This window comes from Chenopodium quinoa, unplaced genomic scaffold (genome assembly GCF_001683475.1).
Source record: "Chenopodium quinoa cultivar QQ74 unplaced genomic scaffold, ASM168347v1, whole genome shotgun sequence".
NCBI lineage: Eukaryota > Viridiplantae > Streptophyta > Magnoliopsida > Caryophyllales > Amaranthaceae > Chenopodium > Chenopodium quinoa.
The window spans coordinates 133,293-203,124 of NW_018743175.1; the positions used below are offsets into that span (position 1 = coordinate 133,293).

Consider the following 69,832-nt stretch of genomic DNA (forward strand, 5'->3'; position numbering starts at 1 on the left):
ATTCAAGACGTGTCAGGTAATCCTGGAAGTTCGTGTGAAAGCTCGGGAGGATGAAAACCATTTGAACAGTTAGATACTTGCATAGATTGTAATCCATTCTTGTAGTAGTATTAGGATGGCGGGCAAGTCAGAATTTGTAGATTGGTGTATCAGTTGGTTGTTTATGCAAGCTGTATATAGTTTGCTGGTAATATTTAGGGTGAGCACAATGTGGATGTTGTTCTCTTTTGCCTTCAGTTTTGCTACATTTTTGTTCTCTGTTCATTGTAATTGTAAACAGAACATTTTCAGTTATAAGACATGGTTTTTCTGGAAAGAAAAATATTGCTTTCCACTGGTTAGTCCTGTAATTCAACCAGCCATGAATTTGACTGTTCTGTTGTATAATACTCGTACACTCGTAGTATATGGGTATGGGTGTGTGGCTTGCGTAGATATGTGGTGACGTAAAATAAAATTATAACTTTACCATTAATGGAAGAAGCATTAATTATTCTGAACTACGGAGCATTACAATATTTCTTGAATGTATGGCTAGTTAATGTTGTTGATGCTCACAACCTTGCTGCTAAAGCAAGGTGGAAGTCTTAGCTCTCTTGTATGCTTTCTAGGTTTTCGAAAAAAAAAAAAAATCATTTTAAATTTAAGTTCAAATACGCTATTTTTTTAAATGCATGCTATATTTTATTTGTATTAATCAACTTTGTCTACAGAATTGCATGAAACCCAACCAAATGATTCGGACAAAACCTCACATAACAGTTCAATTTCATAGAGTTTTTTTTGGTCTTTAATGAACCACAAGGGCGGGTGATGAGAATCAATCCCCAGGAATTGGGAGGGACGCTTTAACCAACTTAACTATCTCTCACTCTTAGTTCAATTTCGTAGAGCGCTTAGAAAGTATAAGTATATGTCTAAGCGCGACTGCATCTGAATATGATGCCATTGACAAAACTCCCAGTGCAACAACGAAAAGCGTCAAAGGGCCTAGTGTGGCATTTCCTAGCCCTGCAAATGCTCATCAACCTCTCCCATAGCTTATGAATGGTGCAGAGTGCAGACCCATGTACATTATCAAGTTATATACAAGAAATTATAAGTTCAAGCAGTTTTGTTGTGAAGGGCTGAAGGCTACTTATAACGTTATAAACAGTATTCTTGGGTTGTTTGTTATTGATTCTTAAAGTCATAATTGGAGAATGAATCAACTGCTTATATTGCTCTCTTCGTAAATTACTACATACTTTTTATTTTTCGTTAGGGTGGGCACGTTAACCTTTGGTATGTTAATGGTCAGAAGGTGCAGTTGAATTTTGACTTGATCGTTGGGGACTTCACCATATTTCTGTATAGTTGAAATTGGTATTAGCTCATATAGCGCAAGTCTACTAATCAAATTCTCCTCTAGCTTCGCGATCCTGCTCATAAACAAAATGTCAACGGAAGAAGCTCATCTCATGATCAATATGTGGTCACTTATGAGGAAGAATTGGATCCTGGTATCCTCCCGCGTTATATCTCCTTCTGGTCAGCTCTGTTTGAAGGGGGATCCGGGGCCTTGGATTAGAAATAACCCTGCATCTCATTTGTTAGTTAGATGTTTGGAATTGAATTTTGTGAATAATGATGTTGAAGGGGAGATAGCAGATTCAATTAGGGAACTGTCAAGGCTCACACACCTCTATATAGTAGAATCTTCAAGTGCCTTCCTAACGCCATCACTAGGCTTCACAACTTGCAAGTGTTGCAAATTGAATGTTGTATCAAACTGGAAGAATTGCCAGCAAATGTAAGTCTCTTAGAGAGCATTACAGGACTTCACAACTTACAAAAATTAGACCTCAGACAGTGTTACAATCTCAGAAGAATTGCCTGCTGATTTGGGTGAGTTGCTAGAATTGTTTTACATTGATATTCAAGGTACTGCCATCAAGTGCCTACCTGGTAGCATTACAAAGTTATGGAATTTGTGATTCCTATTACTCCCTTGGTCTTTCAGACTTGAAACATTGCCACATAATTTAAACGAGTCCATCATCGTAGCTGTTGCGCAGATGGAAAACCTGGAATGAACTTAGAAAAGAGATTGCTCCTTTGTCATTTCCACTTCTTGGAGGTATAGTAAGTCTTTTTTTTTATTCAAGAAAGAATTTGTCACTTATTGCAGTATTTTTCCTCCGATTTTTGTATGTACTATCAATTGAGCTTCTTTCTACTGCTGTTGTTGAAATTACAGCAGAAGCAGCTCAGAATCAGAATCAATGCAAGTGCTCATATGAGAGGATTGCTTGTCCCTCCATTGTATTTCCTTGGGGGTACCTCCAGTTAAAGGGAGACTCGGGGCCATGGATTCATCGTCACTATGATTCTCATTTGTTGGTGCGATTTCTGGACTTGGACTTATCGTGTGATACTGATCATATATCAGAGTCCATATGGGAATTGCCACAAGACTTGAATCAGTTAGTGAGCCTTAGTGTTAGAATTCACGTCCTTTCTTATGTATTCTTCTTTCTTTTTACTTGTAATTTTGCTTATGTTTAGCTTTCTAGGCTTTTCTTTAAGTTTTTCTAGGTTTAAGTAGAATTATTATGTTACTGTCAATCTAGTGTTCACTAGATTTCCACTGTAAGCTCCCTACTTTAAGACTTGTGTGTTGGTTTAAGTTTTTATAGATATTGTGTTTGCCTTATTTGAAAACATGCTCCCCAAACCCAAACCAAGAGAATCTCGAAAGACACCCAGAAAAATTAATGAACTCATCCAAATTGCTATAATAAAAAAAAAAAAAAAAAAAAAATCCAATTGAGCTAGTATAAGCAACATCCTAGTTAAACACACACCCAGAAACATCTTAAAACTGTATTCATCAAAATTTAACCCAAAAAGAAAAAAATCAATCAACTTAGCATGAATTGAAACTGAGAAAAAACATATTAAAAAAAGCCATATATTTCATATATTCGATTCGAATTTCCAATTACATCAGAAAGTAATTAAAACTTCTTCAAACTACACTTAGATCTAAACACAAACCCTAAAAACAAATCCACAAACCTAACCACCAAAACCGTAAAGAGTACGGCCCTGCCTCTTAAGAGCATAGACAACGTCCATAGCAGTAACCGTCTTACGGCGAGCATGCTCGGTGTAGGTAACAGCATCCCTGATAACATTCTCCAAAAATATCTTCAAAACACCGCGAGTTTCTTCGTAGATCAGGCCGCTGATCCTCTTAACACCGCCTCGACGAGCAAGACGGCGAATGGCAGGCTTAGTGATACCCTGAATGTTGTCCCTCAATACCTTCCTGTGCCTCTTGGCTCCTCCCTTTCCGAGCCCCTTTCCTCCCTTTCCTCTTCCTGACATTTTCTCTCTCTTCAAATTTGTTGTTTTTTCAGATTTGGTGGCTTTGTCTGGGTTTGGGTTTTGGTTTTGGTTGTGGTGGGAAAGAAAAGTGGGGAAAAGGGGATTATATAGGGAAGGGGAAAAGGGTGGTTGAATTTTTTGAAATTTTGGTTTTGGAGGGGTTTGTTCCGCGTTTGTTTTAAGTCGTTGGATGTGTTGAATCGGACCGTGTGTATGATTGATCCGTGTCGATTGTAATTTGTGCTTTTGAACCGTAGATGGTTTTTGTCTGACGGTTGGATTTTTCTAGAGATAGCATTTGCGGATTTGCCTTGGGCAACTAACGGTTTTGGGAAGCAATAATATTTTATTTTTTCAATCTTACCTGACATGGCAATTATTTTATTTTATTTTTAAATAATACTCGGGTACTGTAGCTCGTAATTTACCTTCATACTCGGGTATTGTAATTTGTGCTTGTACTCTTATATTTTTAAGCTATAAAATACTTCAAAGGTGAGCAATAGAATATTATAACTTGAAAAAACAAATAAATACTCTCATCATTTTATAATAATCGCAACACTTTGATCATTACATATGTCAATGTAAAATTTTGACCATTAATAATTGTAATTATATATTATTAAGAAGTATAAAAAGTTAATCAATGAAAATATATCTAATATATAATTTAAGAGTAAGTTAATGAGGTTTCTCCAAAACCTCAATCCTCAATTCTCATGCACTTCCCTCTTTTTTTTTTTTTTGCACTATCCTCCAAATAACTTCCAACCTTTTATTTTTTTAATAAACAAAAAATAAATCTCCAAATAACTTCCACTACAACTATTTTTATTATTTTTCCTAATGACACACATACTATTCATTTTACTCAATATAACCAAAGCCCCCCCCCCCCCACAAATTACCTATTTTAATATTATTTCAAAAAAATAAAAATACCTATTTTAATATATCAACCAATAATTTGGTTTTTAGAAACCCCAAAATTACAAGGGATCCATATATTATTGCACATTTTTTTTCCTAACTTTCCCGTATAACACTTGAAAATCAATCTTAAAATTATGTGTACTTCATTTTTAAAAAATACAACCACCATAAGATCCACTATTTTCCTTTAAAAAAATAACAATTGTTGTTGTTTTATATTTTAATAAATCACTAAATAACCACCTTTTTATTAATTCAATAATTATCAAAATCAAAATAGCACGATTTCTGTCTGGCTGGCCACACCGTGTGGCCGACTGACACACACAAAACACTAACCAGGTAACCCCTGTCGGAGTAACTTCTGACTGAGTAACCCCTACCTGATTATGTAACCCTTGACTAAGTAACTCTTGACTGAGTAACCCCTAATTGACCAAATATCCCCTGACCAATTAACCCCTGGTTGGCCAAGTAACCCCTAATTAACCGAATAGCCACTGATCGAGTAATTCCTAACAGAGTAACCCCTGACCGACCAAATAACCCCCGATCGAGTGACCCCTTACCGAGTAACCCATGACCAACTGAGTAACCCCTAAACAAATAACTCGGCCACACGGTGTGGTCAGCCACATATAAAACTTTGTGAAACAAAAAATGTATGCATCATGTTTTCTACCCATACCAATAATCTCAGTTTTTTTTTTCTTTTTTTCAAGGAATGCCAACAATTACCAACATTTCACTTTGTGTTGTTTTCCTTCGCGTATAATATAATCCGTGCATTAGCACGGGTATGCACATTAACTGATATTTCTAAACAAATTCCAATTACCTTATTATTAATCCAATAATCACCAACACAAATATATATATATATATACAATACGTTTTCTGTGCGACAAGCCACCAGTGTAGCTGCTTGAAAAGAGCAAAGTAACTCCAATAACACTCACAGAATAACCCTTATAACACTAACAGGGTTACCTCTATAACACTGAATGGATAACCCCGATAAAACTAATAAAATAACTCCTATAATAGCTGGCCACATGGTGTGCCACATATAAGAGTTAGTTACCATATAAAATTTAATATCCTGTATTTGAAATATAATTTTTGTTATTAGATTTTTTTTAATATCGTTATGTAATATATATATCTCGTGCATTGCACGAATACACTCTAGTTTAAAAACTAATCCAAAAATATTTTATATGACAACATATATTTTTTATATATTGGTAAAAAAATATAGTCAAAGTAAGTATATGAATAGTGCAAAAGTCAAAGTATTGCGATTAGTACGAAACAGATGGAGTAAAGTAAATTTCATCATACACGTGTCGTAAATATTAAGTGGATGAAGCTTTCTTTGAAAAATCAAACAATGTAGCTTGTATAAGCAGGGTTGCTTAATCTATCTGCATCAATATTGTCACTTAAATAGTAAGCTACATGCTTACAATTTAATTTAGGAAAAATTGACAGGAATAATCCCAACTTTGCTCGATTCGCCAAAAATAATCCCAACTTTCTATTATTTTTTAATAATCCGATCTTTAATATGAATTTGCTTCCAACGGTCCTAAGTGACCAGCAACCTGTTGAATAGGTAATTTTTTTTTTTTTAAAAAAAGTTTTATGTACACGTGTCATCACATGATTAGTCAAAAATATGTTTGATTTTAATTTTCTTTTTTAAGAAAAAAGTATTAGTTACAAATTAACACTTAACCTTTTTTTAGGAGGAAAATTTGCCCAGAATAATACCACCTTTCACCCATCTTCCAATAATGGAACCACCTTTAGTTTATTTTAAAATAAAACCACCTTTCACACCACTCTTCTACAAATGGAACAAATTATTGGTAACCCGTTCAATTTCATTTCCCTCCCTCTCACACTCTCTCTCCTCTTTCATTTCCCTTCTCTGTTTACTCCATTAAAGAAGACAGTCAACCACATTTCATCAGCATAATTGAATGCCATAATCCATCCCCATCATCTTGAGAAGGAAACTACAGTGGATATAAGTACAAAAGTGACAAGCTTGGCTACCCTATTTGCGCAATAAAGGTACGATTTTTCCCCCCAATTTATTGACAAAATGTCGAATTGCAATGTCATGCATTGAATTATGAACTATGAGTTAGACACGTTTGATTTTGAGTGTATTGTGATGCAATTTAAGTGTAGTTGGGGTTTTTGTTTGAATTTTGGGAATTTCATGTGAATTGCAAGTACACTAAATTGCGATTAATTTTGGGCGCAGGGTTAATGTTGGGGTGTTATGGTTAATTGCTAATTTTAGCTAACTGAAAATTTGTTGTTGATGTTGTTGCATGTGAAGGTATTGATAGTATTTTTTGTAGACTTTGATGTTGACTGTAGCCTAAATATGCCGTGTAATTCTAGGTTGCAATGAGCACGTTCTTTGATAATGTTACAATAAGGTTTTGGCACGGTGGTAGGTTTAAACATCAAGGTAATGGTGAATTGGTGTATGTGGGTGGTATGGGTAGGAATTACATGGTAGACCCAGATTTGTTGTGTTACTGGGAGTTACTTAAATATGCTAATAAATGTGGGTATATTACTGTGGCTGGATCTATTACCTAGTTCCTGGGTTGAGTTTGGAGAATGGTTTGAGGAAAATAAATGGAGATGAAGAAGTGGTGGAGTTGATTGAAATTGCAAATAAATATAGGGTTGCTGATGTGTATTTCCTGCACTATGAGGAGCCACCTGTGCTAAGACCCTGTGAGCCACCTGTTTAGAAAGTAGTGAGCAATCTTATTCAAATTGAGGGAGTTGTTAGCAATCCTGTACAAAAGCGAGGAGGGAGTTGTTGTTGGCAAAGTGATAGAATCTTCACCTAAATCTACCCCATCCCAAATAACAGACAAAGATGTTGAGAACCCCCACCTAAAGTCAGTAAGAGAAAAAAATTGACCCCAAAGAAGGGACCACAAACAAAGCTAGCCACACCCATTAGGATAAGCCCTAGGAAACAAAAAGATGTTGCCATATCATAAAAAAAAAGAACCTATAAAAGCACCCTATTCTTTTTCTTACCAACAGTTAACTGACCTAACAACCTCATTACCACCCTTAAAACCAAATCTAAGAGAAAAACAAGCTGCAGCCCCCTCCAAACCCCCTTTTGTATGTAGTTCCAGATTTAGAGAAAGAAACTGAAAACCCCTCTCTAACCTTTCTCAATTCCCAAGCTTGGAGTTTGTATCCGCTGCTGAGCTACCTAGTGTTGACACAAACTTTCTTGATTATGAATGGGAGGACAATAGAGGAGTTAGCCCTTTGAAGTGGAGTGAGCTTATAGGTGATGATGGTGAGTTTAGTGATGAGGATGATCCAACTTATGAACCAAAATACCAGAAGTTATGTAAGGGTAATGAGTATGAGGATGACTCACAGGATGAGGATCATGTGGTAGATGCTGATAGAGACACTGAACAGGCTGGTGATTTCAGACTAGATGACATAGATTTGGAAGTTGAGCCATCTGTTGAGGAGCTTGAGGGGACTGATTTTATTGACCCTGAGTCTGATGACAGTGATGTTGAGGTCATTGAAGCAAGGGATAGAGTGAAGAATTGCAACTCAAAGATAATTGAAGTTGCTCTACAGTTGCAAAAAAAAGCTAGTCAGGACAAGCTTGGTGAAAATCCACTAGAGAAGCAAGCTCCCACCTCTGCTAACACAACATCTCAACAAGGTGGTGTAATAATTGATTATGAGCAGAGTGATGATGATATTCATACACCAACTACCAGTGAGGATGAATTAGAGGGAGTTAATAAGGCTCAAAAGGGAGAGATAATTAAGGGAGACACTGACTTCACAAAGTTCACCTGGAAAGTGGGTCAAAGGTTTGTAAACAGATTTAATTTTAAGGAGGCTGTAAGCAAGTATGCAGTCATGCAAGGGAGAGACCTTAGGTATGTCATAAGCAACAAAGACAAGCAAAGATTGGGAGTTAAATGTGTTAGTGTAGACACCTAAAAATGTCTCCCCAAATCCAAACCCGATGATGAACAACCTTTCACCGCCATTATTGGTCGATTTGAGTATTTAATATTTGGAGTGCTTAAATTCATATTCAATCCAATACATTTCATAAACCAACCCAATTCTTAGCCCATTTCCCCAAACCATAACTTATTTTCCTCTTTTCGTGTCCACTTCACAAAACCGAGCTTAACTGATTTTGTGATCCTATAATTTTGATCCAAATATTATTGGTTGGATAGGCCTTGGAATAAGCTTTCCAAGGGTATATCATAAGCCCAATAACACTAAAACTCGGCCCAAAATCGACACCCTTGCACTAAAACGGTTATATCTTAAAATATACAAAATATTTTGACCTGATTATAATTGGGTTAGAAAGTATACTTGAAGATCTTTTCAACGATATATTATATGACTTATTCTGATTTACGGATCAAAAGTTATCATAGTTTTAAAAACGCGTAAAAACCGGAAATTACCGCGCCACAGTGGTTTCTAATTCTGCCGTGACACGACAATTTCTAGGGTTTGTATCTTCATGGCGCCTCCACGCCACAACAAATTTTTCCGTACTACGGCAATTCTGCCGTGACACGACAATTTCTAAGGTTTGTATCTTCGCAGCGCCTCGTTTCTAGGGTTTCGTACCTAACCCCTCACATTTTCTCTATAAATATGAGGATGATTTCTCAATTTTGGGGCACCAACACACATTCTAATCTCTCTCTCTCACATTCTAAGCCTTAAACCTATTTTCCTAATTACACCATTCCTTCCCTAAGCACTCCTTAGAGTCCATACAACACCCGAAGTTCCATACTTAAACCAAGGCGTGAAAGGTAGAACCGATTGAGGGTTTGGACCAAATCAACTCTTTTTTTATTTATTTAATCTAATTCAATTTGATTTCTTATTCTTTGAATTTACTAACGTGTTTATTATTTTATAGTTGCAAGCAAAAACAATCAAAGTAAGGAATCATGTTCCTTTTGTTCCTGTTATATTTCTAACGATTTTTATTATATTTTTCATATACTAATCGTTGTTTTTATGGTTAAATTGCTTCCGATGTTGATGTTATTTTTATTATATTTATTGATCTCCATATTACATGTTAAAGGGAATATATAATTGAATATAACGCCTAATAAGATAATTTGGACGACCGGTTTAGATTCCTTTTTAATCTTGTTGCTTAATCAAGTGATCACTAACATTTTAGAATTATATGTTGCATTAACATTCAACCAATTTATCATAATATTAGTTTGGAGCAAATTGAATCTTTGTTTGTATACCTTTGAGATCGCAAGAATCATTTTTCACCATAAGAATCGAGTAGAGCCAATACGGGTAAATGTGACTCCATGACTCACTTCATACCATCATCCCTGATCCTCCTTTCGTGGTTCTGAACCATATGGAGTTAGTAATATCATGAATTATGAATGGGGTGTAACCTCTACGGGTCAATCGTTGTTGCCTTTGGTTGTCCCTTAATCGTGGTTGTCTTAAATGATCCATGAACGGTTTACAAGTTCCTTAAAAACTTGTTGGTGTTTCCCTACTTTTTTTTGTCCCTAATCGTATATGTCAATTCCCACTTCCTACCAGTGCCAAGCATACTCACACCATGCTTAAGTAGGCGCGCTTCAAATGACGCCTACAGTTGGGAAATGCCTTTTCTACCTTACTGTTCTGTACATTCTAGGGATGCAACTTGGTTGGTGGAGAGATTTGTATATTGTCATACATGCCATAGAAACATGAATAAGAACAGACAACTGAAAAGCACTTGGGTGGCAAGGCAACTTCTTGAGTTGTTCAAAGCAAGGCCACATTGGCCAGTAAAGGAGATAGTAAAAACTGTAAGAAGAGCTTATAAGGTAATTGTCACCCCAAATTTTGCATACAAGGTCAAATGTCATGCTCATAGGATGTTGCATGGCTCTATGAAATAGAATTACATGAAAGTTAAGAGGTACATCAAGGCAATACAACTGGCAAGCCCTGACACTGTAGTTTAGTTGGTGGTTGATCCACAGCCTAACTCATCAACCCTAGTCTTCAAGAGGTTATTCACTTGTTTTGATGGAGTCAAAGAGAATTGGAAATCAGGTTTCAAGAGAGTGATTTGTGTAGATGCTGCATTTCTGAAGACATTCCTTGGGGGTCAGATTATGATAGTAGTATCTTGGGATCCAAATGAGCAAATGTTCCCAATCTGTTGGGTTGTAGTAGAGGGAGAGAACATCCTATCATGGGTATGGTTCTTCACTCATTTACAGTCCTGCCTTGATTTGGGAGATGGAAGTGGGCTTGCTATAAGTTCATATGAGCATCAGATATAACTGTGTCCATTCCCCTTTACTTAGTTTTTATTCAATCAGCTTCATGCATGTCATTAAAATTAGGTTGTTTGTGTTGTTTGTTGTTGGGAATAGGCTATATTGCATATTGTTGCTTCTGTGCTTCCCAAAGCTGAACACAGACACTGTGCAGGCATATTTTTGCCCATTGGCACAGGACATACAAAGGAGATGAGATGAAGCTGCAGTTCTAGAAGATAGCCAAGTGCTATAACTTGGCTGATTTCAATGATGCCATGGATATGCTAACTTAAATGAATGCAGAGGCTGCCTTAGCAATTAGGAGGTAAAACCCTAATGTCTGTTGTAGAGCATACCTTGATCCATCTATTAAAACTGATGCCATAACTAACAACATGGCTGAAACATTCAATGCTTATATAATTAATACTAGGACTAAACACCCAATCTTCATGTTAAAGGATATTAGGGTTGCATTAATGCAGAGGCTAGTGAACAAAAGAAAAGAAATGGGGAAGTGGAGTTCTGTCTTATGCCCAAGGATACAATCTAGGTTAGAAAAAGAAAAGGACAAGGCAGTAAACTATGATGTCATGTCATCCTCAGATAGCTTGTTTAATGTCAGATATGCCCCAGATCAAGTGAATGTAGATTTAATGGCTAAGACTTGTAGCTGTAGGAAGTGGAATATGGTTGGCATTCCTTGCTGCCATGCCATAGTTTTCATTTACTTTCAAAATAAACAAGCTGAGGATTATGTTGATGTGTGCTACAAGGTTGAAACTTTTGTTAAGGCTTACAGTGGCTCAATACCACCATTGGAAGGAGAAAGGTATTGGCCAAGGGTGCCCTGCAATTTGGATCCACCTCCAATCAAAGTTGGTCCTGGCAGGCCCAGGAAGAACAGGATTAAACACCCACTTGAGAATCCAAAGAAGTCAGGATCATTGACTAGAGCAGGGATTGAGATGACCTGCAACATTTGTAATTTAAATGGTCATAGTAAGAAGGGGTGCCCAGACAAGGGATCTGCAGCTACAACTGAACCACAACCTAAAAAACCAAGAGGCAGGCTAAGACTTGAACCAACATCAACTCCAACAGAGCAGCCCTCACAGATGGCTTCTTCAGCAACTCATGCATCAGCTGCAACTACAATAGCTTCCTCAGCCCATCACACTGCCTCTGCACTACCAACTCTTCTTGGCAGGGGTGGTAGAATGATTCTGGGAGGTCAAGGTGCTAGATCTTCTGGCAGAGGTAGGGGAAGACAAGTTGGTGGGAGTCAAACTGCTGCTGCTGCAAGTACTTCAAGCCATGGAAGAGGGAGAGCAAGAGGAAAGGGTAGAGGAAGAAACAACACACCTGTTGGAGTTGGTGTGCTGTTTGGTGATGATGACGGAACCCCACAAGCATGTTTAGTTACTTCGGTGTGTTTGTTTGATCAGATTTATTGGTTTATTAATTTTTTTTTTTGGCTTGTATACATAACATGGTCCAAGTACAAGGCCAAGGACTAGGTCAGCAACTCGGTCAAGCCAGACCTCTACCATTGATCAGCAACCACAATGAAGCATGACAGAGCTTAATTTGATACTACTGTTCAGTATTATGACTAGGGATAGTTTTTGAACTTTGTTAAGTTTGTGTACTTTTTGGCAACTTAAATAGTGCTGAGGCTAGTGTAATTTTTTCAACTTAAACAATTAAGTTTGTTATGGTCGTGCTGGTGTTTAAATGTGGGTACCGTTTTGTATGATTGGTGGACTTTCACACATATTATGTAATCTTATCAATCTTTTGTGCAAATTGGTTTCCTTACATTTATGGTTGTATTTTTGTTTTTTTTTTTTGGAATTGCAATGAGATAATATGATTTGCCCTGTCAAACACTTTGTGCAAAAAAAACCTTCTCATTCCATAAAAAATCATCTATTACAAGCATAATACATTCATCTCTATTCAACAGTACATAATTAAGCTAAATAAACAACCACAAACATAATCCAGGAAAACAACAATTCCATGTACAAATTTTTTTCATTTCTTGAACAAATGATTAACTCATTCCTCAATTGAGACACCTCATTCTTCATTTCATCAAGGTCTTCCTCCAAATTTCCTTTCTTCAGTTGTAGCTTCTTAATCTTCTCATCTCTGATTTTTTGTTCTACCTCCATCTCTAATACAATAGTATCCTTCTCTAACAATTTCATCTGCTGCTCCTCCGATCCAAATCAGTGTGCTCATTCACCCATTTAAAAAATTCACACTGTGTATTTTACACAAAACGCAACACAACAACTTTCATCAATCTTATTCTCATATCAAATTGTTCAATATATTAAAAATTTATCTTAAACTAATTTAATTAGAAAACTAAATTAATTACTAAATAAAAAACAAAACTTACTGGCCACAAAGGACATCCATAAAACTTCATCCCCAAATTAGGCCCATTTCTCACAGTCTTGATAAGGGCTTCCCTTCCACAATCACACTGAATTTTTGAAGTTACAACCCTTTTGTTGTTCGAAGAAGAACCTGAAGTGTAGGAATTTCCCTTTCTTAAAGCCATTTTCATGGATTTCGCAAATTTAGAGGAGAATGAGACAGGGGAAGGAGAAGAATGGAGAGATTATAGATGAAAGGGGGGGGGGTTAATTTATAAGAAAAGGCAATATAACCTTACGGTCATATGCCACCTCACCATTTTACCTTCAAAAATAGGACCACGTCACCACTTTACCTTCACAAACCGATTACCCAGTAATCTGTTCCATTTATAGAAGAGTGGTGTGAAAGGTGGTTTTATTTTGAAATAAACTAAAGAAAGTTCCATTATTGGAAGATGGGTGAAAGGTGATTCTAGGCAAATTTTCCTTTTTAGGAAATTAACACTTTTTTTTTTACCGGTAGGAAAATTAACACTTCACTACATATTAACAATTAACTAAATGTTTTTAACTTACTATTAAAAAAAACTAATTATTTTAAAAATATTTAAAAAATAAAAATTAATAAAACACCTTCCCCTCCCCCATCAGCCCCAGCCACCTACCCACCTTCGTGGCCGCCAACCTCCACCCAATCCCAGGCCACCCGTCACCCCCGCTGCTCCCCAGACCCCATCCCCTACGCCGCCCATGCCGTCACCTTTCACCCTAAACCTCCATTCGCCCACCCCGAAACCCCCTCCATCCCCCAAAAAACTTTTAGAAAAACCTCCTCCACCTCTTAAACCGCCAATTGCCCCTTCTCCAACCCTTGCAACCCGAGGGTGAGGGAAATGGAGATCGGGGTTTATGCGCGTGAGGGAAATGATTTTTTTAGGATTTCGGGAGTGGCCATGGTGGTTTTGGGGTAGGAGGACGATAAGAGAAGGGCGGCACCGTTTTCGGCGCGGTGGAGGAGGATCGGATGCGACCGGAGGTGGGGGCGGGGACCTTGGGCTACGCGGAGGTACGGTGCCGGAGAGGTGGATGGGTTACCGGGGAGGGGTTGTGGGTTTTTACTTTTTGGTTAATTAAAATTCTTATAATTTTTAAAATTTTTTATTTAATTTTTTTTAATTTTTTTTAATTTTTATTTTTGTGACAAATCACGTCCTGACACGTGTCATGTGACTTGTTAAAACAGGTTTGGTGACCGGTTGGGACCATTAGAAGCAAATTTATATTAAAGTTCGGATTATTAAAAAATAATCGAAAGTTGGGATTATTTTGGACGAATCGAGCAAAGTTTGGATTATTCCTGTCAATTTTTCCTTTAATTTAATTTGCAAGCATGTCCTTTTTATATACCATTAGAAATGCTCTTTATACCACCCACTTCAAACTTTATACTCCGTATTACTCCATCCAATTCCAAAAGAAGGTCAAATTTGGTGGTTTAACGCTGTGAATTATTAGAAAAATAAGAAAATGAAATACATTGATTAAATGTTGCATACATCAAGTATTAAGACATTAAATTAACTTTGAAAATAAGATTATTTGCATTAAGAGTTAATGATTTTTTTTTTTCTAAATAGGATTAGTTGCATTGGGCAATATGCAAATATTTTGAATGAGGATAGCTGTATGGAAAATATGTATGCATGAGGGAAATGTGTAAAAATATAATTATTTCAATATATGAAATGATTGTAACAAATTATAGCCATAAAAGGGCATTTCCTAAAATGACAAACATAACCCTCTTTAACGAATACAGGTAGTACTACGATAGTACAATTCACATACGCTACTTTAACTAATCGAATATCAGATTTGGATATCCGATATCCGAAATCACTCATTTTCCACACATTTCAGATTTTCAAAAAATAAAAGTAAAGGCCCAAACTAGAAACCCTAAGCTCATTCCCTACCCCCAGTCCCCCACCGTCACTTTCAATCTCTCTGACTCTCTCTCTCCTCTATCTTCTCTCCTCTCCACTTAGATCTGAAATAAAAAAAATCCTAATTCGACAACTCTCCGGCAGCTAACGGCGGCTTCTTTCTTGATCTCTCCTCCTCACGCGGCTACTCCACCATCCTCCTCACGGCTGCTCCAATATCTTCCTCAAGTCGACCATTTCTTTCTCTTCATTTCTAATTTCCTTTGATCAATTTTTTCCTTTTCTTCTTTACAAAATCTCATTGTATCTCTCTACAGAAATCCCCATCTTTGAGCTCTGATTCTATTCTCATATAAACTCTAGATCTAATTTTGCATGATTGAATAGATTGGGATTTGGTTAGATTTGCGGCTCACCAGTCTTTCTTAATCTTCAGAAGTTCAAGGCTTGTCCTCACTGCGATTTGGTTAGATTGAAAAAAAAGTACACATGAAATGCATGATTTGGATTTTATTTTTAGATTTTTTTCCCTCTTATAAACTAAAGTTGTATCCTGTTCAATTAGGTTGTAATGGTAAATTAAATTGATGATGTATCAATGAATCATTATCTTTTTGAGTTGATGGCTTAAATTACTAGGTCTGATGTCCTGCAATTAGAGTTGGGCACGGGCCATGCTAGCCTGCGGGCGGCTCGGCACGGCACGCTGGTCGCCTGGCGTGCCATGTGCTGTGCCGCGTACAAGCCAGCTAGAAAACTGGCACGGCACGGCATGAGCCCGCCGTGCTGACCCGTTATTTGGCACGTGGGCGGCCTGCCAGGCACGACCCGCGTGCTTGGCCCGCCAATTCAAATCGTTGAGCAACGGTCTTCGACGGCTATTAGAGTCGTTTCTCTCCTCTATTCTAACGGCTCTTTGCTCCCATTTTTTCTATAAATAGCAAATTTCACTTGACTTCCAAATCACAATTCAACTCATCTCTTCTCTTAATCTCTAATTCTCTTAATCTCTTATATTCTCTAATTATTATTTATTAATATCAAAAAAAAAATAAAAGTTCGTAATCGTAATTAGTGGAAAGCGTTGAAGCACAGTTGTAAGATCTAACTAATCTTTATTATTGTTGTTATTATTATTGTTATTACTTATTATTATTTATAATTATTGTTATTAATTATTATTATTGTTATAATTGTTGTTATTAATTATTATTATTGTTATTATTAACATTGTTAATTTGTTAATTATGGCATCACCAAACATGAATAACCCATCATCCACTAGGAAAGCCCAATTTGTCCGTGGTAATAGTTTTAGGGAATCACCTAATCCAGTGACCCCCCCAATTTCGAGTCCGACCAATGACCCTAGAACCACCCGCCTAGGTTTTGAGCAATTTATGCATGGTGGTACTTCCGGTTTTCAACCCTATAACATGAATATGCTCGAATTCCATAAACCCAATTTCCACAAAACCAATTTTCACAATTCGGTCAATTCCCACGTAATTTCTTTGACCCACTAAATTTTTATACAGGCCAATGTAGCGAACAAAATAGCCTTGCCTCCAAGTCTACTACTCAACAACAAACCCCCGAATCTACAAACATGATCCGAAACACACAAGAGCAATGGTTAACCAAACAAGACATGGTAAATATTAAAAGCCGCAAAAGTCATGTATGGAGTTATTTTTTGCTAAATAAAGAAAAAACAAGAGAATAATGTACATTACTAGAAAACAACCAATCAACGATGGAAAAAATCCCTCGGAAAACCCTGAAATTCCGTCGGAAATGCCCATTTCCGACGGAAAACACCGTCGCATTACATCTTGTAGGAATTTCGCGATATTCCGAGGGAAATTCCGTCGAAAAGGTCTATTCCGACGGAATTTCTGACGGATTATGTTCTATCGGAGTCAAGTTTGACTTAATTGGAAAGTCCGTCGCAAGTTTCCGACGGAACAGTTTCCGTCGGTATGAGTTACCTTTCGACGAAAAATTCCGTCGCAACAAGCCAAGCTTCCGACTGAATTTTCCGTCGGAATATACCTCTTCCGGCGGAAAATTCCGTTAGAATCTACTACCTTCCGACGGAAATTTCCGTCGGAAAATTTAATAAAAAAAAAATAAAAAACAGCCCTACCCACCACCAGCCCATCCCCTGCCCCCCTACCCAACCATACCCCTACCAGCCCACCCCCCTACCCTCAACCTCAGACCACCACTGCCATTATCCCCACATCAGACCACCGAAACCCCCACAACCCAGATCCACCCACAAAACCCCCACAACCTAGATCCCCACCCACGAAACCCCACTAACCCACAACCCACCACCACTACAACCCATCACCGAATACCCAAATCTACCCACCCGCCTAAACCACATTCGAACAACCACCACCCCCACCCAGAATAAAAAAAAATTCAAAAAAAAAACGAAAAAAACAGATCTAATACGCAAATTGAATAATACAAAATTGAATATGCAAAATCAAAATCCAAAAAAAAAAAAAAACAAAAAAACAGATCTAATACGTAAACAAAAAAATTGAATATACAAATTAAAAAAAACAGATCTAATACGCAAATTGAATAATACAAAATCAAAATCCAAAAAAAAAAACACGAATTATACAAATCTAAAATCAAAATCAGAAAAAAGTCAAAAAATTGTTCTTTAAATGTCGGTTGCTCGGTTGTGGGTCTCGATTTCTCAACAAATCCGGTGAAGCTCTGCCCGCATGTCGGTGGAGAACACTTGTTGGTGGTTGTGTTGATGTCGGTGGAGATAGTTCCGCCGGTGATGTACAATAATTATTCGAATTTTGACGAAAATCCGAACACCTATAGCAAGTTGTTGTGAAAATTAAGGAAAAAAAAACCAAGATTAATTTGAGATTGAAAATGAAGAGGAAAGATAATAAGGAGAAAGGAAAGAAAAGCAGGAGAAAGGAAAGAGAAGAAGGAGAAAGGTGATGGAGAAAGGAAAGAGAAACAAAAAAAGAAGAAGGAGAAGAGAGGCGGAGAGAAGATGAGAGGAGAGGAGAGAGAAATGAGAAATATATGGGGAGGGGGAATCCGGGATCTTTAGGGGTTTTTTTTTTTAAAGTCATAAATCCGTCGGAAGGGCTTTAAATTCCGTCGGAAAATTCCTACGGAATTAAAATCCCTCGAAATTAATACTTTCCGACGAATTTTTTTTTCCCTCGGAATTTACAGCTTCCGACGGAAATTTCCGTCGGAAGATATTTTCCGAGGGAATATTCCGTCGGAAGCAGTAAATTCCGAGGGGAAAAAATCCGTCGGAATATTTCTGAGTGATTTTCTGTCGTAACGTACCTTTTCCGACGGATTTTTCTGACAAACTCTAATTCCGTCGGAAAGTTCGAATTTTCCGACGGAATTTAGGTCCGTCGGAACGATTCCGTCGGAAAATGGCCTATTTCTAGTTGTGGTAAAATATACTCGGCCACATCCAAGGCCGGGATGGGACACTTAAAGTAGACACTTTAAAACATGTGCACAACCATCTAATGATCCAACCCAGCAAAAAATTTCCTAATTCCATCCACACGGCTTTACCTACAACTATGAGAGGGATAGGGATGAACTAGGGAAAATGATAGTACACGCCGAACAACCTTTTCTTTTCTTCGAAAGTGACCCATTTAACACTTACATTAATAAAGCATTACAACCCCAACATAAAAAAATCTCTAGGAAATCGTTCGTTCCGCCGTCATGAAAAACTTCCTAGAGTACAAAATGCGGTTACAAGACGAATTGGGTAAACTTAATTGTAGAGTGTCTTTGACTGCCGATTCTTAGGATATTGGTTATAAATATCACTATTTATGTGTAACTTGCCATTCGGTAGATGATCAATAGTTGTTACAAAAACGAATAATCCATTTCAAAATGCTCGAATACCCCCACACTGGTATTAACATTGCTCACCATTTAATGAATCGGAAGTTATAAATGAATACAACCTTAGAGAAAAAATCATGTCTATGACATTTGACAATGCAACTTCAATGACATATACTGCTAATTTAGTGAAACAAAATTTAACCAATGTAATATTAGATGGTGACGCACTTCATACTAGATGTGTTTGCCATGTTCTTAACTTATGTGTACAAGATGGAATTAAAGCAATTGGTCCATACTATAACAAAATTAGAGAAGCTATTTGTAACACCCCAATAATTCTCTCTTCAAAACTTGTATTAACCTATAATAACTTGTAGTAACTTGTAAATACTTTTAATAACCTGTAAGAGAATTACTGGCGTGCTACTGCCACGTGTTCAAACGTTAAGGCTAGTTTCAAATATCAGCAGCGGAAAACTAATTTAGTTTTAAAAGAAAATGTAAGTTTCAAAACTAATAATCAAAACCAAATTTAGACTTACAAGTGGGAACCATAACGACCCTTATTCAAAACCCAGTAAAATAGGAAGCGAGTAGAGTAGTTAGAGTCAAAATGACATCAATTTATGAAATTAAATAAGCTAAGTGATTAACCAACGCTCCACTCAAATCCCATCACCCTGATGCAAGTTCAGTTTATGCAAAAACCTGTGATTAGTCTGCTCCCCAATATTACAAGTGTAAAAATTGGATCATTACAGGGTCATTGAAAGGCGAAGGCCATGACCAAGAAAAGACACACAAAAGCACGCAATCAGCAACGCTGAGTACATACAAGCTACGAAACACAGTAAAGAGCCTTAGCATGATACTAACAAGCATTCCATACACTCAATATAATCATTGACTCGAACACATGATTCAATTGTTATTTATTACAAAGTTTTCACTAAATAGCATTGATCATTTCATTAATTTGATCGGATTAAGCAATTGACCTGGTTGTCCCCTTATGCTCCATTCCGAAACATTAATAAAGAAAAACCTATGCCTCCTTTCAGAAGACATTAATAAACATCCAATGGCAGACGGACGCGACTCCGTGGCCATAGCTAGTATGAGATCTTATCTAACTCATTATAATTTTAAAAGTATTTGAAAACAAGAGACTCGTAGATCAGACGACCTCTGAAAAGTACACGGCTAATACCCCGTGAACCCCAACCCCTGTTTGTCATTACTCTAGATGTGCACAAATCCAGAGTTTTATTGCTCATCCTTCTTGCACTTTACGTGATTTACCAGTTTTAATTTGGTGATGACTCAAATGCAACACAACACAACACAACACAACCAATCATACATCGATCATTCAAACCATTCAAGTTTCCAATTCAATTCTTAATTTATTAGTGACAAACAATATTTATTATTGAATCCTTTAACTACCTCGGTGAATAAACACCTTAAGTGCATAAGGCACCTCAAATCCTCGACCTTGTCTTATAAGACTTTAATTTTTCTTTTACTCATTCCATTCCAATATTAGTGAACAAGTAATAAATTAATTCATTCCATATATCCTTGTATCTTTGCCTCTAAGCTCATTTTGCAAATTATTGCATAAATAATTCTTATAAGGAAATCATACGAATTTCTCATATATAAATCTTCCAATCATCACATTAGTCATCAATCAAACTCACTACCAAACAATTTCAACCAATCCACAAGTTCCCTAGCATGATTCTAAGTTTTTCCAAGTCCTTAAACATGCTCCTAAAGTCAAGGTTTTTCGTATTCTTGTACGTACCTTAATTAAATCATCTTTCCAACTAGCCACAATGCTAGAAATTACTGAACTTAAAGTCTCCTACAATACCAAATACATAAACTCAATTACTTCCTTGATTACACAAATTTCCAGCAACTTTTAAACACTTTAAACCTTCTCTAATAAGCTGAAATTTTTGTTTAAAACCTTTAAAGCTCTTTCTTTAAGTGGGTAATTAAAACCACAACATAAAAACTCATTCATGGTGTTTATATAAAAATTCCGGCACACTTATTAAGATTTAAATCCCTCAAATAAATCTGAAAATTATTTTTAAAACATTAAACCTTCGTCGAAAATCAAAAACTGTCCGAAAACCAAAAACTGTCCGAAAACCCTATTTAGAGGCTGAATTTGGCCACGAGAGGGTGGTGCTCCGAGTTCTGATAAGAACGTTGTTTACACACGAAAAACACTATTTGTTTGTAAAAATCAAACGAGTTAGAATTTCAACGTGATTAAAAATAATTAAGAACGGAGATCGGAATTTAATTATCGAAAATTTGTTTTTATGTTTAATTAATCTTTATAAATTCAATAGGAATGAAAGCCCTAATTTAATTGATTATTAGATACCTAAAAATCAACACTTTAATAGTTAAAACCCTAACTTTTAATACTTTATAAAAATCATAATTTAAAACCATACAAAAATCTGAAATTTATACTCTTTAGTTGTCAAAACACAATTATACCATATACTAATATAATTTATCAATCAAAATCAAAACCCAAAACAAATAATTACATAAATAATAATTTAAAACAAGGAGGAGGAGGGACAAACCACCGCGGTGGCTGGGCGGCCGAAGGTGGCCGGCGTCGGCTAGCGTGGTGTTGGTGGCTTCAAGCACTTGAAGTGTTGTTTTCACGCATGAAAACTCCAAGGAAAAGAAAAAAAAATAAGGGAAAGAATAAGGAAAAAGAAAAAGAAAGAAAAGAAAAGAAAAGTTACTTACCCCCAAAATCTGATTTTTGATCTCTTTTGTGGGAAATTTTTAGGGTTTAGAGGAATATTTATAGAGTAAAGAGTAGGGATTGTATTTGGGCTTAATAAATAAATGGACTTTAGTCATGAAATATTTGACCCACAAGGGTTCAAATAAAAGAATTGGGTTTACTTAAATAAAATGGCTTGGTCCACTAGGAGTATGTAAGAATTGTTTAATACTATTATTTAAATGAGCCCAAACGATTAATAAACGTTTAGCCCAAAATAAATTATACTTTTATAAAACTCAATAATTTTAATACTTTAGCCATTTAAATATTTAATTAAAATACTTGAGTACTTTAAAAATATATTTTATAATTAATTAAATAATTTATAAAATACATAAAAATACGGAGTATTACACTATTATGTCTATTAATAGCTCAAACATGAGATACCAAGAATGGAAAGGTTTTCTAAGACAACAAAAGATAAGAGCAATAAAAATCAAAACCGATTGTCCAACTAGGTGGAATTCCACCTATGACATGTTAACCAAAGAAATTGAATATAAGAATCCTTTAACAATTTTTTACAACTAAAAATTTCCACAAAATGCTTTATATGAGGATGATTGGGATAAATGTGAAAAATATATGCAATTTTTACAATCATTATATAACATGACATTTTGTTTTTCTTCCGTTTATAATCCTTATGCTCAAAACTTTCTTTTAAATGCATGTTTACTCGCCCAACTTTTCTCTGATCATCGCAACCAAAGTGATTATGATCAATATCTTCCAGCAATGGAAATAAAGTGGCGTAAATATTATATTGAAATTCCTTTAATTTATATTTTTGCTTCCATATTAGATCCTAGGCAAAAGTATGAAAGTACATTTATGTTAGTTGACATTTGTTTTCAATGCATGCTTATTGACGATAGTGTAGAAACCTATAAGAGTAATGTGAAGGATCAATTTTTTCCTTTATATAGAGTTTATGAAACCAAATATGGCACTGTTCCTCGCTCTGGCCCTTCTCAACCATCCAAAAATGTAAGTAAAAAGGCTAAGCATTTATTTTAACAAGCTACTAACTTGATTCCAAGGTTTTCAGGTGATTCATCAATAAGGAGAACGCAAAGCGATGTCTCGGAGTTACAAATATACCTGAGTTACAACTTCACCAAGGGCATGGATGACGATGAGATAAACAGCCTCGACCTCCTTATATGGTGGAAACAACAAAGCTCAAAGCATCCAACTTTGGCGGCAATGGCACGAGACATTCTTGGTATCCAAGTCTCCTCCGCTGACTCTGAACGAGCTTTCAGCGCATCCGGGAGGGTTTTAGACGATAAAAGAACAAGTCTAAAACCCGAAACACTTGAAATGTGCGTGTGTTTTAAAGATTGGTTGGATGCTGAAAATTGCTCACAAGACCCTTACGCCAACAACGACAACGATGACGGAACCTTTGCTTCCAACCGTTCGGGTTCGGCTAGTACCCAATCTATTTAACTAGCCGATGACCTTGAACGCGAAGACGAAGAAGAAGAAGAAGAAGAAGAAGAAGAAGAAGAAGAAGAAGAAGAAGAAGAAGAAGAAGAAGAAGAAGAAGAAGAAGAAGAAGAAGAAGAAGAAGAAGAAGAAGAAGAAGATGATGATGATGATGATGAACTATAAGTAAATTACATACTTCTAATTATAAACAATATTTATATAATATCCTTGTACAAAATAATTATCATTGTACGATTTTTATCATTATTACTTGTTAGATTAATATCAAACATTTATACTTGAGTTTTTGTTTTTTTTTTTTTGAAATTTATATCTTCCAACGTTAAGAAGTATGTATTTATTTGTAATATTTCAAGTAATAATAATATGAAGTATGCAGTAATCACATTTAAAGAATCAAAGTCCAATTTCCTCTTTTTTTTTAGCCGTTAAGATTTGAAATTTTCATCTTCGCCGTTAAGAAAATAAAAAGTAATATAAACAAAATAAGTTAATAACTAATTAGCTATAATAAATAAAAAGTATAGTAAATTATAACTATAATAAATATAAATTATAATAATAAGAAGTAATAACAAGTATAATAATAAATTATAATAACAAGTATAATAATAAACTTAATTATAAATTATAATAATAAGAAGTAATATTAATAAGTAATAACAAGTATAAAAATAATAGATTATAATAACAAGTATAATAATTAAATAAATAAATAAATTATAATAACAAGTTACAACAAGTATAATAATTAAATAATAATAAACTTAATTAATTAATTTATAATAATAAGAAGTAAACTTAATTAGTTAATAATAAAAAAATAATGTATTTTTTTTTTTAAAAAAAAAAAGAAAGAAGAAGAACGTGCCAGGCACGTGGGCTGGGCCATGCTGTGCCGTGCCGTGGGCTGGCCTGGTGGAAATGGAGGCACGGCGCGGCACGCCGAGACTGTGCTGGCGCGCCGGCCCGGCCTGCTGCCCACCTTTACCTGCAATATGCAAAAATATGAATCTGTTCAAATTTTTGTTACTTTCATTTAGTAAAGTAATGTCATATATTAAAAACAAATCAATTTTTCCATTAGATTAATATTTTATTAATATATTAAGAGGGTAGGGTCGGGTATCGGATAACCGAACTATCCGATTCGAAAATTTTCAGATATCATCCGGATACCCGAAAATTTTCGGATCGGATACGGATATCCGATCAATGCTCACCCTAGTAGTATAGATAGGGGTATTACTTGTAATTTTTTTACTTTCATTTGACTTTTCAATAGAAAGGGAACTGCCGAACTAGGAATCTCAGGGAGTGTTTGGTACGTGGGAAATGAGGTGGGATTGGGAGTTTTAATCCCAATAGAATAAATAAGCCTGTTTTGTTTGATGGGAATGAGAATAAAAAGGAGTTTGGGAATGAGATTATTTAGAGGTTAATTCCCACCATTTTATTACCTAGGGAGGGTAGATAATAAATGGATGGAAATGAGAATAGATACAAAATGACATTTTTGCCATGAATGAAAAGAATGAAAAAAATGTTAGTAAGGGTATTTTTATAAAATTATTATTTATTTCCTATATATTCTCATTCACTACCCAAACAAAATATTGACATATTTTTATGTATTCTGATCAATTAATTCCCAATATCACTCTCATCTTTTAATCCCAAACTCCCATTTTCACGTTTCAAACGCCTCATCATTTTACTCTTTGACTGTACTCCGTAGTAATCAGGGGTTCATAAAAACTCGTCTTTTGCCTCTTCAATTAATCAAATATCCACTTTTAATCTTACATCACTCTTCTGAATTCAACAAAAATTATTTCCATTATTATAGTCTTATAATCCCTTCACCCCAAATATAAATTGAAAAAGAACACTCAGAAAAAATGAAATTGAAGAAGAGGGCTTCCATAAATCATACCAGTACTTCCACTAATTATTTTTCTGAATGGAAGATCAACCCCAAAATCAGGGATCATGGAGGAGCGAAGAGAAGAGTGAAAAAGAAGAAGATGAGGAAAGGGTATTTCCGGAATTTGATTATCCCTCACCTGAAACCCAGCTCAATCCTGTGTTATTAACTTTGCCTTTTAGGCGCTCTCGTCCGAGTAATTACTCTTATTACGACGACTATGATTCGGATGCAAATTTAGGTATATATTTTATTTTTTTTAATTTGTTGGTTTACCTGTATGCACAAACCACATAATTGCTTTGTCAATTGTGTCATTTTTATTTTGTTTTTTGTATAGCAAAATTGCTATTGAAATACATTAGAAACATAATTGTTGGTAAAAAAATATATATATTCCGTAGTAGTTGATCAAAACAAGCAATTACGTTTTTTTTTTTTTAAAAGAAAAAGCAATTATGTGAATGTGCAAGTAATGTGGGATTTTATTGTTTGTATCGTTGTCTACTTCCATAAATTAATATTATTTTTAAAAATAGCTAAGTTGTGCGTTAAGAAGAAGTGTAAAACTCTAATTTGGGATAAATAAAGAGAGAGAATACCTTTTATTATCTTAGCATTAGCATGACTTGTTACTTAGAAGTCCAGAAGTTAGAAAATTTGAAGTTTCCACAAGTTTTACACTGGTACTTCTTTTCCATCGCAAAAATATGGGTCAAACTTTAACATTTTTTGACCATAAAATGCTCTTAATTTGTAAAAAAAAAAATATAATTATGTGGGATTTTGTTGGAATCGTTTCATGCTATATTTTATTAATATCTATTTTCTTTTTTTTACTTCGTATAATTTTTACACGTATGAAAATGGTGAAAATTCTATAGTAGTCATTTGAAATATGACTATTTTCATGACTATTTGGTTCATAATTGACATATTTTCTCCAAATAATAAATTATTTTATTTTATTTTAATATAAAATAGTATTATCAACATTTTTGTAACTTATCAAATTATTTGTTTCATTTATGTAATTTTTATTATTATTTTATAGTTTCTCGAAAAATAATTATTTTATGTTGGATTAAACTTTTTAAAAGTTATATTCGCATTGTAGGTATTAGGAGACTAATTATGTCCATTTTATAATGTGGAAAAATAAATCAATAATATTGTTTATCATTAAAATAATATGGTAGTCATATTTCAAACGACTACTATAGAATTATATATGAAAATGGAGGTAAAACCGTTTTAAGACGTGTCTTGGAGACGCAAAAAGTCAAGTGGGGCAAAATATTGGGGATGGAGGGAGTTACTAGTAAGTAATGCTTGTAGTTGTAGTAAAGTAAGTATACATAAGTTCAGGAAAATTTAGGTAAGAAAAATTTATTTTCCAATTATGTTACTAGGCTCTTGCTTTGTGTTACCCTCTGCTGGCTGCTGCATCATTTATGACTTGAAATCACTATCTCTAGGTGAAAACATTGAGGATTATCATGATGAGATGATGCTTTCTACTCCGTTCATGGGATATACTCCTTTTGACAACTTAGATGTACATGTATCATCTATCATCAAAGAGAAGATGACACAGGCGCTCAGGTGTTTCAAGGAATCAACTGAGCAAAATCAGATTTTAGTTCAGATTTGGGCACCTATAAAGAGTGGGAATCAGTATGTGTTGACAACCACAGAGCAACCCTTTGTTTTAGGGAGACATAGTAATGGCTTGAATCAGTATAGGAGTGTTTCTTTGATGTATATGTTCTCTATTGATGACGAGAGTGTAGCAACTCACGGATTACCAGCTCGCGTTTTCAGACAAAAAATGTCAGAGTGGTCGCCAAATTTTCAGTACTACACCAGCAAAGAGTATCCTCAAGTCAGTCATGCAAAGCATTATAACATCAGAGGAACCTTGGCTTTGCCTATCTTTGAACCTTCAGGGAAGTCCTGTGTTGGTGTGCTTGAGCTTGTAATGACATCCCAAAAGATCAACTATGCTCCTGAAGTTGATAAGATCTGCAAAGCTCTCGAGGTTGGTTTATCTTCTTTCAAAAAGGAGAGATGTATTGTCTCTGCCACCCTCTTTTGCTTGCTCCCTATCCCATGTTTTGGTTGAGAAATATCTATTGTGATTTTGGGCATTTTGTCACTGATCTTCATTGAAAATTTTGACACACATTGTGTCCCTAATATTAGGCTTCAAGCTGGATTAACTTGTGGGTCTTAATTTGTTATACTTCCTTCGTTAGATGCATCATTTGCAAAAACATGGAATTCTAAGAAATTTTTGGAGATGAGAGAAAATGAGAGATAGAAAGAAAGAAAAAAGAGAACCATGTAATATGAGATAGATAGAGATAATTTATTAAATAATAAGGAATTTATGCTAATTACACTCATTTTAGAAAGTGATGCATCTAAAAAAAACAGAGAAAGTATGTTGTTTGCTGCCTCATTATATGAGGTAATAAAATAATCCTTCCTGTTAGGGGATGGTTTTTGGTGGGGGGGGAGGCCAATAGAAAAATGTTACGGCTTTACTATGTTGCTTCTATATCGGGTACATTTCTACCATATTTGATATTGAGGGCTTTCAACTGTTCATTGGTAATGCTATGTATCTAGACTTCCCCAGATGCTGCTTAGTGCTAAATAGATACCGAGTTGGCGAGTTGTAATTGCTCTCACATTAACACATTAAGGCAGTGATGGATTGATGGGGAAACTATTAGGGCTTTTGCATAGATGGAGCATGCAATGTAGCAAAGAAATACGCATGCCTAATAATATAAGAACTTGACCATACCTCATCACTCATCAATGTTGTCAAGTACTTAACACCACTTATTAAGATGAGCAAAAGAGTCCTTGGAAAATAATGCATGCCAATGTATGGTTTTCATTGGATTCCAGCCTCTAGGATCTTCCTTTCAAGTTTCTGATATGTGCGGAGCAGAAAGTGGAACTAGAGTTAGGTGGTTTTTAATTAAAACAAATTATTCCACCCTCTTTGCTGTATTGACATTCAAATAGTTAAACAGAGAGTGCTGGCAAGAGCTTAAATGTCCAAAAACTTGGAAATCCAGATCTATTGTGCCCCATTATTCCCAACTAAGGTTATTTTTTTTTATTTTTTTTTTAAATGAATACTTTTCTTTGGCTCAAAATACAATGTCAATCTATGTATTCATTGTGAAATTTAAATATACTTTGTGTGTCGTATGTGCTTAGTGTTCATCTATACCTCATTGGTAGGCTTACTGCATGTGTTTAGGAAGTCATTCTGCTTTCATATGTTCGATTATGCCTCTTTACAGAATTTGATCTCTTTTCCAGGCAGTAAATTTGAAGAGTTCACAGATACCGGATCATCAAAACATCCAGGTAAGTGTTTTTGCAATTCTTGAATTCCAGTGTCCCCTTAATCTCTAAAGACTAATTGTGACAACTGCGCTTATCCAGGTCTGTAATGTAGGTCGCCAAAATGCACTTGCGGAAATCTTGGAAGTATTGACTGAGCTGTGTGAAACATATAAATTACCTCTGGCGCAGACTTGGGTTCCTTGCAGGCATAGGTGTGTTCTAGCCTATGGTGGTGGTCCGAAGCAAAGTTGTTCCAGCTTTGATGGAAGCTGTATTGAACAAGTAAGCTTGTCCACCTCTGATGTCGCATTCTATGTTGTAGATGCTCATATGTGGGGCTTCCGAGAAGCCTGTGCTGAGCATCATCTTCAGAAAGGGCAGGGTGTTGCCGGGGGGTCATTTTCATCCCATGGTTTGAGTTACTGCCGAGATATTTCACAATTTTGTAAAATCGAATACCCATTGGTGCACTATGCTCGCATGTTTGGGTTAACTGGCAGCTTTGCTATCTGTTTAAGGAGCAAACATACAGGAGATGATGATTATATTCTTGAGTTTTTTCTCCCTCTTAGCTTAAAAGACACAGAGCAACTTAACTTGCTAGGCTCCATATTGGCAACAATGAGGCAAAATCTCCAGAATCTAATGGTAGCTTCTGGGAGAACTCTGGAAGAGGAAAGGAGTCATAAGGAAACCATTGAAGTGTCGGTGAATGAGAATCTAGACTTACAAGTTGAATCTAATTTGTCTACTAGATCTCTATCTAACAACAACATCAATAAGGATAATAGGTCTGTTGCAAAGCTCAAGCATGTGGATGAATATGTCCAAGTTAATGATGGAACAATAATGACTACACATTCTTCAGATGATGAAATAATTCTTGTTGATATGGAACCTCTAGACAGACAGCTAACATCTGAAACAGGTTCTTCAGATGATGAAATATTTCTTGTTGGTGAGAACAATCTCTCATCTTTACAGATCGGACAGTCAAAAATGACTACAGATGTTAATGCAAAAGCTGAGAAAAAAATAAGCATGGAGGATATTGTTCCACTGTTTTCGCTGAAGCTAGTTGATGCAGCAAAACAATTGGGAGGTATGTTTGTTTTGATCTTAACAATTCACAATGATCAGAAAATTGAAGCAAACTATGCTTTTACTACACTTCATGCTGTGTAGATACATAGTTACTTTGTACTTGTTTTTTTAATGCTTTAATCAGTTGTGCTGATATGATTTATGCTTTATGACTTCTCATAATCTTTTTCCATTTCCTTCTCCAAGTACAAATATTAAAAAGTTTGTAATATGCATCAATTTCAGTCAGCAGGTCAACATTGAAGCGCAAATGCAGACAATTTAAAATTAATAGATGGCCATCAAGCACAAAAAAGAATGTCAAGAAATTCAGAAGCAAACCTGGATCTGCTTCTATAGGTTCTGCACAGATGAATTCGAGCACCCCTGCTAATCCACTTGGTGATGAACAGAATCTTGAGTTCCTGCAGGACTCAAATCATGGTCCATCAAGTGCGAGACTAGATGGAACTTGTATCATCTTCACAGTGAAGGCCAAATACAAGGAAGATTTAATTAAATTTAGTTTCTCATCAACATTCTGTTTCACTCAACTGAAGGAAGAAGTGAGCAAGAGGCTAAATCTGGACTCAAGCAGTTTTAAGATCAAGTATCATGACGATGATGATGATCTTGTGTTAATCACCTGTGACTCTGACCTGCAGTATTTTCTGTGTAATTTAGAGTTGTCCAAAAGCAAGGCAGTGAGTTTGTTGATTTATGACTCAAGTTAATGTGAGAGAACCAACATTATAGTTAATATTATATCTGCTTTGTGTATTTGTGCTGCAGATAGATTAGGCCTTCATAATACTTGGTAAAATATACGAACTGCAGAGTAGTTGTTTTGCACTTCTGAAATCATCGTACTGGTAACAAACTCACGTTTTGCACTTCATGTTCGCGCAGAGTAGAGTCATGTTATTTCTGAAAAGTATGTTTCACGGATCATGTTAATGAGAACATCAGTAAAAAGACTAAAAACTAATCCTCAATTGTATTTTATGGGTACCTTTCTTCTCTGCCTGATCTACATTCTACAGGTAACTTTATTCACGTGCGTATGTAAAAGTATGGAATTCAGAATTTGGTAAAATAACAGAATGAATACGCCTAGTAGTTAAGTACATATCGTTCAACATGCTGTATCAGTTCATTAGACTGCAGATTCTTTTTCATATAAGTAATGATGCAAACAAGCTCGTAAACAGTTCAAGGCTTCAATGCCTTCAGGCATACTACACTAGAAGGCAAGTTTGCCAACAATGAAATTAAGTCCATGACTCAAAATCATAAGTTGCTTTTGAAAAAATTGCTTCAAAATTGAAATATTCAATACATTGTCATCTTCCAAGTTAGCAAAATACATACTACTTGCTGTATCTTTCTATTGCCTGATTAAACTCATTTGCACAAAACTTCCTAAATGAGCAGTGCAATAGTTAAATCTACGCTTGGGTAATCTGGCTTCAGTCTTTCAGAATCTACAACAAATTGAGATATTAAGTTTTATTAGCAGCTTTCTTTGAGCTCAAATCTATTTTCAACATCATATTAGTAATATTAGTAAGTTTATCCCAAACAGATCTAACAATTATAGCAAACATCACCAAAATGCTTAATCAGATGCCAACAAAAATCCAATAGAAAACCAGAGAAGAATATCACATTAAGAGTCTAATTGATTTCATATCATATAACAATACTTTCAGAAAATTACATAACAGAGATCCATACATCTCAATTAAAAAAACCCTAATCACAAAATACTTTTCATAATACTACCACTAAATAACCCACGTAAACCCTAAAAACAGTAAAACAACTTAACCACCAAAACCGTAAAGAGTACGGCCCTGCCTCTTAAGAGCATAGACAACGTCCATAGCAGTAACCGTCTTACGGCGAGCATGCTCGGTGTAGGTAACAGCATCCCTGATAACATTCTCCAAAAATATCTTCAAAACACCGCGAGTTTCTTCGTAGATCAGGCCGCTGATCCTCTTAACACCGCCTCGACGAGCAAGACGGCGAATGGCAGGCTTAGTGATACCCTGAATGTTGTCCCTCAATACCTTCCTGTGCCTCTTGGCTCCTCCCTTTCCGAGCCCCTTTCCTCCCTTTCCTCTTCCTGACATTTTCTCTCTCTTCAAATTTGTTGTTTTTTCAGATTTGGTGGCTTTGTCTGGGTTTTGTATTTGGTTGTGAAATGTGGTGGTAAATGATGTGGGAAGAGAGGGTTTATATAGAAGTGGGTGAGTTGGAAAATTTGAGATTTGGTTTTGGAGGGAGTTTTTGCGCGTTGATTTGAGACGTTGGATTGGATTGTATTGGACGGTTTGTGTTGGCGATCCGTGTCGAGTGTTATGAGGATTTTTGGATCGTGGATTTGTTTGATCTGACGGTTGGTTTTAGCGTTTGTGTGAGTTGTAGATTGTTGGTTTGACAACTTGACGTGGTATTTAGGCAGTATTTTAGGGATGTAGGCCAGGCAGGCACGTGGTGGTTCTGGGTGATTAAGGATGATTTATTGGTTTTGTTATTTTAGTCCTGAGTACTTGAGGAGAAAATCCAAGGCTTTGTTTCAGAGGAAGCTGAAAGCTAAAACTAATTGAATTAGCTGATTTTATTAACTGATTTAATTAATTTATTATATTAGTTGATTGTATAAAAGTGTTTGGTAAATAGCTAATTACTTAAAACTGTTTGAGTATGCAAAATGACCAATAAGGACATTGGCATTTTAAATTTTGAAGGATTAGTTCAATAAAAAAAAAAAGAGATATTTTTTTAAAAAATGCATGAATAATAATTTTTTTTTAAAAGAAAAAAAAAATCAGATGTATTAGTTTGGGTAAGAAGGATTTCAAAAATTTTGGTTAAGATGAAAAGTATTTGGAGGAGATAAAAATTGCTAAAATTTGGATTAAAACAGATACTTAAAAAAAAATTAAAAAAAATAAAAAACATGACCAATAATTAAATAAACTAAAAAAACAATAATCAAAACAAAGAAAACTAAAGAGTATGTGGAGTGGCAGTGAGAAGAAGTGAGTAAACCTGGGCACGGGCCGGGTTGGCCCGCATGCCGCCCGGCACGGCCCGCCGTTCGGCGCAGCCCGGCACGGCCCGAAGTCAAGCACGGCACGGCACGAAGTTCAACTTCCGTGCCACGGGCCGTGCCACGGACACGGTTGAGAATTCCCAGGCACGGCCCGGCACGAGCACGGGCATGGCCCGCCGTGCTGGCCCGCAGGCACGGCCCGCGGGCCAACGGCTATAAAACGGCTAGTTTTTTGCCAAAAATTCTATAAATACTCACCTCCATTTCATTCCCAAATCACAAAATCACAATCTCTTCTTCTTATCTCTTATATTCTCTAAATCTCTAATAATCCTTATTTTCTTAAATTCTCTAATTATTCTCTTAAATTCTCTAATTATTTTCCTAATATCGGAAAAAATTAAAAAGTTCGTAATCGTAATTAGTGGAGCGTTGAAGCACGGTTGTAAGATCTAAACTAATCTTAAATTTATTATTGTTTTATTGTTATTATTAGAATAATCTTGTTTAATTATTATTGTTGTTAATTGTTATTGTTGTTGTTATAATTGTTGTTATTAATTATTATTATTGTTACAATTGTTGTTATTATTTATTTTTGTTGTTATTGTTATTGTTATAGTTGTTGTTATTAATTAATATTATTGATATTTTTATTGTTAAAATTGTTGTTATTAATTATTATTATTATAGTTAACCACTTTTTATTAAAAAATTAATTGTTAATTATGGCATCGAACAACCCATCATCTAGGTCTAGGGGGAAAGGCCGACTTATCCGTAGTAGTAGTTCTAGGGAACCACCAAATACAACGAGCCCCCAAATTACGAGTCAAACCAATGACCCCATTTACTTCCCCCCGGGCTATGAGCCATATAATACGTCGGGATTTCCAGCACCACCACTAAACCAATTTCCACTACCACCATACCAATTTCCACCTAATTATATCGGTAATCAACAAAACTATTGTTCTAGCCAAGGTAGCCAAGAAAGTACCCGAATTCCCTCCGGTTCTACCCCTTCTACTGCCACTCCCACTAGTCCCACTACTAACCATCACACACATCATGAATGGTTAACCGAAACTGAGATGCTACTTTTGAAAAACCGAAGGAGTGAGGTATGGCGTTATTTTGTCCTAAGTAAAGATGGTGAACAATGGGCAAAATGTAAAACATGTAATAGTGTATTCACGGCAGTTACCAAAAACGGGACGGGACACTTATCTAGACACATGAAAGCTTGTGCAAAACCAGCTAGTGATCCAACCCAGCCCAAAATTTCCCAATCCCATCCATACGGCTTTACATACAACTATGAGAGGGATAGGGATGAACTAGGAAAAATGATAGTACACGCCGAACAACCTTTTCTTTTCTCGGAAAGTGACGCATTCAACACCTACATTAACAAAGCACTACAACCCCAACATAAAAGAATCTCTAGGAAAACCGTTCGTTCCGCCGCAATGAAAAATTTCCTAGAGTACAAAGTCCGGTTACAAGCCGAATTGAGTAACCTTAACTGTAGAGTATCTTTAACAGCCGATTCTTGGGATAGTGGTTATAAATATCACTATTTATGTGTGACTTGCCATTGGGTAGATGATCAATGGATGTTACAAAAAAGAATAATACATTTCAAAATGCTGGAATACCCACACACCGGCATTAACATTGCTCACCATTTAATGCAAGCAATAGACGAATACAACCTTCGAGATAAAATGATGTCTATGACTTTTGATAATGCAACCTCTATGACATACACATCTAATCTTATCAAACAAAACTTAACCGATGTACTATTAGACGGTGAAGCTCTTCATACTAGATGTGTTTGCCATGTACTTAACTTATGTGTACAGGATGGAGTTCGGGCAATTGGCCCATACTACAGCAAAATCAGAGATGCTATTATGTCTATTAATAGCTCTAACATGAGATACCAAGAATGGAAGAGTTTTCTAAAACAACAAAAGATAAGGGTAATAAAAATTAGAACCGATTGCCCAACTAGGTGGAATTCCACCTATGACATGTTAACAAAGGCAGTTGAGTACAAGGGCCCGTTAACATTATTTTACAACCAAAAATTTCCACAAAATGCTTTGTATGATGATGATTGGAAAAACTGTGAAAGATATATGCAATTATTACAGTTATTATATAACATGACGTATTGTTTTTCTACTGTTTACAATCCTTGTGCTCAAAACTTTCTTTCTAATGCATGCTTACTCGCCCAACTTTTCGCTGATCATCGCGATCAAAGTGATTATGATCAGTATCTTCCAGCAATGGAAAAAAAGTGGCGTAAATATTATACTGAGATTCCTTTGATTTATATTTTTGCTTCCATATTAGATCCTAGGCAAAAGTATGAAAACACATTTATGTTAGTTGACATTTACTTTCAATGCATGTTTCTTGACGATGATGTAGAAAACTATAAGACTAATGTGAAGGATCAGTTTTTTGCTTTATATAGAGTCTATGAAGCCAAATATGGCACCGTTCCTCGCTCAGGGCCTTCCCAACCATCCAAAAACGTAAGTAAGAAGGCCAAACATTTATTTTCACAAGCTACTAACTTGATTTCAAGGTTTTCAGGTGATTCATCAATCAGGAGAACGCAAAGCGACGTCTCGGAGTTGCAGATGTACCTGAGTTACGACTTCACCAAAGGCATGGACGACGATGAGATAAACAGCCTCGACCTCCTTGCATGGTGGAAACAACAAAGCTCGAAGCATCCAACTTTGGCGGCAATGGCACGAGACATTCTTGCTATCCAAGTTTCCTCCGTCGCCTCTGAACGAGCTTTCAGCGCATCCGGAAGGGTTTTAGACGATAGAAGAACAAGTCTAAAACCCGAAACACTAGAAATGTGCGTGTGTTTCAAAGATTGGTTGGATGCGGAAAGTCGCTCACAAGACCGTTCTTACGACCACAACGACAACGAAGAAGGAACCTCCGCTTCCGGTTCGGGTTCGGATAGTTCCCAATCTATGCAACTAGCCGATGACCTTGAAGGCGAAGGCAAAGACGAAGACGAAGACGAAGACGAGCAAGAAGAAGGAGAAGAAGAATAGACAATTATTGTATATTGTACGATTTTAAAAATATCAATTTTATCATTTTCCAATTTTTGTTTAATACCATCATTGTATGATTTTTATCATTGTACAATTTTCTCAACTCAAGTAATAATAATATAAAGTACGCATTATTCACATCCAAAGTCCAATTTGCCTTTTTTCCCCGTTTTGTTACAATTTGTAAATTCATATTAAAAAAAAATAAAATTATACCAATTACTAATAAATCATAAACATTAAATTTTAAAGTAATAGTATAAAGTAAATATATAAATATAAATATTGAATATACAAATTATAAAACATAAATATTCAACTTATAATTATAAAATTCATAACTTAATAACTTATAACTTATAAGTTATAAACTTATAAGTTACCTTATAAAACTTATAATTATAATTTTATAACTTATATACATTATAAACTTATTAATTTATAATGTTGTCATTAAAAAAAAAAAAAAAAAAATAATAATTTTGAAAACTGCACCAGCCCGCGCAGGCCAGCCCGCAGGCCGGCACGTGGCCGGCACGGCACGAGCCCGCCAGGCACGAGGGCCGTGCCGTGCCGTGGGCTGGCCTGTGAAAATGGCCGGCACGGCACGGCACGAAATCCTGGGCCCGCCGGCACGACCGGCACGGCACGAACCAGCCCGTGGCCCGCCAGGCACGGCCCGCGGCGGCCCGGCACGACACGGTGCCCAGGATTAGAAGTGAGTAATGGATAATTGATTGGTTGTATGTCATGGGATTTGGACATAAACAAGAGGGCTAATTCGTAATTTAACCCACCCAACCAAATAAGCTCCTTGCAAATGCTGCTCATACCAATGTTTTGTAAAAAAGCTTATCGAGGTGAATAAGCCCTTCCAATAAGCTTACCACCAAATACTAGTACTCCATATTAGCTTATTTGACTAGTTAATCAGCTAAAGTTAGTCAAATAAGCTAATTTATTCCCAATAAGCTATTTATCAAACATGGTCCAAGTTTCTCCCAGAGAGGCAGAGATTTGACTTCCTTGTTTATCTCGATGGCAACTTAGGAAATATATTGATAATTTTATGTGTCACGTCATTATAATTGATTAAAATATTGAAAAATAATAAATAAATAAATAAACCAAAATGCAGTTGTAATACACAGTGTTCGATGGAGCTTCAATGGAGCTCACAATAGACTTTAATGGGGAAATTAATGGAAGCAGGAAGCACTCCTGCCATTTTGGGTTAACCATGTCATTCTATTCACCATTTGTTGTTAGGGTTTTAGTATAATTTGGGCGAAGCCGACGAATGTGGTCGTGGAGGAAGAAGATGATGACGAGGAAAAAAGATGACGATGGTGATACAGGAAGGAGGAAGAAGAAAATCTGTCATTTGAGATGCCTGTGCTGCTCTTTACAAGAAGAAGATGATGAGGAATAAGATGAAATTCCAAAAAGCACCCTTATTTTTAACTACAAAATGACAAAACTAACCCTATGATTTTTTTTCCTAAGTTTCTCACCGAGAGACACCTGGGCTTGCTCCGCTAAATTCACCTCGATTTTACCCTCACCAACCCCTAATGGGTCGGGACGCAGCTCGCCGGGGGTGGGGAAATCTGAGCAGAGGGAGAGGGAGGGGTGGGGTGGTGGAGATGATTGTGGGTTTTTTTATTTTTTATTTATTTATAAATTAATTTAATTGTTAGTTAATTAAAAAATAACATGTGTTGTGTGTTGGGCACATGAGGGAGTCAACGCCGAAAATAGTGTATTCAACGTCGGAAAGTAGTCCTTGGTTTTTTTCAACAAAAAAAATTCACAATCAGGTTTTAAATTGCCAAGATATTTTTAAAAGGTTTTTCTGAACAAAAAAGTTGCTTTAAAGGTTTTTTCCGATATATTTTCCTTAATGTTATGGTTAAATTACATTAGAATTATAATAAGTAAAAAAAAAGTCAGTATAATAGTAGAATTTGTTTGGTTAATGGAGTACTTGATCAATTTATGTGTTTTTATTACCAGTTAAAATTACTATTATATTAGAAATTATTTAAACTTATTTTAATTTTAATTTAAAATTAAATCTTACTATTATAAATTGTTTTTTCATAAACTTATCATACTTATCATATCTGAAATAAATAAACAAGATATATAGTTAGCAAGAGATATGTTATTTTTTTATTTATTTTTTATTTTTAGGATGTAATTTCATTTTTGTATAAAATAAATTCATACAACTATTACAACCTACTCCATACTCATGTTGATCATAAAATATTTTAAAATTATCTAAGAACATTTTCTTTTTGAAATTAGCTAGAGCATTTTCTTTTTATCTAAGAGCATTTTCAATTTACCTTGTTATACCATATTTCTAAGCTAGTGTATTTTGTAGCTACAAAGTGCTACAATGGTGAGCAAACATATCATAGCGTGGACTACTAAATAAATAAATAAAACAGTTTTTATTATACATATGTCATAATTTGAGTGGATGAAATTTTTTTTGAACAACGTATGGTAGCCTGTTTAAGCAAGGTTGCTTAATCACGATACATTAATCCTTCACTCCAATGGTAAGCTGCTTAATTTAGGGTTGGTGAGTGCACACAGCGAAAACAAATTAAAGATATAGAGAATGAGAAAATAATTAAGGGATAGATAAAGGCAAGATAAGTAGTATAGAATTTGACAAATAATATTTAACGTGGGAAATATATATATATATATATATATATATATATATAAACCCACGAACGATGAACACCGAAATAATCCATTATATGAAAATAGGAGAATACAAGAAACTTTGAAAGTGTGAGTAGCTAAAGAAACCTTCACTTTAGGAACTCACAATGGAGTAGTACAAAAAGGGAATATTATATTGGATTTGTAGAAAAAAGGTGAATTGGTAAAGAATCATAAGGAGGTGAAAGACTTATGTGTATGGTATGACTTTTTGTGTGTGTATGCATGTTGATTGAATGCTAGGACTTATATTTATAGTTGAAGATGGAGCTTGGAAGAAATGGCCGAAAGATTCCACAACTTCCTTCATTACTCATGTATCCATATTATTCTAGAACATTCATGAACCATGTATTCTAGTTGCTTTCAATGTCAATAATTCTTTAGATCATTTTAGTGGTTTGTATGATACAAGCTAGTAGAAAAATCTAGAGGAATGAGGAGCAATACCTGTTGATTCCATGAAAAAATCAACCAAATCAAGAACTTCCTTGGAACAAATTCGATCACCATACTCGAATCAAAGACTCGTCCTCCTTCTGTTGTGCCATGGTTTGGAACCCACTGACTTAGAAAGAAATACGCCACCATCGGTACAGGTATCCCAGTGACGTACGTCCCCCAAGTTTTACACAACGACCTCCGCAATTCATGTACCCTAACTCGAAGGTTGGAATTACTCAAGAAGTGTTTAGATCTCAAAAGGTAGGTTTGTATTTTTTGTGTTTAGAGTTTTTCGAAAGTTGTTTTATTGAAAAGGCTTTTGTTTGTATTTATAAAGTTCCAATACAAGGAAACCAATAAATCCAAACAACCTATTAGTTTATGTTGTGCCCAACTAGGCCCAATTGATAGCCACTCCAAACAATATCTGACACACACGGTCATGTAGAAGAGGGTACACGACCGTGTGGATAGGTTCGTCTGCAAAACCACACAACCGTGTAGAGTAAGGTACATGACCATGTATGTCACACGGTCATGTAGTACAAGGTACACGACCATGTAGGATAGTTGTACAATAATGAGTTTTCAACCAAGGGGTTACTCTCACATGCTTGGTCGGACAAACCAACCCCGATTAAGTCTGAGATAAAACCTTTTCGATTGCATTACTAACTCCAATAATCCCCCACTAATGCAAACGGACCAGAGATCATGAAATCTGAACAGTAAATGAAAGTCTTAGTACTTAAATGCTAGTATCCGGAGATTTGAACTAACACATTAGTGCACAAGGTTTTCAACACTTCCCTAGTGAGTATCCTAAGATTTGAACTCCTAGGAGCGAGGAAGGGACCTTGTAAACACATACCTTGACTTTGGAGCTTAAGCAATTCTGCAAATTTGGCTACTCTTGGGAACTAATGAGTACTTCAAGAGAACCATACTTGTTCTCCCTAGAAGAGCGTCACTCTCCGTACTCACACAAGTGTTTCCGTGTGAACTTACTCACACACTCATGCAAATTCGAGAACTATTCATGCAAATATGTGCAACTCACAATATTTTGCAAATTCAAGGACTATTCATGCATCGGAGTTTCACCATTAAGAACGATTTAGTTCATCCTCTTTCAACATTTTTGCTGCACTTATCCTGCTCAGCGGGCCATGGACTAGGCGTAGCATTAAGGGCTAAACCCAACCTTATCTCTTCGGTATTTCTCATATACCCTACTCAAGCAGTCTCTAATAGTTACAGGTCACTTAAGACCACCATTACTCCTTACTCTTGATTACCGAGATAGAGGTATTAAGAGCTATACTCAACTTGTTTCTTGAATCTACCCGGTTAACAACTACACTCAAACAGAGTTAGATTCAACATACACAAACAGTGTAAAATAACAATGAGTCAACCAAAACTAGGCTCCAAACTCATTCAGAATAAAAGTTCAAGTTTAAAGGCACATCGGTGCATCCGTGTAAGCTGTCTCACTTGACCACCCAACTTGGGCCATGGACACATTAAGAGTAATAAAACTCAACATGTTAATATCAAGCAGCATGTCTAGCAAAAATAAGAGGGTTACCGAACCAGATACCTCAACAACGTAGACTCAATATCCAATATTCATCATTGGAATGAAACACCACATGGGATTTTAAACACATTCCCTTAGACGATCAAGCACTTACTTGTGCTCCACCCTTTTGCAAGGAACTGCTTTATTCTTCCCTACTTTTACATACTCTAACCAAAGTACCATTTCCACAAGACCTCTCTTACTTTTCACTACCTTCGTAGTTCCTGACAACACACACAAAGACACTTGTGAAAATACTGTAGAGAACATGAGGATCAACTTACCCCCACAATGGTCAAACTTCCAGAGTTCATTTTGCAATAACTCATATTCTTGACACTTATCATCCCTAGCAATGATCCTTGCTTCCGACTGGATAGTGTGTCACACTTTTGCTTTGAAAATAACTCAAAACAGAGCACAACCCATCAACCTGTAAAAACATACACTGGTAGGACAATCATAATCTTTGATGTTTACTTAATCTTTCTTCCCTGCATTGCTCCAATTCCAATAATGATTGGACAATGCTATCCAGACAAATTAAGTGAACCAACGAATTTCTTTCTGCAAAACTACATCATGTCAAGAATAATATGTTCAATCAATTAACTTGCATATCATTAGCATATTGAATCAAACATCAAAACTAATCCACACCCAACAACTCTGGTTTTAACATGATCAACATATTTACCAAATCAGGTTCTCTACACAGTGAGATTAATACATACCTTAACCGATTCAATGATCTTACCATCCAAAATCACACCACTCAAGTTATCATCTCGTACTTTCATCTTGGTATAGATAAAAAAATTAAGACCTTCAATCTCAATCAATAAATACATGTGTAATCAACAACATATAATTAGTCAAGCATCTGACTAACATCAATGCTCAACATAATAAACACACACACGCATAATTAACATTAGTGCATAATGAAAAACATTTGACATAATTTGGGTACTTACACTTTACCCCCACATGACTTGTCTAGTCCACTTACCACATTAACCACAATGTTAATTTAATATATGACAGTTATACCTCATACCTTGAGTTGTCACATATAATTGTATTACTAACAAACGCCATGATCATTAGTCAATCATGCTAGGAAACTTACACAACCTTACTGCAAAACAGACAAACTCATAACACAGGTGAGTAACAAAATTGGGTCAATACCAAACTTACATGTATATTGTGAAGCCACAATATCTTACCCTCTACCTCCTTCCAATGTAAACAAAACCTTCCAATTCCTTTGAAAGACACTTACAACTAAAGAACATCTCATGGCAAGCCAAATACATATAAATGTCAAGCACATAAAACTCAACAAGAGCTTACTTTACAGATGATCCACTCAAAGTTAGTTCAAAGTAACATTCATCATGGTCTATTCATATGCTTCAGGATTCCTATCCGCCATTACTAGAATACCAAGAATTCAATCCATCTAAACCTTTCAAACAAGAAAGTAAACACAAGATGAAAAACTAGTTTAAGCTTTAACCATTATATTTACCTTAGTTGATCCACTCATCACCTACCTGACCAGACCAAAGCTTAAGAGACAAAAGCAACCACATGATCAACCAAGGTTAATAGGTTAATACATGATATAAACTGTACTTGAGGAACTTCACATACATGATTCGTCGTATCAAAGTCACATAGACTTGCACACATAGCTCATAGTTCAACATATGCATCACCCACACATTTACATACCGGTCACACATACCATATGAAACGTACTTTACAGATAAACTTCATAGTTAGAAAACCCCCACATCACACACCTTGTGATAATAAAACCTGATTCCTGTCAAAGTTTCAGGGAAAGACAACTAACAACTTGAGTGAAAAACGCTTTGAAAGCATAACAACCTGAACTATAAAGCTACCCCCACATAGCAAATATTCACATGATATAAAATCAACATTGAAGACATAGAAACTTAAATTCTATTCTTACCGCATATGGGGTTCAAATTAACATTTCGACTTGTACAACCTTACTAGTCCTTATCAAATCATATCTTTCCCTTCTGCTCTCTAACATGAGTAAAACTAACTTACAAGTTAGTCACAAAAGTCTAACTCAAAACACCCCTACATTACATGACAATACTTCATAATAATAAAATTATGCATACTCGGGGTACATAATAAAAACATATATATTATGTAGAGTTAGAAATAACTTAGATAAATTGAAAAGGAACATATCTGATATTGAGCACTATTGACCGCACATTCCGTCTGCTACCTTGGCACACGAACTCGCAACCAAGAGTATGATCAAGTGACGATTGGTTCAATTGAATCATCCTTGACCACTATCACAATTGACTCGAACCAACTAATCACACGCATAATACCACTTGTAGGCTTGACCTTTTTAGAGGTTTTTGTCCCTTGAGTATTCTTGAAAACATACTCTGACACTAATCCATTAAACTTCTTTCTAGGAATTTAATAACGTAGCCAGTTAACGAATTCAGATATTAGAAACTGCATTTCCTTACTATTCCATGCCAAACAGTAGCAACTAATTTATTTTTCAATTAAAACAAAGGATCATCTTCATCTTGAACGCAAGGATAATAATCGCACAATTGAAAATAAATCCCTTCAAAACCGCTTCACCATTATACAGAAATAATAATCTGATTATAGAATTAACAGTCCACATAAATTAGGGTTCTTGAACTTCCACAATTACGCTGAGTTTAATATTAAGTTCTGCCACAAAAATTCCTTGTACCCCATGACAATTAATATTGCTCTGAATTCAAGAAATCAACATGATTAATAATATTTCGCTTCTAAATTGTTGGAAAAATACCTTGATTCCATGAAAAACATTGCCAAATCAAGAACTTTCCCGGAACAAATTCAATTGCCATACTCGAATCAAAGGCTCGTCCTCCTTCTGTTGTGCCGTGGTTTGGAACCCACTGACTTAGAAGCGATATACACCACCGGTACAGGCATCCCAATTACGCACGCCCCCCAAGTTTTACACAACGACCTCCGCAATTCGTGTACCCGAACTCGAAGGTTGGAATTGCTCAAGAACTGTTCAGATCTCAAAAGGTAGGTTTGTGTTTTTTGTGTTTAGGGTTTTTCGAAAGTTGTTTTATTGAAGAGGCTCTTGTTTGTATTTATAAAGTTCCAATACAAGGAAACCAATAAATCCAAAAAACCTATCCGTTTATGTTGTGCCTAACTAGGCCCAACTGATAGCCACTCCAAACAATATCTGACACATACGGTCATGTAGAAGAGGGTACACGACCATGTGGAAAGGTTCGTCTGCAAAACCACACAACCATGCATGTAGAGTAAGGTACACGACCATGTATGTCACACGATCATGTAGTACAAGGTACACGACCATGTAGCGGATAGTTGTACGATAATGAGTTTTCAACCAAGGCATTACTCTCACTTGCTCGGTCGGACAAAACAACTCGATTAAGTCTGAGATAAAACCTTTCCGGTTGCATTACTAACTCTAACAATACCAACCATGCTACATGCATCCAAAAGCTTATTGAACATGAATAAATACTCCATCAATCAAGCAAGTCCCTTTTATGTACCATTGGAGATGCTCTAAAGTTGTTAGATATCTAGAATTAAAAGTGCATTATCACGTGAATTCCACATTTCCACTTATATAAACTTTTACATGAACTTATTTAAACTTGTTTTATTTTTAAGTTGAACTTAAGCAAACTCATTAACCTTCGCTTTATTATAAATTGATTTAAATATATTTTTCTTCTTATACACCTAAATTTTCACTTGTTTTAGCTAGGAATATAAACTTGGATTAAAGTATGTAGTTAAGATAAGTGATTATCAGGTGAATAGATTACACTTTAAGTCTCTAAGTAGGTTTAGATAAGTTCATAGAAGGTCAAATTATTAAGCTCGCTTTGTTTATTTTTAATTATTTTTGAGAAAAATAGGTTCATATAAGTTCAAATAATAGATATAAGTTCGGATAAGCTTATTCGAGAAAAATAAATTACGAGCGATCCATAAGGATAGGTCAAGTTCAATTTAAAGATAAATAAACTCCATTACTAATAAGATCTAATTACTACTTCCATTACATATAGTGCAACTTTGGGGTATTATTTGTGAGACATAAAATATTTCAAAGTTACAACTAATATGTAACGGAGGTAGTAAATTGATTTCGTTTAGCGACATAATTTTTTCTTTTAAATTATCTTCCAGCTATAACAAGGTCTAAACAAGTTCACATGAGTTTAGTTAAACTTATATTAGTATCAAGTGAACGTAACACTACTACCTTAGTATAAATAAGTTCGAATTAAGATAAGTTAAAAAACCATGTCATGCTTTGTTTTTTTTTTTTTTTTTTTTTTTTCCCTTTTTTTCTTTCCTTCTTAAATTTATTAGATAATTAGTTCAAGAAAATTAAGGTAGTATTGTCTTCCCCACATTTCACTCATTTAATCCCGTATCATCTGATTTGAATTGATTATCCCTTGACCTTCATTTTATATCACTTGAATAACTAATTTTATTTACATTGTATTTTATCTTAGCTGAACTTATTATAAGGTCTAATCCCAGTCAAATGGTAGTGTTTATTTTCATTTTAAAAATTTAGAAGAATAAGATTCGTAAATATGATGTATTCTTGAACTAATTAATTATTGATTTTGTTATATTTTTATTTTACACGGTAAGATACGGAGGTGTCCTCCTATCACAAGAGGGGAAATTAAATTACTGATTGAAGTCCTATAACATTGACATTAAAATTTGAATAAGACATTTTATTATTTGGATGCAATACAACATATATGGCTACTATATTATTCAACAGAAAAAAAAAGTCCCATACTTAATTATTAAGATGGGTCCAATTACTGGCAAAAAATAGCATGATTTTTCATACTTAGAAATTTATGGTTGATCAGGTGGTCCAGCTTGTGTACCATCCTAGCTCCATTAACCCACAATGGAATTGGGCTTTTATGGTTTTTGGGCCCGACCATTATGGGGAAATTGGGCCGGCTTTGCAGAGTCTTCGTTGTATATAACTTCTGTTAAGCCCACTGTACTTTTGAGTTTCCTTGCTGCTATCTGCTCTTTCGTGGACTTGTAGTATGTTGCATACAGTATAAGTTGAACCAATGCGAATATTGTGCCCAGTCCATTTGGTGCCTGTGTTGGAAAACAAGACCCTTATTAAAATTACTGTAACATTTGTTGTACTATGTAAAAGGAAAATTTAAATTACCATGATATTAGTTTTTTGGGTAAATTTACTATGACCATAATAATTCTGCCGATACTGTAATTATGTCAAATGATCAACTCAATCAAAAAATTAAAGGGATGCTAAGTCGTTAGAGCCCCAGCACCCAGGACTGGCTTTATTTGTTTACGAAATTTCTACATTTGTATTTATGTTAATAATTGAAATACTCTATACTGGTTTAGAATTGGACAATTGTTGAAGTTCCGGCAGCGGCATGCAATGTCACAAGAAGTCGATAAGAAATGTTTCTGCAGACTTGCGGTTGTTATTTTCAGCATAGACTAAATGCAATGTCACAAGATCAATGTTGTTCGATTCATGGCGGACAATTATACTCGTAATGCAGACTAGCAGAGTGCTCTACTGTACGTGTGTCTTTGTTATGAAATAAAAAATTGTTTATAGGCTTCTAGCAATATTGTTAATTGATTTTTCTTTTTTATTGGAAAATTATGTAGCTTTAAAACAAAATTTAAAGCCAAACAAATTAATGAATAAGATTCTCTCTTGCAAGTAAAAGGTTCATTTTATAAAATATTATGTTATGCAATTACGAAGTAGCTACAATAATTTTGTTAAAGCCATTGATTTTATCAAATTTAAATAATGGAAATTGGAATAGTAGCCAAAAAAGCAATATGAGACACACTAATGAGATATATAAGCTCCGAATAGCTAAGCTACTAGCCTACACTGCCTACTAATGTCATGATACCTCATAACGTTAAGGAGAGACATACTCCGTGTAATAACAAGCTACACCAATACTTCATAACTATTATGATTAGTTAAGTATTGTAACACAAAACCAATAAATTAATTGCAATTTGTGACTAATAATACGGTTTATATCATATACTTCGTATGTAATTGCTCCTATATCTACTAAATAAACTTTCCATGCATGCGAGATAAAGAGGGAGAGAGAAGGGACTTACGGCAATGTAAGGATCCAAGGGAAACAATGCATAGACCGTCCATGCAATGCCATTCGTAAATGAAGCAATTGATAGAGAAAATGGCATGTACTCCACACTTTTAGTCGTTATCACCAATTTCTGTCCAAATACACATACATTAGAAAATCGTTAACACAAGAGTAAGACAAAACTTGTATACAACAGGTGTATTTTGTATACATACCGACCATCTAATTAAGATATATACTTACTAATTAATACTCATGTTAATTAATCAAGAGATCGGGAGGAGTAATTAATTAATTAATTAAGGAGTAATTACCATAACAGACAAAGGAGAGGCATACATCATGATGTTGCAAACGATGGCAATCATACCAACAATTGAAGACCTACGCTTGGTGGTATGAGTTAAAATGAGGACCAAGGCAGTCATAATTCCCACAATTATAATCTCAACAATTGCAATTAACACAATCTTAAGCTTATTTTTCTTGTCAGAGTAAATCACAAAGAGTATCAAGTAGATTAGCTCAATAAAAAAGCCAGCCCCATTTATTGTCACCACCAAAATGCTATTTGGGTGAATAAATGGTAGACCATACACCACCCAAAGCATGCAATTCACAAATGTGGCTAAGTATGGCACTGATGAGTATTGTCCCACCGTCTTCTTCTTGTATATTCCGATGAATGTTGGCCTGAAATTTCGGGAAGCAAGTTCAAATGAAAATCTGGTACAAGTTAAGATTAAGCACAACAATTAACGAGCGAGCGACGCTCTTCATATGTGGATGTCAACTACCTTAGTTTAGCTGGTTATGATCTTTAAAGTGACACCCAAGAATGAATTAAATAAAAACTTGTTTACATTTTTTCTATGAATATGAATGACTTTCTTTATACCAAAGATAATGAAGCCCTCAATTTCGTAATACTAGCTAATTTAATAGCCGTTTCATATATATAATTTTAGAAATTACCCGTTATTGCATTGGTATTTTAAACTGACAAGTATGGAGCATTATGATATTGAGCTATTAACATGTTTGCTACCCCGGCCATCCACGCACATTTTAGTTTATATATGATTTATATATATGCACAATAATTACATTAATACAAGAAAACCTATCATTGATAGAAACTTACAATGGAGACAAGAACAAGAACAAAGCTGTTATATTCCCTGAAAAAAAAAATGTAAGTTAGTTTATAGAGGAAGTAAAATTAACAAGGCCTAGATATGCTACTTACATACATATACAAGTATATACTACATTGACGAATGGAAAAAAGTACTTATTAATAATGAACTGATGAGAAAGTTGATTAGTCATCATAATTACCAATAATCCCGGCGGCGAAACGAATTGCACTGGGTGAAATCATGATTATAATTGAATAAACAAAAAAAAACTTAACCAAGAAGGAGATTAATCAATATATTTTCGAAGGAATAATGGTATTAAAGGAAAGAAAAGAGCTAGTTATATATTTTAAGTTTGAACGTAAAATAGGTTTTTTTTAATTTTGACTTGTCACAAGTATCTAAATGTAAGTTGAACACGTACCAAAATCCAAAATAAAGGGAAAATGTAAAAAAAGGAAAAGAAAAAGGAAGCTAAAACTGGTTGTTCACTTGCATGACATGCTAAACAAAAACTAGGGAGATCACGAAAATGTGAAGGGCTTAAAATTGCACATGCAAGTGATAATATGCTGAATTTTTAGGAGTGATAATTTATAGAGAGGAAGTTGCAAAATTTGGCACTGCCTTCTAGAATATTAATGACATTAATTTGCAATTTGGTAGTATATACTTCTTATATATTATCATATCTTATTTTATTTTTCATGAAATAAATATTATATTGTTACAAATATATACTTGTCAAGCCATACCGATTTTTATTCATATATAGCCATAAAAATATAGAGACAAGCTCTAATTTATCCTCATAAATGTTTTATGTCCAGGCCACCTATATTTTACATATGGCAATTTAATTGCATGCATGCCATATTGCCTGTTGCCTGTAGGATTTGCCTATGTTTATTATGGTAAGATCGTTATTAAGTTTAATACAGTATAGAGTAGTGACGTAAATGGGATCAAGAATCTTATATGAAGTATTTTTAAGATAAGGTAGAGTCGACGTAAAGTATATTAGTAAGTTACAAGAATAGGCTAAATTGCTAATAATCATGCAAAAGGGAGGTTCCATCAATCACCTTATTGACTAGCTACTATGAAAATCTACTTATTAGCTAAGAACCTCATGCTTCTTTTGATGTAGTGGAAAAGGAACGAAAATGGGATATTGACCATATTGTTTGCTTGTATTACGTCTACACAAACGTTTTTTCCCCTTACTTTATAAGTAATCGTTAGAAGGTAAAATTGTTTAATTAGCGTTAAAGTAAAACTAAGAAACTTGACCTTACCTTACCATACCGCTTAACACAAAAAAGCTAAGGAAAGAATGAGGTTTCAATTAGAAACAAAAAAAGTAAAAAGGACTAATTGTTGATTATATATATGAAGACATTACTTGTTAGAAGACCTAAACGAAAGCCAATTTCAAAGTCAAATCGTAATTTCTCTTACTAGTAAAATGAATATTGTTTGTTAATAGAAGAATGACAGCAACATAAATAAGATTGATTTTCCCTGTTAAATATCATGGGCCTTATCATAACATCAATATATCCATATCATGCAAATATCAAAAGCTCCAAGAGTGGGGGTTCAAGTAGTCTCTCAAGGTCACGTGAAATTAAGGTAGAGCCCATATTGGCAATTTGGATACATCATGACACTTGCACCCACAGTCTATTACCACACAGAGAAAAACTCTTTATCAACCGTTACCCCCCTCCCAAAAAAATAAAAAATTCTACTCCGTAATAATTATTACTTCATTTGTTTACCAATTGAAAAAAAAAAAAACTGTAATTAGTAAGGTGAGTCTCATTAAGTTGTACGTCTAGTCATCCTTGTACCATTTACATTATACTCACAATCATATGAGTTATGAGAATGATAGAAAAGCTTCGATTTGATTACATCAATGAGTTTAACAAGATATATACAATACGTCGGTACATAAAACCAACATTAAAACCTCGACATATACCTAGGCACATTGTATTGGCGAAATATTATGAATATTAAGAAAGAGTAACACAAATGTAAATTAAACAATGCTAACAGCTTAGGATAACGATGATTAAGTCGATCATTATTATCCCTTCCCTTTACACACAATTCATAGATACTATTAATACAATAATCGTACTAAGGATCATTAATTGTTCGATTTTTCATGCAAATTAAAACTAGAGTATTGTTGAAGAATAGACCTCTCAAGTATCACCACATGTAAGTATTCCACATTGGTTGAAAAAGAGAGAGTTAATCACTTTATAAGGCTAAGGTGCTACTCTTCTTATTGCCATATGGTTTTGAAATGGAACCTTCTTTGGACTTTGTAAAATGGACTCTCTCGATTTGTAGGTACAGCCCAGACCCGAATTTAACAAGTATAATGGCTAATCTTGAGCACAAATGCATTTTTATATATTTTATTTTCTTCATTTTTGATAAAAATACACGTACATAGAGATCGCTAAAGTTGGGTCCTTGACTCCTTGCCTTGTTTTGTCCCACTGACTTTGGGTCATGCCAACCTAGGCACGGCCCACTTAAACTTTACAGATCAAAATCAAGATTTGGAAATTCAGAAGGGAGAGTAAGAAAATGGGCTTAACTGAATAGGTCGAATAGCCTTAGTTGAATCCATTAATTTGTAAAATAGCTGAAAATTGGAGCTTTTTCAAATACAGTAGTTGATTGAGAAATTTAGCCAATTTACTACTTGTATAATTTACATCCCTACACCCAAAATATCAATGACCTTTTCCTCAAAAAAAATAAAAAAAAATAAAAAAAAATAAAATTATCAATGACCTTGTTTGTCCTTTCACATTCTCAATTAACAATATATTTATAAATTATCATCTAATTTTACCAAACAATAATTATGTACAAATAGCTAATATAATCAACTATTCAAAACATCTAGTGCTACGAACTAGTAAAATCAGTTAATGCATTAGTTCTTAATAACCATCTATATCCGCTAATTACCAAATAGCAGGGCCTAAGTGCTCCGATTACTCATTTGTTATAAGGGAGTAAAAATAAAGTTAGAAAAATATCTACTTAGTGATGATGATGACGTGGCGGATTTAAAATTTGAATCTTTTGTCTCTTGCTTTAAACTAGTCACTATATTCCAATATTTTATAAGTAAAATAAGATTATTTAAGTTCATTAACTAATTAATTACAATAATTTATCGGGGGCCGGGCCCGGAAGGTCCCACTGATTATGATGACAAAGAAGTACTATTGTTGATGTGGTTAGTCACTGGTAATTGATGTAATAAGATTCGAGAGCAAAAGGGTACTTGGATCGACCTAAGTTTTCCTGCATCAATGCATCATCGACTGAGTAGAGAGTATTGGAAATGGACTTTTATGGAGAGATTCACGTGAGTACGTACACTAGTCTTATTATTTACGTGTCATCACATTTTCTTGTATTGGCCTCTATCTTTGAACTTCGTTCAATTCATACATAAGCAGCAACCTAAGCTATATTATTATAAAATATTCATGCAATGTCTTTTGATATCATCATCATCATTTGCTTCTCATCTGATCTTATTTCTTGTAACACATGAACTATGACGTTTATTTTCTAACTACACTACATACTCATTCTGCACTTTTATCGTACAGTTTATTTGTAAATTTAGTCTCCTATCGTTGCTGGTGTTTTTGAAACGGAATAAGGATTTATTTTAACTTTATTTTGACATTTCAAGCTATTTACAAAATTATAGTTGAATCACTTTTTTCTATGATAGTAAGCCAACATTATATCTCATTTAAATACCAATACATGCGGATTCAATTCAAAGGTCTATACAATCGATCATGTTAACAATTCACAAATAATTGATCGATTATATAAATGTGATTAGAGGGAATGTGTCTTAACTAGTCTCAAGATATACCACTTTTAAAATTTGATTAAATTTCAACGTGCTCTACGTTTGTATGAGGCGGCCGAGCAACTCTAGGGAGTAATTAATCAAGAAAGATGGGACACTTTAGTAACTTCATATCGATGTTGTGGAGCTCACACCCATACTTTTCTCTCTATAAACAGGAAAATTCAGTGATTGTCAACTAACTTAAAATTTGAGATCGTATTTGATCTGAGTTATTTTTTTTTTTTTTTTTTGAAACGTTAATCTGAGTTATTTGTGGTTTATAACCTCTCCTAATAGGTAACAAAGTTAATAGACATTAATTAAAAAATATTTCCTCCTTATTAGCTTGCCCTAACTTTTTCCAATCTTTTATTTCTTTGACTAGTCGGCCATAATTATATAATTTGCAAGCCGCAGGTTAGACCTTAGACTAGTGTGTTTACTCGTATTTGTTTGACCAGTATATATGCACGTAAATCTTAGAGAATATATTCAGGTGAATTAAATGTTGCATATTTGCATTTGCATGTAACGCTTTATACTTTAGGACTTTCCTCCACTAGAGACTTCTTAATTTATTTTTATAAGCATTGACTAACTGATTAGTTTTTAAAGCATGGATTAGTTAATTTAAAACTATCTAAGACCTTCTTGAAGTGTTAGTTTAATCTATAATTATGAATGTAGTCGAGCATAAATCACTTTTTGTATAGTTGGATCTTGGAATATCACATGATAATTTAAGACCATGCACAATAAATAATATAATTGAACACTTGCTAGAAAAATAAAATATTTCAAAAAATCAGCAAAGTAGAAGCTTTGCTTGCGTAATGTTGTATAAATCTTTTAATAAGGCCACTTGGAATTTTCTATCAATAGAAAGGAATCGGATCAGCATAAGAAAAATTCATTGTTTTAGAATACAATCTGCTTATCATGGACACGGATGGTGAGGATTAAAAGTATCGAATATAAAAAAGCTAAATGATAAGCGTTCCTTCATCATCGTTTTTTGTTTTCGATTTTTAATTTCTTACAAACTAAAAATTCATACAAGTATATGAAAATCGGCCATATAATAAAAAGTAGTTTTCACTCTTTTGTTGCCAATTTTTCTAATAATCAACATGATTAGTATAATAATCATTAATTTTAAGTACAATATACAACACATTATTTGACTTTTAAAAAACAAAAATGAAAAAGTCGCAATGGTACCGAGGAGAAATATAATGCACTCTAGTCCCATGAAACATAACATGTGATGGAATTAAAGGGACCTTACATGTGAGGACTGGGGAGAAGTGTTGAAACCTAAACAACACATGTAAATGCTCCACATTAATAAAAGTTGAGAGAGTTTAACATTTTATAAGATTAAGGGGCTACATACTCCTTCTATTGCCATCTTGTGAAATGGACTCTCTCTTGGTGACGGGTGCGGCCCATACCCATATTTAACATGTAGGCTACCTTTTTTTTGTTTGGGCAGACAATGTAGCTAATGCATTGTTAATGAACCACGCAAATTTGTGTCTATTTTTTTTCCCCTTTGCATTAACCTATTTCATATCTACTACGATTTACGACGTATGGGTATAAAAACTTGCTACATCTAGCTAGAAACAATTATTTACAATTGTAAAATTGTTTGAAATACACAATAAAAGTAAAATTTACACAATATTTGAACATAATTGACTTTTTTAGATACACGTGTGTGTGTATATATATATATATATATATATATATATATATATATATATATATATATATATATATATATATATATATATATATATATATATATATTCAACTCTATATACTTGACACACATTAAGATAAACCAAATAATTTCTTACATACTTCGTATATACTAACATTTGTGTCAAACAATGCTATAAGTCAAAGAATGTTAAGTAAATACGATCTAGAAAAGTAATCTAATTACAACAATGAAACTGTCAAAAAAGTTCTAGAAGTTTAAGCATATTATATCCATATTATATTTGGTAATTAAACACAAGCTTTAATCTCTAAATAAATATTTATTTAACTTATATACTACGGAGTACATACCATTATCCCTTTGATTCTATGATAAAGATCAACTGCCCTATTGTTTTTCATATGAGTCAAGAAATTTATGACAGAATCTAATACGCATGCAAATTGCAGAGGAAACATTAGTTATGTTCCACCACATTTTCAGCAAATTATTATGTAACTTTGAAAAATGTTAACCAATGTATGCTTCTCAACACTGCAACGCATCATACTCCATCAAATTTGTACGCAAAGAAGGTTGCATGTTAGATTCCATGTAAATTATGAATATAGTTTTATTGTTATTTTAAGTTTGTGATTCTTTAATTTGGGCTTGTATTGTAATCAGAAGAATTGATTGATTGAAGTTAAGTTAAAAGCAAAAGATAATATTATTTCTGGAAAGTGGATAATTGCTGCCTTGCTGGAGTATATGTTTTTGTAGACATTCTGATAAAATTTTAAAGTGGTTTGTCTTTAAGATATTTTAATTTGAATGAAGGGAGTTGATGCAATATGATGGGACTATGAATTTCGATTTCTTCGAATCTTGGTTACAACTTACAACCTATCTAATTGGCGCGAATTTGAATACTTTACATACGATTTATGGTTTATGCGATTGATTTAATGTTTATGCGCCAGTGCCGCAATTGTTGTTACTTAGCTTTTGATAGTTAGTATGTGTTTCTTAATTCATTCAATTTGTATTAAAGCCATTATTAATCATATGTCTATTTTATACTCACAAGAAGCACTTAAATGATCCTAAATTCCTAAGTAATACACATATATTATCTAATTATCAAAGATGACCAAATAATCAAACAAGAGAGTAAAATAAAATAAGCCATAATTATCTATCAATTTTCAAAACATCGCAACAATATGATTTGCATTATATATATATATATATATATATATATATATATATATATATATATATATATATATATATATATATATATATATAATCCAACATTTTTATAACAACTGATGGGGAACTCAAATTCAATAATATCATGCAATTTGACTTGATTTTCACCTATATAATTATGTTACTTATATGTGATTTTATATGGTATATAATTTGTACACGCACAATCTAAATTCATCAATCATCATTAGCTATCTAGATAAGAACGCTAAATTATCCAAAATAGCTTAGAATACTTAACATACAAATTATTAATTTGCATGATATACTATTTTGTAATATTCATGATAATAGCTAAGCTTGTAAATCAGCATATATACTTATCTATATTAGATTGAGAAACTTTAGTACCTATAAAATTAAATTGGGGTTTTCCAAATCTGAATTTGACATGAGCACATGCAAAATTCGACAACTAAGAACAAAAATAAATCAAATTATATAAAATCTATTCCAAGCTACAAAAATGCTACCTAGCTACTTTGCTTGAAAATTAGAAATGGGATTTTTTTATTTTTTTTATTTTATATGCAAATTAAAATTGAAAAAAAAAATCCTAAATTATAAGACGCAAACTCATCATCACAAATTCACAATCTCATTCTCACGTACAATTTAATTGTAATTGTCAAAGACTTATCTTTTTGTTTTTTGAAAGGATCAAAGACTTATCTTATCCTTTTATTGTTTTGTTTAGTTTTTTATTATTAGCATTTATTTATTTTGTGGAAAAATCTTATCAAAATTATCTAAAGAACAAGTATATATGCATGAAGGATCAGAGGAAGGATCGACAGCTGATGAAAATATGAAATAACATGAGACAAGATAGAGTAGCATGAAATAGTGGTTAATATGTATCACAAATATAAATCGGACATATTCTTTATTTATTTTATGGTATGAAATTGATTGATATTTATTGTCTCTTTTTATGAAGCTAGTTTAGCTTAGCTTAGCCTATAATTATTCTGACGGAAAGTTTAAAATTATACTACTTCAATCTCTACACCCTTAGTTTTTATTTTTTGGAGAATTGAATAATTATGCTATATCTTTAAAGTATTTTCTACAAGTGGATATTATCTTAATTTTAATATCTCTATATTGTCATGTCAATTTTAATTTATGTGTCAATTTTGCAAATATCTCAATGTAAAATCCATTTCCAATAATGCTTAATTGGTTGAAAGGTTTGCCGGTAATTTTTCTAACTACTATTAGTAGTATTCATTTGTTGTCTTGAATCAAATTCTAGTTTTTAACCCTTTAGGCAGACACATTCTAGTTTAGATGCTAGATTTTATGTGTAGTTACTATAAGAATCCATTTATGTCCCGGAAGATATTATCTATGTTTATCGTTTAGTTCTTCTTTTCTATCCTAGCTTAACTTCAAAAATAGACATTAAATGATATCTACGACGAAAGAGAATTATATAAAATTCACCCTTTTCACGAAAAAAGTTTGCTAATTAGTCATAAACCGCACAATACTCAAGCAATGGTATCGATCATATAGATAGAGCTTTAAATAGAGGTAAAAGAAAAAATTAGGGGAATATTTCGCCCGGACACTTGGAACAATGGTTGCTTCATGTTAGATTTGAGAAAAATTAGTGTTCCGTAAGGTAGTTCTACCTTTCAAATGATAGTAGGGCAATTCATATGCATTCAATTTGACTTTATATTAAGCTTCTATTAGAAGAAACATATAGAGTAGTAGTAGATGGCAACATATCCCATATGTATTGTAATAGTTGTGTTGTACCTAACACTGTCCTAAAGGAAACAAAAGAGGCTTATCTAGTGATGCAATTCATGGTTTATTTTGTGTTGCGCAAATTTGTCTTTTGATCAAGTAGTCACGACTCACAAGCTAAGATGATAGCATTTCTTTGTTCCCAATACTCCTCTTCCTCTAGCATCTTGCATGTGTTGTTGCTTTAGACATTAAGCACGTGATTAAACTACTTAGCTTCTTTATGCATACCAAGTAAATTTTTTCATTCCTTATCATTTATCGAGTATCAATTAGAATATCAATGGTACTATTTTTTAATTTAAAGTACCTGGCCTATTCATAATTACTTGTCATTTATACCAATAAAATTTTAATAACTAAATTTTACCAAAGATTTGTACATATACAACCCGGCCAAAATATACATACAACATAGTTGATATTGAATTGGATGAAGTAACTATTGATTTAAATGCTCAAATTTAATTAATATAACTTATTTAGTTCTCAAAATTTCACCAGAGTCCTTTAATATACCAATTTAATAAGTTTATTATATTTGCTCAATTTTGTGATTATTCATACAATATTGTTTCACAACTTATATAAGATGAAGGAATTATCTTAATCGAACTTTTCAAATAAAGTCAATAACTCGTAAATTGTGAACCAAATGTAGTGAAAGATTGTTATATTTGCTTATTTTTGTGATTGTTTATACATCATATTGAGTCATATACCTTTATTAATATTATAAAATGGAGGAAATATGTAGTAAAAGAGCTTTTCAGATAAAGTATCAATAACTTGTAAATATGTAAACTAACACAAGAGTGAATGAGAAATTATATATAGTAGGAAATGGCAAAGAAAAATTTATTTCCAATAAGAATACTCCCGCCAAATAAATGATTACTAAGCTTATAGATACATAGAGAAGAAGTAATGCATTTATAGTAGTCGAGAGCATAACTAATGCAAATAATACAAATTAAATATTAGTGTCAAAATCATTTTCCTTCTGCTTGAGGATAACACAGTCATTTTCTGGCAGGGTAGGATGGTCATTCTCTTGAAGGGTAGGATAGTCATTTTCTGGCAGATTGTTGACCTTGTTGGGCCCCTTAGTAACCACAATAATTTCTTTAAGGCCCATTTCAACTTTCTCTTCAGCCACTTCTTTGGCTGCCATTTGTTGCTTAGTAGACTTGTAATAAGCTGCATAAAGTATCAATTGGGCCAGCCCAAGAAAACATCCGATTGCATTTGGAGCCTGAATCACAAAAACAACAATAAAAAAATTAATGTTAATATAATATCTCGAATTCCCAATTATCAAAAAGATAATCACCAAATTAATACAATTGTGGAACATTACATAAGAGCAACAGTTTTTACTTGACTTTTGTCTTTTCAACAATTTTTTTTTTTATTTTTTTGGAAAAATAATTTTTTATTGTTCAATGAGTGAAGTAGGTCCAAAATATACTTGTCATTTTGGTCCACGTCAGCATTTGGGCAGAATCCCATACATTAAGTGGGCCATATTAAAATTTAAGGTTAGGTACAATAATAGAGACTCATCCCATACTTGTGGGAATTCTAAAAATTAATAAAATAGAAATATTATACACCACTAGTCGCACTACTTTGTGTTTGACAATGACGTTTCCACACTCCGTAGCATTGTAGTACTTGCTACTTGCTAGCTAGGTTGCACCAATGAGATCTCAACATTTATTTTTATTTATTCAATTGCATTCCAAAAGTGTTACTCCTCAAACTTAATTTTTTATCCTTTTTATTCAAAAGTTTTTATATCGTTACTATATAAGGAAATATTAAAAAAATTACTACGGAAATTCTATGGGTAAAAATAGTTTACGAAATTGTAAGAGTATTGGTTTGATAGTCTACTTTCACGGATATACTAATTTATTTGGGTGTATTTGATTATCTGTCACATAATTTGGTCTAAGGTAATATTCGTATATTTGTGAAAAAATTAGTAAATCCGTCTTTTATTGAACTATGCATATTTATTCCGTTAATTAATTACAGTGTAAAAATCTAGAGAATCTTATTCTAAATAAGATAAAGTAATCAGAAAGTAACATTGAATGTCTATGCATCTAATGTTACTGACGACTAACAACTTTTTACATGGAATATATGTTACCAAAATCTGGTGTCACTGGTACCCAACACCACCAAGGCTAGGTAAATGTATTTTCTTTTGGACAAATAATCTGGGACCTTATAGCCTGACTAATAAGAAAAAAAAAAACTAAACATTCTTTGTTGTTGCTAGAAAATAATAGGTGAAGCATGCAACATTCATGAGCCATATATGAGAATGAGTAAGGATGCTCATACATCACCAATGTCCGGAGTCAGCCGAGTTGGGTATTTTTGAACACCCCTAATAAATCAGCATGCATGGATATAAACGAGAGAACGAGCGAGAGAGAAAGAGACAGAGCACGTACCACAACATATGGATCGAATGGGCGGATCGCATATAGAGTCCATATAACAGCACTGCCGAAGCAAGTCACCGAGACAGCCAACGGCATATATTCCACACTTTTTGTTTTAACCACTTGTTTCTGCACATTTGTAACCCAAAACAAATCATTAGTCTAGCTCATTTACTATATTAGTTATTATGTATGTATGACTAATCAACTAGAAACCAATAATTTCCATTTTTATCACAAATAATTGTAATTTTTGTAAAATAACGTCAATTCAGATAAAGGCAAAAATGTGTTTGTAATTATTAGTCGATGTGCTACTACTCGTAATAGCACCACATCATCCATGTAGTTGATTTACGACCAACTTATGTACCATTATTCAAAATGATTATTAGAATACAAAAATTATTTTATGAACCTTAGAATAATAACACTTGTAACAAAAAAAACATACCATGACGGCTAATGGAGAGGCGTACATAAGAACACCGCTAACATCACCAAGTAACCCAAAAATGCGAGTCCGATCTTTGCTGGTATGCATGAAGGTAAGCACCAAGGCCAAGGCGATACCGACGGCGAGTATCTCACCAAGCACAAGAATGATCAAAATGATCTTCTTCTTCTTGTTCTCGGTGTTAATAATGAAGAGCATCAAATAAATGGACTCAATCAAGCATCCGCTCGCCGAAATCGTAGATAGTAAAATGTTGTTAGGTTGGATAAATGGCATCCCATAGATAGTCCATAACATGCAGTTTAAGAAGGTAAGCAAGTATGGAGTTGCCGAGTATTGTTCTACGGATCCCTTCTTGCATATCCGAATAAATGTTGGCCTGAAAATATCATAATCGAAACACCATAAAAAGTATTATTAGTTATATATACATGCATCATATATTATATATGTTATATGTACATATATATAATATGATCAAAACCCATATATTAAAAATATGTGTATATGGTATAATTCTTAGGGGCCCACAAGGTAAACATGCATGAAGCATGAGTGAGAGTACGTGTGTAAAAATAAATAAAAATTAGAGAGCAAAAGAAAATGAAGGTGAAAATGTTATACTTACATTGGAGATAAGTAGAGGGAGAAAGAGATGATATTCCCTGGAATCAAAAGTAAAATGACCTAACGTCAAAATTGATGTATCATAGTAGTAGTGAAAAATATTAGGAACATGCATCATGGTAATTAAGATTAATCACCATGTTTAATTAGCATGTTCCTATGTATGTGTACATAATTATTGCTTCATTGAGTATGTATGTATGTAGCAATTAGTAGTAGTAGTACTACAAATTAGCAATACCTAGAATACCGACGGCGAATCGAGCAACGGCGGGAGAAACCATGACTGCTATTATGATCAGCTTAGCTAAAAATGAGACAAAAGAAGAAAGGGGATGTAATGAAAATTACAAAAACAAAAAAGAGTTAGTGTTCTAAGCTAAGGTTAATATTATGAGCTAAATAAAAAGAATAAGGGAAAAAAAGAGAGAGGATTAAGAAGTTCTAAGATTAGGTGTTACTTGAAAATGAGTGAGAAGGGGAGAGCATATATATAGATCCTACAAGGACACCTTTAGGGTGGAAATGACCAATAGACAAAAGTTTAAGGGCCCCTGAATATTATTTGAGAAAATAAAAAGAAGAAAAAAACAAAAAATTTAAAAAGAAATATAAGAGTAGTCAATAATATTAATATTCATTTAGCAAATTGTTAGTGCTCTTTCAAAGTACGTATAGTTGTATGTGCTGTCCCATATTCGTTTTTTAATAAAATCTTGGTTATAAGATTAGATGCCTGATTTTCCTTTGTAAATCTCTATACTTGTAATTTTGTATCTCCACCTTTCATTTAATCCTTTTGTATGTCGAATTATTCTAGGCCCATATTTAGGGAAGCTATATATTCTCGCATGCTAACTTTTTTCTATTTCTTTAGAAATTTCACTTATGTAATCTTTCTGTTTCAATGTACATATGAGTCTTTTAATGTTATACATACAGTCTAATGTAAGCTATTATTGTATAATTCTTTTAATTCAAAAGCAATGATTTATCATCTAGACTGTTGTATTCTACATTATCGACACATCAAAATTGAATGAATATGTTGATTAGCAAACTAGCAAAGTGAGATAACATAAAGACTAATTGTACAATGGCTTATCTATATACAACGTATTGATCCATGAACTAGCGTATATTATTACATCATCACTTATTCTGAAATTCCATTTCCGTTGGAATGTCCTATTATATTTCTCCTCTAACATGGATTATATATGAATTACATCAACTCAAGAATATAGAATAAGAACTTAGAATTAATTGTGAATATTTGGGAAGAAAATCAAGTTTTAGGTCAATCTCTTTTACTAATTTTTGTGAAAAAGCTAGCAAACATAAACATATATCCGTACAATCCAATAAAAAAAAAAAAAATCAAAATCAACCGAGATATTGTAGTAGTAGCTTTGAAAATGGGCGGCAAGAGAGTAGGAGTAGTGGTAGTAATCTTATATGGGATCCAAGTCATATTAATTTAATTTTTCATGCAAAATTATTACAAAGTCTTAAGCTATGAAAAATATACAGTCTTTTTAATACTATACTATAAATACAAGTAATAGTGACCTAGTCCTAGCATTATATTTGTAGTAGCCGTACCAAGTAAAAATTAAAAACTAAAAATTTATTTATTTATTTATTTATTTATTTATTTATTACACAAAAATTGATCGGTAGCAAATAAAAGTTGGCTGTTTTCATGATATTTTTGTCCCCTAGTTGTTTGCAAGTAGCTAAACAGTAAACTTAATCTCTCTTTTTAATAAGAGCTTTTTCAAAAATTGCCTAAGAACTTTTTTCACCTGAAGTTTCCGCGTTTGGATACAGCTTATTACAAGTACTCAATGTATGACTCATGACTTTATAATATAATATATATATAAACTAAATAATGTAAAATAATTATTATAAACAAGAATTAGTAAGGTCGTACTTTGGTAATAACATGGTACTTGAGAATTATTATTCAATAACTTTGGGCGCCAACATTTCCCAAATCGCAAAGTGCTATTGCAAGCCAATTGGAACCATATATGGTGCATGTACATACAAGGCCTAGTCAATGCCATCTCATGGTGAGAAAGATAAATTTTTTTTTCTTCCATTATTTTCCTTTTTTAGTCTATTGTTTGGATTGTTTTTACTAAAGATAAAAGGGGTTTAAGATAGTCTCATAGTTTATGACATAAGATATTTTGTTTATATCTCATTTCCCTTAGCTTGTCAATCTAGCTAGGGATTTTAGTCCATATTTTAGATAGTTATTCAAATTTAACTTTTTTTACCATGTAAAGTTGAAGAACCCTATTCTAATTATTTTATACATACTGAGTATGTAGTACAGATTAAATGATACTCTGTATTATTATGTGAATTGTAATTGTATTTAATTTGTTGTATATTCACAAAGTATGTGCATCAACTTTTTCATAATTAACAAGTAAATACCTCATATATGGTAATGCTAATAATGAGCAAAATAATCTGTGATAAAATGTGAGCATATGATCGATTGTTTGTGATTGCATTTCTTTTGTAAAATTGATTGATTATTGCAAAAATCACATAGTCCAAGAAATAAGTACAATGTACATACAAATATACAATGCACAAAAATAATTACTAAGTACATATATACAATCTAATGTAGGGCCGGGAGTACAAAAAAAAAGTTCTAAATTTCATTAGGTGAAATCTTTCCAAAACTTGTAGCTATAATATACAATCGTCTCACATTCAAATCAATATATAAGGTGCATGTTTCTGATTTTGATAAAAAAATAATCATGGTTTGAATCATAGTATGTAGGTTGTATATCTGATCTACTAGAGAAGAATTACTATGTATGCATTATAGTAGGTTGTGGTATATCTACTAGAAAAGAATTACTATGCCAAATTAATAAATTTATAAATCAACTAAATTATTAGAATTGAAGGTGGAATTTAATAATTAAGACTGAATCTTGTTATATGTACACTATATAAAGAAAAATAAATAAATATATAAAAAGACCGGCCTTTGTTTGAGGTAGAGCAAGAAACTCAAGGTGGTTGTTGGCTATCTATGAACTTAATTATGATGTATGATGATGATGCTAATCATGGTCATTATCAAACTTAAATCACTATATAAATCTTTAATTGTCGTCGTCTATACTACTATAAAAACTATGAAGAATTTGACTTGAATGCTTTCAAACAAATTTCAGCAACTAACGCAAATGATGCTCGTACTAATTAAACACAGAAGTTAGTATCATACAATTATGACATCTTTGAATAATAAATTCATGTAGTCATCATAAACTAATTTGATTAATTATGGCCTAGACAATAATTAATTAATAGAATCAATCACGTCCCCTTTTAATTTATTTGTTGATAACATGTGTTGTGAACTTGTGATTCATATATTACGTGTATAATATGCTACTTAAATTTTTGTTTATTTATCACCATTTCTTTTCTTTAAGATTGTAGTTTAGTTGTTGCACACTTATAAATTGAGTTCCAATAGTTAATATTATTAAACTTTATACCGATATCTATTTAAAACATTATTTTACATGATACTAATTACTTTTACTTTTCATGCATTACCTAAAACTCTAATATATTGTAGTCAAAGTTTGTATATAAATAGTGAAAAAATCAAAGTGTGTCAATTCTAACTATTAGTGGAAGGAAGGGAGCTAGTATTATTCAAAATTATGTTGATTGGAAACTAATGATAAACGATCAAAATTATGCATTGATGAATGCATAAAATACAAATAAAATATCTGACAAAAACATGAGACGTAAATTTTATACTTTTTAGTTCGTACCAATATATTTTAGTTAACCTATTATTTGGGTTTTATTTGAAAATGATATTTCTTTCATTTATTCTAACTATCAATTCAATTTTAGGTCATTTCACCTATATATAATTTCAATTGCTTATTTTTCACTAGATGGTTACTTACTAGAAATTATTTAAATTGACTTCATTGAGTTAAGTTGTTCAATTTATACTAATTTTAAAGATTAAATATATCTTTTACCACATTTTTTTCACATTCTAGATGAATTTACTAATTTTGTTGAAATTTTTTTTAAAAAAATAATTGTAATAAAATGTTATTGAATAAAATTCTATTTAAATCAAGTTTATCTAATTAAAAAATATTTTTATTGATTAAAACTACTTGCAACTTTTATTAAAGATTAGCTTTTTAAGTTGAATTAAACAAAGCCTTAAACCCTTCACGTTAACTAACTTTTGTGATTGTAATAGGCCTTTTAACTAACTTTTGCCAAACACACCTAAATTATTCTTACTACCATCTATATAATAATAAGTTTTAAGTTTTAATTTCAGCTAATTTCAACTACCAGTTTCAATCCTCTTATTAATGCAGTTATCTATATGTATTAGTTAAATGCACTAATGGCCTTATAAAGTAATGTGTATAGATCGATATGTCTTGAATATGTATGCCTTTACATTTAAATGACACATCACAAAGGTCATGTTGCTCGATTAATGAGTCAAGGCCGACCTAGGGGTGACAAGCCTTGGTTTAGTTTTTTACAGTATGTTAATCGATTTAGGCTACCACTAAGCCTAATTTTGAGTCAACCATTTTTCGTTTTGAGGGTAATGTACTATTATAAACTATTTTGTTCAATATATAACCCAATTAATTAATTAGTTTACAATTTGGTAATTATATATCAAGATCAATGAATTTCTTGTCATTTGTCTATATACATGTTAGTAAACCATGTAGATGTATGTGTCCGTTTTTTGTAACTTTTCTTTGTATCTGTATGTACTAACATAATGTTTATGTGAATGTAGCCAAGATATTGTTAGAATACTACGCAAATAGTGCATGTGCTTTTGATAGTTTTTTGTCAACATTCTTGCATTTATTACAACACGATGTATGAGATCATCATTATGCTTAGCTTTATGGCATAGAATCAGCAAAAAAGCATAAAATATATAAATCCATGAATTAGCATAAAAATTGGCCGTTTATTCCCAACTTTGGCGTTCTAATTATGTGGAATAATCTAATCTAATCTAATATATATTTATAAAGTAGACATTTTTGGAGAGCATTTGGAGCGCTACGTAAAAAATATACTTATTAAGAAAAATTTGTATTTTATTTTTGAATTAAAAAATTATGTTACCACGTAGATAAAAATAACGAATTAGATTTGATATATCTAAAATTTTAATGCCACGTATATTATAATCCACGAACTAAATTATTTTAATGAAAAAAAATAAAGTAAAATTATAGGAATAGATAAATTTATTAATTCAATACTACGAGTATAAGAAATCCAAAAAAAATATACTAAAAATATTTAAATGATAAACGCTTATCATAAAGTTTGATACCTATCATTATAATATAAATTTTGATAGTATTTATGATAAGAAATACAAATTGTTCGTTAATTATAATTAATTTAAAATTTGTGATACCTATCATTATAAATTGACACAAACAAAATTTCGTATCAATAAAAAGCTCCATCAAGCGAATTTTGTGTTAGTAATTTTGTGTTAATTTTTTGTCATCAATTACCGGGTATTTTTTAGCTTAATTTTTAAAATCCTTTGTTTAAATTAGTATTTCTAATTATTACTTATATTGTATTAATTTGGGGTACTCAACGATAATATGTTTATGTTTATGTTTTATTTACTAAATGTTTTTTTACATGCAGATCTAACACATCATACGACACAAATAAAATTTCGTATCAATAAAAAACCCCATCAAGCAAATTTTGTGTTAGCAATTTTGTGTTAATTTTAGGTCATTAATGTCCGGGTAATTTTTAAAATCTTATGTTTAAATTTATATTTGTAATTATTAGTTACATTGTATTTATTTAGGATACTTAACTATTATTTGTTTATGTAATGACATACGATTAGATTTTGTATACTTAATATATGAATGACTTTGGTTATTTTTTGGAGATGATGAAAAAAATTCCAATGCATAGATTTGATTTTATATCGCAATAATTTTTCATTTATTGGTAAATATATTGATTTATTTTATATAAATGTAAAGATTTAATTTGTATCAATTTCAGTTTAGCTAACATCTCACGGTTCAATTTATCCATTGATATAGTAGGTTGGTTGTGGACGAGGTTGGTGATTCTATCGAAATAAAAGATATGGTAAAACAATGAATAATGATTTAGGATTTAAATTATTAAAAATTTATCATTTCATATTAAAGATTTTATATAACGAAATAAATATCATATTTACAATTTATTTATATTTAATAAATTTATTATAAATTATAGCAAAAAAAATAAATAAATATTAAACTTTTGTAATTTTTTCCGAGATTATTAAATACAATAAATCAAATAATTAAAAAATTTAGATCAAAAAACTGTGCATAGCACGGATTTCCATCTAGTTATATATATTCAAGATCTTGAATTGAGGAGTTATTCTGCTTCTGGAAACAAACACCTTGATAATGTATCATGTGGTAGTGAGACCAAAGTTGTTACTTTGTTACAGTGATGTAGAACTTACCTTCCCTCACGTTTTCTTATTATTGGTTGACAAGTTTACCGACTTTTTTTTTTTCATCTCATTGATACTTAACACATGGTTCTTGATTAATATTTAAGAATCTGTCAATAGTCAATTTTTGTTCATCTCTCCCCACCAAAATCTGAAATTTGATTTCATTGTTATGATATGGTTCTTGATCCTTAAGAATCTCTCTATTATCGATCACTAATTCATGTATGTCTCGCCACAAACTAAGAATACTTTAGGTTAGTTGCTTACCTTTCAAGGTGATTCATATTTTTGCACCAATCATATAGATTTATTTGATTACAACCTTTCTATCAGAAGTTATTTTGTGGCTTTGAGTCCTCCGATCACAACTTTTTGAGCATACTAATCGACAAACGGGTAAACTTTTTACCATAGGAATAAATATAATTAAGAGAGTGTTTAGTCAGGAAGAATTTATTTATTGAAAATGAGTATTTCTTTATATGGTTTGTACATAAATTAAAGTTTACATAGTTTTTCTAAGGTGAAAATTAGTTCTTCAAAGTGTATCTCCATATTTTATCAAAAGTTCCTCTTTCTCTACTCTCATTCATCATTAGATTAATACAGTTTTTTAATCTCAACTTTCACCAATTTACTTTTATTAATCCCAACTTTTTATTATTCTTCAATAATCCCAACTTTAAGGTGACCTATCTTTCTTCAATCCCAAACCGGTCAACAAAAGTCAACAACCTTCTATTGTAGGTTACTGGACACGTGTCGCCACGTGAGTGGTCCAATTTTTTTTAAAAAAAGAAAAAAAAATTCCTTTTATTTTTTCATTATATTTTTAATAAAAAAATTAATATATATTTTTTTTATTATCCCTTCACCTTTAACAGCCCCTCCCCCTCCATTTCCATTAATGGCAGCCACCATCCCCTCCATTTCCGGCAGTTCCCCCATCCCCCTCCATTTCCAGCAACCCTCTTTCCCCTCCGTTTCCAGTCGCCCTTCCACTTCCACTTCCCCTTGACACCCCTACCCGAAACCCACCTAAAATCCCCTTTCCTTTTCCCTTCCCTTTCTCCTCCATGACTTCCGACCACCCTTACCCCCCCATCTCACTTCCTTTCCCGACTATATCTCACGAGCCCACGCTCTCATTCTCTCTCCATGACCTAAAAACCCCACCCAATCGAACACCCAAACCCCTCGAATTCCAAAAAAAACCCACCCACCTTATCGAAAACCGCCAAAAAACCCCATCCCATGGCCGATTTTTGGGTTTCGAGATGTTTAGCATAGGTTTTGGGGTTGGTTTCATGTGGCTTTGGAGATGAGGGTGGGGGTGGGTTGGGTGGCTACGAGGATGAGGGTTGGGTGGCTATGGATGCAAGGGGAGGGGGCGATAGGGTTGGCTGGGGTGAGGGAAGCGGCGAAAGGGGTGGCTGAGGTGAGGGGAGGGGCGACAAAGGGGGCTGGGGTGAAGGTATGTGGCGGTAGTGGGTGGTTGGGGGAAGGGTAGGGTATCGGGATTGGATGGATTTAGGTGGGTGGCTGGGGTAAGGGGGAAGGAAGCAATTAACATGTGACACGTGTCAAATAATTAAATTTTTTTTTATCCCTTTCATTAGGTTATTGGTTTTTGGGATTGAAGAAAGATAGGCCGCCTAAAAGTTGGGATTATTGAGGAATAATCCAAAGTTGGGATTAATGAAAGTAAATTGGTGAAAGTTGGGATTAAATAACTGTATTAATCCTTCATCATTCTATTCATTCTATACATTCTATATATATCTATAAAAGAAATTTCTCACGAGCACTTCAACAGCAATAAATTGAATTGATGAGAACCTATGCTTCATGCACTCTTCATTACACCTTAATTACCATGTCAAATCCTCAACACTCGGACATGGGTATGTATGAGTTGTATGACTACACTTGGACACTACATTTTTACTTTAAAATCATAATTTTTTTTAACAAAATAACTAAGTCGAACGCTTGGACACGTACTCGTATTGGACATAGACACCCGATGAGTTCATGTAACATAGATGAGAACACAAGTAATCTTTAAAGCTTTTGATGTAAAAAAGTTTACGTATATAAAAACATCTGTATGTACAAATAAATATACGTATGTTAAAAAGTTTCTCCTACAATGTATGTACAAAGGTTTCTTTGCTTGTTAAACAATATAACATATGCGTTTAATATTGTGATACTAGCTAGACCTCAATGCGAAAATAACATTCAAGGAAGTTTATTAATATCAAGTTGACTAATTAATTAAATTGTTTTGCTCTTTCCTTTAATTTCAATAAGAATGTTCAATTAACTTTTTGTTTCTTCTCAATAACTTAAAATAATAATAATTTTTTTATCCAGGTAGGAATTGAATAAGTTAAGGAGCGATGTTGAAATTTTGTTGTTGTTGTTGTTATGAATAGTAAGTGTTGTTCCCTTATAATGTCGTACGGCATACTAGCTAGTCATGGAGCTTTCATCATCATCAAGGCAAGTCTTCTTCATGAAAAAGATCGAGCATGAACATGAAATAAGGCTAGAATTAATCTATAAAATTTCAAGAGAATTATTTTGATATGATAGGTCATAAATTGTTCTTATGTCTAAGGTAGTATAGGATGATTGATACCTAATACGGATCGGAATTTTAGCCTTGCGAGTCTAAATAAGTCGAATTTTATATGTAGTTGAACACGTACCACATAATATATGTCAAAGAGCTATGTATATCTTAAGGTAGGTTGTAATCAAAAGATTTCATCATCTAAGAAAATTTGTCTTGATCCTCGGGACTAATCACAATCTAGATACATCAATGTAAAACTAAATAATACAATCAGCATCGGACATAATCATAAACAAATCCTCCATTTGTTGTTATACAAGTGCAACATTAGCTTTCTCATAGTCTCCAATTCGCACATTAGTGTAACTAATCTTACAAGATTAGACATGATAATTTCTTAATTTTTCTTTTAACGTAATGATAATAATAAAATATGGTCAAAATTGGTAAAAATGACCCACAAAAGCCAATGTTATACTAATTTGAGACGAGGATAAGTAGTTAGGTGTGTGTATACTGCTATACACATAAGCAAACCTGAAAAA

At 33.5% G+C, this 69,832-nt stretch overlaps 6 protein-coding genes across 6 annotated transcripts in view; 2 read left to right on the plus strand and 4 right to left on the minus strand.

The window, feature by feature from the left end:
- LOC110732260 (protein NLP6-like) overlaps positions 1-355 on the plus strand; it is a 5,268-nt gene extending 4,913 nt beyond the window's left edge. Inside the window, exon 5 of the mRNA XM_021912175.1 lies at positions 1-355. This exon is cut by the window's left edge and continues 1,037 nt beyond it. Coding sequence (XP_021767867.1) covers positions 1-54 — 54 coding nt within the window. The 3' untranslated portion in view covers positions 55-355.
- Positions 356-2,937: 2,582 nt separating this feature from the next.
- LOC110732262 (histone H4) lies at positions 2,938-3,460 on the minus strand. Its single transcript, XM_021912177.1, has one exon. The coding sequence runs from the start codon at positions 3,370-3,372 to the stop codon at positions 3,061-3,063; it is 312 nt and encodes a 103-aa protein (XP_021767869.1). The 5' UTR covers positions 3,373-3,460; the 3' UTR covers positions 2,938-3,060.
- A 21,388-nt stretch (positions 3,461-24,848) lies between these two features.
- On the plus strand, positions 24,849-30,564 carry LOC110732261 (protein NLP6-like). The gene is made up of 5 exons (XM_021912176.1): positions 24,849-25,368; positions 26,606-27,168; positions 28,473-28,520; positions 28,599-29,601; positions 29,829-30,564. The coding sequence occupies exons 1-5, from the start codon at positions 25,164-25,166 to the stop codon at positions 30,314-30,316; spliced, it is 2,307 nt and encodes a 768-aa protein (XP_021767868.1). The 5' UTR covers positions 24,849-25,163; the 3' UTR covers positions 30,317-30,564.
- A 680-nt stretch (positions 30,565-31,244) lies between these two features.
- On the minus strand, positions 31,245-31,807 carry LOC110732263 (histone H4). The gene has a single exon (XM_021912178.1). It carries the CDS (start codon positions 31,718-31,720, stop codon positions 31,409-31,411), a length of 312 nt encoding a protein of 103 aa, XP_021767870.1. The 5' UTR covers positions 31,721-31,807; the 3' UTR covers positions 31,245-31,408.
- Positions 31,808-45,340: 13,533 nt separating this feature from the next.
- On the minus strand, positions 45,341-48,385 carry LOC110732216 (bidirectional sugar transporter SWEET4-like). Its single transcript, XM_021912133.1, has 5 exons — positions 48,117-48,385; positions 47,920-47,956; positions 47,090-47,468; positions 46,786-46,905; positions 45,341-45,750 (listed from the first exon to the last, which is right to left on the minus strand). The coding sequence occupies exons 1-5, from the start codon at positions 48,157-48,159 to the stop codon at positions 45,559-45,561; spliced, it is 771 nt and encodes a 256-aa protein (XP_021767825.1). The 5' UTR covers positions 48,160-48,385; the 3' UTR covers positions 45,341-45,558.
- Positions 48,386-57,412: 9,027 nt separating this feature from the next.
- Positions 57,413-60,610, minus strand: LOC110732264 (bidirectional sugar transporter SWEET7-like). The gene is made up of 5 exons (XM_021912179.1): positions 60,368-60,610; positions 60,128-60,164; positions 59,497-59,878; positions 59,052-59,171; positions 57,413-57,835 (listed from the first exon to the last, which is right to left on the minus strand). The coding sequence occupies exons 1-5, from the start codon at positions 60,408-60,410 to the stop codon at positions 57,554-57,556; spliced, it is 864 nt and encodes a 287-aa protein (XP_021767871.1). The 5' UTR covers positions 60,411-60,610; the 3' UTR covers positions 57,413-57,553.
- Positions 60,611-69,832: the final 9,222 nt, after the last annotated feature.

Excerpts from the sequence above, each read along its gene's own strand:
- LOC110732262 (XM_021912177.1), bottom strand. The coding sequence starts at position 3,372 with ATGTCAGGAAGAGGAAAGGGAGGAAAGGGGCTCGGAAAGGGAGGAGCC.
- LOC110732261 (XM_021912176.1), top strand. The coding sequence starts at position 25,164 with ATGGAAGATCAACCCCAAAATCAGGGATCATGGAGGAGCGAAGAGAAG. Across the intron at positions 25,369-26,605 it reads TGATTCGGATGCAAATTTAG|GTGAAAACATTGAGGATTAT; the intron begins GTATATATTTTA and ends CACTATCTCTAG. Across the intron at positions 27,169-28,472 it reads AGATCTGCAAAGCTCTCGAG|GCAGTAAATTTGAAGAGTTC; the intron begins GTTGGTTTATCT and ends TCTCTTTTCCAG.
- LOC110732263 (XM_021912178.1), bottom strand. The coding sequence starts at position 31,720 with ATGTCAGGAAGAGGAAAGGGAGGAAAGGGGCTCGGAAAGGGAGGAGCC.
- LOC110732216 (XM_021912133.1), bottom strand. The coding sequence starts at position 48,159 with ATGATTTCACCCAGTGCAATTCGTTTCGCCGCCGGGATTATTG. Across the intron at positions 47,469-47,919 it reads TTCTTGTTCTTGTCTCCATT|GCCAACATTCATCGGAATAT; the intron begins GTAAGTTTCTAT and ends CCGAAATTTCAG. Across the intron at positions 46,906-47,089 it reads CCTCTCCTTTGTCTGTTATG|AAATTGGTGATAACGACTAA; the intron begins GTAATTACTCCT and ends GTATTTGGACAG.
- LOC110732264 (XM_021912179.1), bottom strand. The coding sequence starts at position 60,410 with ATGGTTTCTCCCGCCGTTGCTCGATTCGCCGTCGGTATTCTAG. Across the intron at positions 60,165-60,367 it reads ATTCGCCGTCGGTATTCTAG|GGAATATCATCTCTTTCTCC; the intron begins GTATTGCTAATT and ends TTTTGATTCCAG. Across the intron at positions 59,172-59,496 it reads CCTCTCCATTAGCCGTCATG|AAACAAGTGGTTAAAACAAA; the intron begins GTATGTTTTTTT and ends ACAAATGTGCAG.